Source organism: Dreissena polymorpha, chromosome 5 (genome assembly GCF_020536995.1).
Source record: "Dreissena polymorpha isolate Duluth1 chromosome 5, UMN_Dpol_1.0, whole genome shotgun sequence".
NCBI classification, from domain to species: domain Eukaryota; kingdom Metazoa; phylum Mollusca; class Bivalvia; order Myida; family Dreissenidae; genus Dreissena; species Dreissena polymorpha.
Genome location: NC_068359.1, coordinates 120,714,448 through 120,786,536, shown reverse-complemented (window position 1 = coordinate 120,786,536; position 72,089 = coordinate 120,714,448). Strand labels below are relative to the sequence as shown.

General features: G+C 32.1%; 2 protein-coding genes and 1 long non-coding RNA gene across 4 annotated transcripts; 1 reads left to right on the top strand and 2 right to left on the bottom strand.

Moving 5' to 3' along the window:
- Nucleotides 1-38,119: 38,119 nt before the first annotated feature.
- LOC127881180 (caspase-14-like) lies at nucleotides 38,120-49,818 on the top strand. Of its 2 annotated transcripts, none has more exons than XM_052428883.1 (8): nucleotides 38,120-38,217; nucleotides 43,809-44,065; nucleotides 45,629-45,718; nucleotides 46,998-47,066; nucleotides 47,911-48,092; nucleotides 48,394-48,481; nucleotides 48,806-48,967; nucleotides 49,276-49,818. In XM_052428883.1, exons 2-8 carry the CDS (start codon nucleotides 43,852-43,854, stop codon nucleotides 49,476-49,478), a joined length of 1,008 nt encoding a protein of 335 aa, XP_052284843.1. In that variant the 5' UTR covers nucleotides 38,120-38,217; nucleotides 43,809-43,851; the 3' UTR covers nucleotides 49,479-49,818. The 2 variants fall into 2 exon arrangements, with proteins under 2 accessions (XP_052284843.1, XP_052284842.1); XM_052428882.1 differs by lacking the exon at nucleotides 38,120-38,217 and adding an exon at nucleotides 38,232-38,366.
- A 1,740-nt stretch (nucleotides 49,819-51,558) lies between these two features.
- LOC127881181 (uncharacterized) lies at nucleotides 51,559-57,139 on the bottom strand. The gene is made up of 3 exons (XR_008049946.1): nucleotides 57,050-57,139; nucleotides 56,621-56,785; nucleotides 51,559-56,362 (listed from the first exon to the last, which is right to left on the bottom strand). It is a non-coding gene; the product is annotated as an uncharacterized LOC127881181 (long non-coding RNA).
- A 211-nt stretch (nucleotides 57,140-57,350) lies between these two features.
- Nucleotides 57,351-71,816, bottom strand: LOC127831594 (uncharacterized). Its single transcript, XM_052356572.1, has 6 exons — nucleotides 71,667-71,816; nucleotides 71,386-71,487; nucleotides 63,853-63,957; nucleotides 61,456-61,557; nucleotides 60,885-60,953; nucleotides 57,351-57,565 (listed from the first exon to the last, which is right to left on the bottom strand). Exons 2-6 carry the CDS (start codon nucleotides 71,483-71,485, stop codon nucleotides 57,351-57,353), a joined length of 591 nt encoding a protein of 196 aa, XP_052212532.1. The 5' UTR covers nucleotides 71,486-71,487; nucleotides 71,667-71,816.
- Between the last annotated feature and the right edge of the window lie 273 nt (nucleotides 71,817-72,089).

Sequence of the window (72,089 nt, the reverse complement as noted above, 5' to 3'; positions counted from 1 at the left end):
TCACTGTATTGTCAACGCATGATATGCAATACAACCCAGAGCAAAATACATTGAATTAAGTAGGGTTTACGTGCATAAGATCTTTATTGAAGTAGCCTATATTGTTTCACGATATTCACTCTGTGACAAGCGAGACAGTCTTGTTGTTAAACCATTAATTTATTTCAAATCAACTACAAAAATCTTTTTATTTAACTGCATTATTTTCTTATAAATTGTGTATTTATTCCTTATTTGCACTGTCACTAAGAATATTTACAATATGATTAATTGTTAACATTTTAAAGCAAGCTATATAAAAGACATGCATATTATGCTCTTTTTACAAATAACAAGAGATCTTTATTACACGAGGGGATATTCAAATCAGAAATTTACACTGAACTCGTATCTAAATCTATGCTTATGTTACAATTGTGCTTGGAATACGAAATCACATGGACATTGATTTCCTTTTACCCTTCAACCAGTCCATTTCCTGCAGCACTTTAAATAGAAAAGAATTAACAATAGAATAATATTCTACCATTTTCCATTACACAATATTGTCGAAGAGCCAAAAATTGAAATTCCGTTTGGAAACAAATTTGTTGTTAATTATTATTCAATCTATATTTATTGTTTACATTGTAATTCATGTTTCAGTTAAATTTTAGACTAATATTAATTTAATTGTTTGGAATGTCTTGAATAATGTCTGTTATGCAAGATAAATGTAGTCAAATATTTGTTTCAATATAATATATACTATCATAGATTTAAATGTATTATTTATACTTAACAGCCGCTGCTGCGCCTTGTTTAAGAAAGGTTATCGTGGTTCAAATAATAATTGACCCATTTATGCCTAGTAGACTCTCCCATCTTTCTAAATTGGATCAATTTATTTCCGAAATAAGGGATGTCTAATATATGTATTTCTCTATTTGGAATAGTTCTTACAGAAATTTCTTTAAGCAAGCAGCGCAGACCCAGATGAGACGCCGCATCATGCGGCGTCTCATTTGGGTCTACGCTGTTTGCCAATGCCCTTTTCTAGACGCTAGGCATAAATGGTTTAATATAAAGTAGTTATTTCAAAAACTGTCGCTGAGTTGATACCACTTGGAATTAATTTACAAACAGTAATCTGAGCCTGCGACATCTCATTCATAAAGTGAAGAACATAAGCGTCACATTCTAGGTTTTCTTTGTAGTTTAAGTGCTATATTTACTATCTCAGAGTATACAATTGACTACCAGAACAGTTATGATGTGACAATTATCCTGATTTCAAAGTAATCGGCACTATGATCTGAAATGTTGTATGCGGCGTATTCCCATAAAAGAAACATGAATACATTTTACAATTATAAAGCAACAGATAACGGACTGACGGTCGAGAACACAAATATGCAAAACATTAAATCACAATGTATTGAATATCGAAGGCCAGCTACGATTGTTGCACCATATCAAAGTTTCAAGAAAAAGTCGATCGCAACGTAAAGAGAAATAGTACCTAAACAACGCAACACAAGACTTTCGCTTTGTATGTCAATATGCATCAGTTGAAACAAATGAGACCGTCGTATTGCTATGCATACAAAGTAAACAGAGGACAAATTTATTTACCGCAACAGATCGTTGCTATAAACGTTTGCCTCTGTATTTATTTTAAACACTTCTATATATGTGTGTGTGTTCAGAGTTATATGGCAACGTATTGCTTCAATATTAACTTCCAAACAAGCAATTAGTATGGCGATGTAATAAACGGTATATATCCATCAGAGATTTTTTTTGTTTGCTTACATATATTGTATGTTTTAATAAATAAAACTCGTTGTGGGAATGTCAAATTGGTTACATTAAATTAACCGCAATATGCATGCCATATTATTTCCGGATAGTAAAAGAATTAAACTGGTGTGCAAACTGAAAAATGTGTTACTGCCAAATATAGCACCAATGTGAAATAATTATATGTAATTAAATCGTCAAGTACGAGTCAATATACTAACTACATGAACCGGTTTCCATTAAATTTGTACAATTAGATAGCGTTTCCTGCATATAACGATCTAAATGAAGAAGAAATTATTTCCTGATAACAAATTGGGAATTGTAGGATTGCTGTTCAGTGCCATTCGTGCTTAGCCAATTGTGATCAAGAAGAGCGTACGAAATCCCCCGGTAAGCCTTTCGAACAACATAAGAATAGAAAAAAAAAATAATCTCAAACTGTTTAGTAATAGTGGTTTATGTTTTTACATTGGTTTAATCCTGATATTCCTTGTCACATATTCAAATGGTTTGACAAACGACGGCGACTACGGTTTAAATCTCTCTTTTTTTTAAATCGTCCATCCACTATATGCCTGATACAGTTTGACAGTAATGTGAGGTGTGGTTTTTCATTTATATTTGTGTATTTCGTATAATTGTAACACAATCTTACTTACTATTTACTACGAAACAAACTTGCTGACCCTTACCAAGTGTGTTTAGTTGATATATTACGCTAATATACATATGATATATACAGCAAGTTCAAAAACAATTCCAGCTTGAAACGTTTGATAATGCAGCCAACTCGAATATGCTTATTGTAATGACGACCATAGGTAGTTTACATTAAAACCAAAATTTTCTTAATTAAGCATTCAATTAGACGTTTTAAATATATTATGTCATGAAGTGAGCATGATTAGAGCGTGAATATTAAAATTCGTCGTTTTATTCCGACTCCGTCCATTTTACACGTCGAAATTAAATTGCGCCGATATAATACAATAATTAAATTTGAGTAGGAGAAAAAAACTTAAATGAAATTAAATCCATCTGGGCTCGAATTAAAATGGATTAAAAAGCGACCGCATTGGCCACTCAGCTATCATGTTTAGTACCCTTATTTGTAACACTTTATGATGTATATAAGCATAAACACTATTGAAAGAAAAAATAATGAAACAAACCGAAGTATGCCAAATCATTTGATTATTTCACATAAGTAAAGCTCTATAATGCTATCACGCTCTAATCATGCTCACTGTTTACTCCGAAATATTTTGTAATAAGGGAAAGAGCGGATACGGATATTATTGTGAGTTGCAAATGTGTTTTTCCTTTAAATAATCAAGCGCACTTCCATAGTAAGGTATCATTAAGCCTTTCAGCATGCGATCCGTCGATTATTATTCGTTAATGAATTTACTGTGCGTAATGCAATATGACGACAAGATGTCACACATCTTGCTTAAAAGTTTCAAACGGAGTGCAAAACAAATGCATGTATTTGTAAAGTACACCCACCATAACTGATTCTGTAATAAAAGTACGTTACATAATGTGGTTATTAAAAACCGCTTTACATAATTCGTACATAAGGGATTGTATTTCCCAGATTCATTAAAAATCATTAATAAAGGTACTTGTTCAAAGAAGTTTGAATAGTTTAACGTTCGGAGTAAACCGCTCGAATCGATCCATTTTATTACTGGTACTACATATGTGTGGTAAATGAGAAAAATGATTTCAATTCAATAAAACATTAATAAACATTTATAAAGTCAGTAAAATATAATATTCAGAAAATATGAATAAGCACTTCATATCAGGGCAAGTTTTAACCAAGTTCATTGGAAAAAATGAAAGAAAATTATTTCATAGAATTTCTTAGTCTTTGGCTACTTAATATTTTATTATTGTGTAGGAATAAATTCTTCTTATTGAACATTTATCAGAATTGCTCGCTTTAAAGAAGTGTAATAACGGTTTTCCAGATATTTTATTCCATGAATAAGGATGTTGACGTCAGCGATCAAAAAAAACAAAATTTAATTGAAAGAAAAAGAAAACATGTTGAAATTTCCCACGTATCGCTTTAAATCATGCGGTTCATGCTAAATCTGGTATTTATGCATATTTAGTGTGTATATAAGTTCGATTAAGAATAAAATATGATTATAAATATATCGGTTAGGATGGAAATAATGCCTTATTGCAAACGTTATTGGTGTTCATCATTTAAGTAAACAAAATAATGTGCACTGAGCTCGCAATGAGAAGAGCACACACCTTAAGAAGCCTCAGATCGATTGTCCCATACTTGAAAATTTAAAAGCAGCATTGGACAGTTTAATGACAGAAAAAAGGCTTATCAATAAACCGCAAGCTCGCAACATTATAACATACTTCTATTATGATTGTATCATCCGGGTTTCTGTCATTTAATCCGCGTCTTGTCGTTGTATCAAATAGCTGAATATTCACGTAGAAAAAAAAACTTTCCAAAACATTATTCAGCACAATTGCGCTTAGATCTGTATGTATGAAATCGTGTCGACGCATTTCACGTAAACTGGCGGTCCTAAATATTGAGAACAAAATAACACTAATGTGTATGCGTATCCTCCTTTACAATAAAAAGATCTTGGCATAAATATGTCAGTTTCTTAATGGAATTAGATGACACAGTTTATGAGATAAAGCACAAACGTGCATTCTGTTCGTTATATTTCACACACAACATTCTCAGAGGTACTTATTCGTAGTTTAATGCGGACCTACTGACGGCAAAATGTCACGCTGTCACAAATGAAAATGTTTATTTCGACACTTTGTAGATATAATATGACTCACGAGAAATATATGTTACGTAGGGTATCTGAAGTAGAATATATACATTTTGTCCTGTATTTTTATTGCAAGTTTGGGAATGTAAATTGGTTGTTTAGCATTATTGTAAACAGGAAGATGCAAAGAGCAGTTTAAGTAGTGTTCCTTAACGCCATGTGCAATTGAAGCATATGTTGCTCGTCAATATACTAAAGCAAATATTATTTAAATGCTTCAAGTATACTTATTGCAAAACCGACATCTAATCCAGTTATGTTCATGAAACTGTGTCATATCTGTTCAAATATTAATACGTTAAACATGTGCTTGATAGTTTGATAGGGGGGGGGGGGGGCTCAACAAAGTAATGCGATATTTGGCGGAATCTGTTATTACTACATTTCATTATAATGTCGGAAATAATGATTATCCAAATGAACAGTTTATCGGTTTCTGCAATTTGGCATACTTTATATGTTGGCATACATGCTGTCTCAATAAAAATAGTAATTTCAGGAACTGTTTGTGTGGCCGTAGGCAAATACATGAAACTTTGTTTCTTTAACGCAATGCAGAACTATCGTGGTGAATGTCATACAGCAACTGTAATTATTTGACGTGCAGTAACATGCATTTGTTTGAATCGTTACTTAAGGACAGTGCAATTACTTTTTAAAGACTAAAGAGCTTCGTATTCAAAAACACATATACATGCCCTTTCAATTATTTTTTATGGTAAATCTTCTAAATTCTATTAAGATTCCAGATTAAGAAATCTACAAGAAACCGGATGAAAACTTAGTGACCGAATGGTCCTTATACAAATGAACAATATTGCACAAATGAAATCTAAAATACCTTTACAAATAGTATTAACTGTTTAACGCTATGCACCTAGTTTTATTCATGGCGAGTTTTGTATTTATAACCTTTGTGTGTGTTCTGTCCTGTTTGTGTGGGACAATTTGTCATAAAACGAGTTCCTGTCTGCAAGTTCAGATAATGTTTCGCTGTGTTTATATCAGATACGAAAATACACTGTTTATTGATAAGATTTCTCCATCGCTAAATATGAAATTTGGTCGCTGAATTCCTTATTTTGTTGAGTATTTGCAAAAATGACAATTTTATGTTTGATACCTTAACACCGATCCGGACATATTTTGTCAAAAAACACATATTAATGCTTATTTGCAGTACACTGTATGACCTTTTGGCGATTGAAAGGATTGCCATACATGTTTTTTGTTAATTGTAAACACATCGTGAAACTGAGGGAGCAACATATGAATCAGCCAAAACATCAAATATCGTGGTTATCATAGTGATAAAAAAGCGTTTTCAAATATAGGTATCATTACTTTTAGAAAAGTCTTAAAATTAGTAAAAGGAAAAAATATGTACGTATTCTGCGGTTGTTAAATTTATGCTTTTTAAAGTGCAAACCAAAACATAACCAGTTGACAAAAGATCTCAAAATGAATGTATTGAACCATTTGTCCAAACTTCTATTTACATCCGCTGAAAATGTGGCATATTTTACAGACTTGAGATTATATTTTATGAACAACTGTTCATTAAATATGATGTTCTTTTAGAACTTAACAGTAATTTGTATTTGTTGTCAGTAGTTCTGTATGGGGCATACTATAAAGAGATTATGGTTATTATGGAAACACATAAAATTGTGTTGTGTTTTTATTTAAATATATTCGAATGCCAAAGGGTACAATATATCTCAACACAACATATCGATGGGTGCAGGAGAGTACATAACCAATAACCAATTTCAGTTTAAAAGCACCAAAATGACTATTCTATTGTAATGTGTTTGTTTACACTCCTTGATGAAAATATTTGTCCAAGTTTTTTTTTAATGTGTACTGTATATGTTTTTTTACGTATCACATCATCGCTAAATAAGTGATGAGCATTTTGTGAAACATTAAAAATCAATGGCTGCAATATTAAACAATAATTGTCACACTGAGCCTAAGAGATTATTCAAATTAAAATACCAGTATGAAACTATATACAATGTGTAAACATTACTGAGAGTACAGATAATTTCATACATTCAAATTTGCCGGAAAAAATTAGATTACCATAACACAATTTAACAGGCTATATATTAAAACTATTGGAAGACTGCTTGAAAACAAGATGTATATATATATATATATATATATATATATATATATATATATATATATATATATATATATATATATATATATATATATATATATAAATGCTGTTTTGTATAACGAATTTACGCGATAAGCCATTACAATAGGTTTTTACGTTGATATATGTATATAACCGTGAAAGTAAGGTTCCGATCCAAAGGATGTATACATACTTTGAGATCAAATTGTCCTCATAAAAATGTCAATGTAATGTCAAATAGTGTACGTATTGATCAAGCCAAAGTTATGAGTTTAGTTTAAGTCAGTGAGTGTGCAATCGGTACGTATGTGTTTGCTAGTTTCGTGTCGATTGGTTCCTATCCATATATACAAGACCACCTGAATAAAAAGAGTTCTTGTATTTATATCTTATATTGTCAATATAACATAACTAAAAGACAAATTTCTACAATGCATAAACTGAGCCTAGCTTTATTTACTAGTATGTAAGATACGCGGACGTTCTTGGTATTGGTCAGATTTCTTCAGTGCTGATTCAATAAGCGTTTCACCTGTTGTGTTTTCTTGAATGTTAAGGCCCTTATGATCTTTGACATGCGCTAAAACCGATTTACGCTCAAATCACGATTAGGGCAGATCATCGAATTGCGATAACTTACGAAAATGATGCGGGTACGCAATATGACGATATCGCATTATCGCATCTTAATATCGTACATACGGGCTGCGTTCGCGCAAAACCATAAGTCGAAATTGCAATTAGGGGGTATTGTTTGCTATATATCCGTCAAGATTGACATAAGCGTGTTAAATCGTTTGTTTAAATAGTTGAGGATAAGCATACAGTAATCATTTGTCTTGACTTTCTGTGCAAAACTTTCGAGTGCAATGACTATATCGATGTTTAAGATTTATTGTCCCATTGATGACGTCATTTAACTTCTGTAGTGCGGGCGGTGGTGATTTAAAAAATAAACGTTTTTGTGATTTATGAATTTAAACTAGAATAAAATATGTACGTTGGTATCAAATTGTTTGTTGTGTTGAACCTGATTCATGTTGATAGAAATTGTTGACTTTATTGCAAATCCCACGTTACTCCAAACATTGACTGATATAAGAACTTCCTGTTGACCATGATATAAAAAAATATATCAGGCAACGTTATATCAGGCAGATATCAATGCGGTGGTATGATAAAAGAACGTCCTGTTGACCATGATATAAAAATATATCAGGCAACGTTATATCCGGCAGATATCAATGCGGTGGTATGATGAACAATTTTATTAAGGCTGCTACAAATATCGAGCCTTGTATGATTTATTTTCGGCATTTTATATATATTGAGTATAATACCCATGCACTTGTGCGCGTCGTTATGTCGATTGGCTTAGAAAGCAGTCAACGACCGGGTCCATCTTACTTCAACTGGAATAAATTGCCATGTGTTTATATTTTCTGGTTAAATGGATAGAGGCAAAAGTTGAAAATAACATCAGACTTTACGAATATTACCAATAATTCAAAGGTGATAGGCACTTATATAAACAACACTAGGAGGAATCAGCGAACTAGGCTATATAGGTGGAGGAGAACAACACAGTGTATAGAAGAGTTTTATAAAATTGCGTTTAGAGCTTCGACAGTTTTATTACTCAAGGAGCGTTTCGTTTTATTAAACTGATGATAGGCGCGATCAATTTGTGTTTTCCTTCTTTTTTTCTTTATTTCTAGTTTTCTTTCCTCTTGCATGGTAATATCAGCTAAACTCCAAATATTCAAGATTGATTTTAATGCTCTGCTATATTAAAGAACGTATTTTGATCAAATATGAACAATAACGATTTGTGGCTTTGAATTTTTCATCCTTTTTGAAATTGATTCGATATCATCGTCATTTTTGTAAGATAAATTACAAATATTTAAACCTAAATGTTTATAATACATAACATTGCCGCTACGTTACATATCCGTTACTATAACAGCTTATAGAAATTATAAGGGACTGGGATGAGAGATAAAACGTTACCAGCAACAGGGCTTCCAATGAATTGATGTTGGCCAGTTATAGCAGATTGCAGCATCAATAAGATTGTAGACAAAACATATACATAAACAATAAAAAGAAGGGATTCCAGTATTGAATGTTGATGGAGTCCAGGCATGATATCGTATGCATCTGATTTTCAAATTGAAATAATGACATTATATTGATGGGCAATAAACGTGATATATAACTTGAATATCCATCGAATTTAGTTTTATTAATAATTCCAATACCCACTTTTTAACATAAAACTATTAAATTTGAACAACGCCTTGGAACGTTCAACGCAAACGACTGGTACATCTTGTCAAAGGCTCCTAATATGGGAATTTAAATAAAATTGTTAATTTTAAAATGTGTCAAACTATGATTATTGGATATAAATTTCTTTAGTAGTTTTTCCAGAAACTTTCCTCCCTGAGATTTAACTTGATATGGCTATGTCGCAACACATATCTAAACAATTAGCATGTTTATGGAATGCGTATGCAGTTGTTGTAATACAGCTTTTAGGTATGTTCCAAATTTGAACAAGTTATTGATCATATGTGTAAGTGGCTCTGCTATTTCCTCGGTAAATTCTTATTAAAGTATGTGGATAGCTGACTTTTAAATGAGGATATAAACATTAAATATCACTTTAACTTCATTAGAAACATATGTTAAAGAGAACACAGAACGTCGAAAGAAATGAAAGCTTTCCGATTTACTAGGAATATGAATCGCTCTCCACTGGGAAAAACGCTCATAGATGATTTTACCATACATATATAGAGGAATAATGTTCTAAGATGTTTCTGTTAAGCACATAGTTTCAGCAATCAGATGATAAAGGCAATATTTAACATGATATAGAATATGTTGAGTGTGAAATGATGCATATTCAGGCCAACATAACAATAACCATGTGTATTAAGAAACAACCAACTTCAAAAATATGATCAAGAAGGAAATTTTTATTACACAACGCAAGTACTTTCTTGAGGATTGTACCTGATGGTATGGCTTAAAAATAGGTCAAAATATTACATAGTATAAACACCTAAACAAATCATTACGGCTTTTATAATCGCATTGGAACGGTCAATACAAACAAAATTAAAATAGAAATTTTAACCGGTTGAATGACGCATCGATCCTACTACTAGCCCGTTTGATAGCTCGAAAGTAGTGTCGATTTAAATTCAGAACATGTACAACAGATTTCAAGAATCGATCGTCTATGGATGCCCGCCACCTCCCTACCAACCCTCTTCCACGTTGTCTTGCGGCTATGCTTCAAAAGAATCCTAGGAAAATGCATACTTCTAATAACTAACATACCAGTGTAAAATACAATTATCTCATAACATCGTTATTCTAATTGAAAACGAAATTCAAAGTAATCAACATTCAATTTAATTGCAAGATCGACACGCCTTATGTGGCCCGACACCTTTCGTACCAACCTTCTTCCACGTTGTCTTGTCGCTATGTCTAAACCAAAAAATCCTGGTGAAATGCATTATATTAATAACTAACAGCGTAAATAACATTGTTGTTTTAATTGAAAACGAAGTCCAAAGAAGCAACATTCAATTTAATTGCAAGTGAATTATTCGATGGTTTAAAATGCGTCGGAGCAATAGAATGAGTACGCTGTAGGGCAATATGTAATGAAGTTAATACAAATATCAAATGTGTTCCTCCTCGTTTTTCGCTAACTACAGCCCAGCCTCAGGTTATCGTTAAAAAGCTCGGGAAAAACCTTCGTACAGGGTTATTTAACAATAAATGCGATGCTAGTGTCGACAGCGAGTGCAATGAAATTACTAATACGTTTCGTTATTAAAGGAATAAAGTTCGGTTGTAAAAAAGCCAAATAAACGTCGGTTTTATTGACCCGCTATTCGATTAAATGTTTTTGACATCGTCAAGTTGGATGTTACGGCGTTCTTAAACCAAGGGATTCGATTCTACATATATTATAATAACTGCATGATGGTTATTTGTTATATCAATTGGGAACGATGTTTTGAATTTTGCCATTAAAAATAATTATCAACAGTTGCATGGAGCAAGGTTTCTGTAAACTGTTAAATATCAATATTCAGATTGCAAAAGATTTATGTTTAAAGTGGAGAGTATTTAGAAAAATATATATATATATATTGTAAAGGAATATCGAGATACGAATTTCCTGTTCTGAGAAACATAATGGTTATTTTCCTTTTGTTTATGTTGTGACTAGTGAGTCTAAAGAACAGATCTTTACGTACGACATTGTTTAACTTAGTATGGTTTGTCGGGGTCATGTCCCTTTTATTTAAGACTGACTTTTAAAAAAAAAGTGTTTTAGGAGCTGTCCCTTGGTATTTGTTTTGCAAAACTCTTTATACTTAACTCAAGCACATAATCAAGTGTCCCAATATTAAAATGTATCATTCAATGTTGTACCTAAAATCCTCCACTATTGTGTTGTTGGCACAGAATATGCTCAACGCACGAACGAATGTGGTAAGCCATTATTCCAGCGCGAAATCGTGTGTATACGATGCGAGGTTCATCTATCCATTGGTGTTATTAGGCAGAGTTTCTAGTCATGAATATTATTCGACGATGCATCAAATGGATTCTCTTTTACAATCGTTTGCCAATCAAAAATAGTTTACTCTTGAGTTTGATAGCATCTACCGCCTGTGATACAATTACAAATTAAACATTTGCATGGGCTAATGTTTTGTGGGAACGATTTGGATGCTATACAAATGCAGCTCATGGTAAACTTGCAATTCCTAGTGCCTGAATGTGCCTGCGAAAGCTTTTACGGGCTTCGTATTGCGAACAATGGATACTTCTGCGAAATGGAATCACGTAAATATAAATATATATATTCACTCATACCATTTAATTGAATGTTGCATCATGTCAATTCTTTAAAACATTAACACAAAGTAAAGCATTTGTTTGATGCAAGCGAAAAATTGAAAACCCAAAATGCCAAACCACAAATTATCAAAACAAGACTGAAACCATTAACATTAAACGGTCAATACCGATATCAGGTTAAATACATACATGATAAGCAGTGTATGATTTTCCCGCTCAATGAACACCATAAAAAAGTGGTTAATTTGTATGCCGTTTTTTTACAACTGAACATAGTTTTGCGCCTGAACTACGCACACAAATGCGCAAATGGGGACTTTCTTGCTTTCTCGTTGTGCCAGTGAATGCACTGCTTAATCCTCCTGTCCACAACAATGTTTAATTATGCCATTTGCGCTGAACACCTCTTATGCATTAAAATTGCAATTGAAATTCCCTGTGCATATAAACGACGCGCTTGAGTTGTTTTACAACATGAGAAGGATGTAAACATTGCATACTTATTATTTGAACTGCAAACTAGCATTATATCCAATTCTCGCACTGTATTGTATTGTTAAAGTCACATTAATACGCAAATCAGCGAATATTCTGTAAAATATTTCGCAAAATTATGTTTACCCATAAAAAAAAACAAATGTATATCAATTGCTAATATTTCAACGCTATGTATGGTATGCAAACAATAATTTAACAAGATATAACATGCTCGTTTTTTGTAGTTTTTGGAAATAATTTACGAAATATTTAGTAATTTTGAGTAGTTATGCGGCTTTAAGTGGCTTCATTGTATTTAATGATAGATATTGCACTGAAAGCGGGTATCTTCAATAACTATTTCAAATTTTATTTTCGACATCGTAAATAAAATATGAGTTTGACCGTGGAAAACTAATGAGAATTAATGGACCAACTTTATACAGCACTATCATTCAAATATTAGTATTTTTTACTTTATAACCAGCAAGCCATCATCAATACCGACACGTTTATTTTGATAAAACAAAGTGTGTTCAAATGTTTATGAAGAAATTTCCACAAGCTAATGGGATTTCCCAACAGGTTATATGTTAAGTGCACATGTTTGAGGGTTTTTTTATGAAGCAAAATAGTATATTATATTCAAAGAAACCTTGTATTTCGTTTACTTTCTGGTTCTACTTTTTCTCAACTTTCTTAAAACAAAGGAAAAACATCGTGTACTCGCGCTTTATTACATCTTATGATATCCTTTTACGCCCATTAAGGTGAGTTGGTAACTTATCTGGTATCGTTTATTGCAGTGAGCTTAATTATGGATTACACAGTGCATAATAAGCTTTTTGAGCATAACGAAAATCTTGAAAACTCTTGAAAATCAAATGTATACACTGTAGATCCTGCACTCTCGTTCCATATTATCTTTACCACCTTTGATTCGTATAATGCGGTTTGCGGTCCATCCCGTGCATCAGGAAAGCAAATAAAAATGGAATGTTTTGACAAAATATATTAATACTTTAATGCTCCATAGTTATAACACATATTTAAGTACAAGGGCAATATCCGAACATTGTGTTTCACAAGCACACACTGGTCAGCAGATCTTCATAAAAAAATTGTTCAGTGTTACTAAACTATTACTAAACGTAAAAAATAAATAAATTAATTAATTCATTAAACTAAGTCAACTTAACTTGGTTCAAATCGCATTCTTACTTTTTATCAAAGAATCGACCTGACGTATAATGTTAAATGCATCCGTTACATGTATGTACATGTCGTTATTGTTGAACATGGTGGAAATTTAAGTGCATGTTGTTAAAATCAAGCAAGACAAATAATATTATTTAATGTGTTCAAAAACTGTCTTTACTTATTTGATCGCAGTTTGTGTTACCAGAAAATACTTTCTTATTGCGATAACTGTTTTTTTTCTATAAACCAAAACCATACACCATAATAAAATAGATATTCACATAATTAAGTTCCATATAACATGGTTTTATTTAAACACATATTTGTATTCAGTCTTTGTCATCTATTAAGTCATACGTAATTGCGTTTCAGTAGCTTCAAATAATCTGTAATGCAAGTTGGGATAAAGGTTTAATACAAAATGTAACATGTGGTACTAGGGTGAACCACATTCACTGTCAGTGCGGTGTATGAGTGCATATAGTTTAAGTTTAAAAGATATACTTGTTATGTTTGATAGTGATAATAGCGTATTCTTCAGACAGACTATTTATACAACAGGTTGATGAAACGCTCGCTGTTGAATTGTTTGCAGACAATATGTCTCTGAGGTATCATTGAATTGAAATATTGCACACCTCAATCAATTAAATTGCATTTTCATCAAATTGTTGTCTTAAGAGGATTTAAAGGGATCTTTTCACGGTTTGATAAATTGACAAAATTGAAAAAAGTTATTTTAGATTCGCAAATTTTCGGTTTAGTTATGATATTTTTTAGGAAACAGTATAACTGAACATTTGGCTTGATCTAATATAGCCATTATATGCATCTTTTGACGATTTAAAAACCTAAAAATTATAAAGCGTTGCAACGCGAAACGATTGAATAATTTGGAGAGTTCTGTTGTTGTCGTTTAAATTTGTGATATTACGAAGATTGCTTATATAACGTATAAAATACGCATCTTATGTATGACTCGCAGGATAGCTCAAATTGCTAATGCGTTTTTGCTTCAGGATTCCGGGGGTCACTGGTTCGAGCCCGGCTGCGGGCTACTTTTTTTTTACTTTTTTTAAATTTTATGTTTGATTTTTTACTGGAGCTTTTAAAATTTAATGTTTACATTTATCAATATAAAGCATTTAATGACAAACTTCAAAGCATGCCAAAAGCTGTGAAAAGGCACATTTAAGGAAAAATACACACTCACACATTGTTATTAATTAATCATTCTTAATCATTCCATAATATATAACCTTAGTCATTTGAATGATGAGTAAACTGTGACCGTAATGTAGTATGGCATTTATTGCAGATGTTTTGTTCATGTCTAATGAAGAATATGCAACCGAGCAAACACGTGCATATTCGAACCGATCGGATCGCCTTAATTGAAACAATAACTTACTAGCTCTATATTTAATGCCTATATGGGCTAGTCTATATTGAAATCGTATGGAGCTTATTTCCGTATCTTATATAGGCACATGCAGAACTTATTTTGCAGCGCTGTTAGATAAAACAAATTCAGCGCATTGCTTTTCACAAAGTGTATTGTTTTCGATTGTATGTGAGAATACGCACAGGTACATTCATATGTGATAATAAAATCAACAATTATTTTGACGAAAATCAATCTAACACGTTAAATTAAATCTTTAGGTATATATAAACATGTTTAATTTACTAGCGATATATGTACTAAAAACTTTTTTAATAAAAATCAATTTAACAACTTAATCGCTCATGTACCTGATCAATTGGGATCAAGAGTTGAAAATAGTTTCCTGTTGAATGATTTTGGCGTATGATTGTTGTATTCGATAAAGTTTTTGCAAGCAACACAACGTGTTCAAAACACAGATAGTATATCAAATTAATATGTCACAATTCCAAAAACATAATCGGGTGAGAAAAAAAAATGTCTGCTAGTGTTTTGTTTGAGGTAAATGAAATATTTTAACCGTCACACGGAATGTTGAACCAGTTTAGTCATATTTCAAGAATACATTTCAATCCATATAACCTGTAGTATTAAAAATGCCTGCAATTAATCATATATGCTATCAGTCAACAAAAGCCCATTGTAAGACTTCCGACGGCTCGTATTTCTATTGACCGCAATGCATATCGAAAGCCATTCAACATATCAATTGATATATTTCCTATTGCTTTACTGATTTATTCCTAAATTTCAAGATTTCAGAGCAGCATAGACTAAAAAATGATTTATTAAATAATATTCACTTCGTTTATATATCCACATTTCCTTGTTTGCATAAAAGGTTTGATATTAAATGTAGCCTGCTTCTCAAACAACTTTAGCAAATACTATAAAAACCCATTTACTGTGTTATTTATAACGTTCAGACAACATTTCAGAGTAATTGATAAATAAAGCATTGCAATTTCCAAATCAAATTGTATTATGTGTCTATAGTGTAGTTTTGCTGTTTTTTTATTTTAGTGCTTCACTGTCACATAAACAATGTCATCATATGGCACGCCATGTAAGTCTGTATAATAAAGGAGCTTGTGCGCCTGCTTTCAAAATATGACCTCATTAAGATACAAATCAAATCCACGTAAGACCTTTACACACTTTAATTACTACTTTTGACCACATGGTAAAATCAGAACATAAACATGATAAGTATAGCAATCTTAAAATCGTTTGAAGACGCAATTAAAATAAGTTCAACTACTTTGTTGAAATTAATATACTTAAACGAATGGGATATGTTACTGATCTTATGAAAGGGAAGTTCTTTTTAATGTTTATATTTTCTTTAAATATTTTGAACAAATAAGATCATGTGACTTACTCTTAATCTGGGATTAATCAGATTTATTATTGCATAAACTCTAACTATAATGCCTTCTGGCGGGGTGGAGAAACCTGGCAAAAACAGGGCTTGAACGGGAGAAATCGTGTATAAACAAGGCGATTCACGTGCCGTTCAAGCAGTGTTGTGTTTTTTATATCCATAAACTGGTCCACGCGCAGTTACTTCTCTTAGTGGATTCAATGAAGTGATTATGCACTTTGTTAATGACTCCAACCTTTGACGACTCTCCAAGCATAAATAGGGAACTGAATAAATACCAGTTTCCTCATGCATGCAGGGATGAAGGCAATGACTATTTCAATCCACTTTTCATATTTTACCACCTGCATTTTCTTGACAGCAGCTTTGTTTTATTGGCAACGTCAATTAGGTTAAGGTTATTTACTCAACACTTTCAAAAAAAAAATGCTGTAAATGTGTTTATGTACCTTCAACTTTCCTGCTGTATGCTTGAAATACTTCAGTGACAATATGTTAGCAGTATCATTTTTTAGAAATTTTCGTTGGAACGAAATAAGATAGACCTGTACACAAGAAACATCTATGAAAACAATTACTTATTCTGACGATATATTTATCCGTCACGACCAATAAATTCCAAAATAAATCCTCATTTCTTACTTTGCGCGGCTGTATTTCAAATTGGCATTAATCCACAGTTTTAACACATTTTAAATCTCGAAAACTGCCTATCCGAAGGTAAAGCCTCGTGATTTCTGATGATGACCGAGTGAGGCATATGTAAAACACAACCTTGAACCGTATGACGTCATATGAAATAATCAAATTATTTTGTCAATGTCGAATATACAAGACATATTGTTTTCAATGTAAGTTTAATTTATTTTGGTATGTGTGATTTGCTTAAGCAATAATATCGAAAATACACATTATCTCGGATATAATCATTTGCGAGTGCGCTCATTTTTATTTTTTTTCGAGCCCTCGAAAACGTGTATTATCCCTATACTGTATCACAGAGTTTCTAACCATTATATATTGGCGTTAATTTGTCATACTACAGTTTATTAATATTGTGCATAGTTATCAAATTACATAAACATGTTTTTGTTGCAATTTGATATTTATCTTACACTAGAGATCGGAACATATCAGAAAGTGTATAAAATAAATCATTGGCTATCTAGGTATTATTATGTTTAAAATGTAACATAAAGTTTACCACAGTGAGGCTATTTTTAAAGGTTTTTTGGCGGAAATCTGTATTAACATTGATTGGAAATAAAGCGGTGGGAAAGGATTGAGAGCCGTTTTAAGACGTTGGGATACTTAGATTAGATTGTAATACACGTTTCGGTATGTTCAAACTGGTTTCAATAATATTCATATATTTATAGTTTTCGCAATGCCAAATAGCCATTTGGGCGCTTTAAGTACAATAAATCTCTTAAATCAGTCGTTTATCATTATAATTCTTTTACCAAAGGTGACCATGTATTTGCTTAGCAACCAAGTACTTGCGCATTTTATTATTCCCAATGTTTGTCATGTTACTTTTGAAGAAGTATGTATTTACTGTACGTTTTTTAATCAATCATGTTTATATATTTTTGAACATGTGTTTTATCTAAATTTATCAAATCATCACTATATCTGAGTTTGTTACTGCCTTATATATGATTTGAATTATTTTATTTAGATATACTTAGCATTAAATCTCTTTTATATCAGATCCAAAAAATCGGCTACAGGCTGATTATAATTACTTCCCAAATAAACAAATGGAACTGGTTTAAAATTCTGACCATTAAATTAAGTTAATACATTCTCTAAATGTAAATGAAAAGCAGACATACATCAAGACTCACGTTGTTATTTATTTCATGAACTACGCCAAAAGGTTAATCATTTTCACACCAAAATACAATAGTTTAGGTTTACAACATGATAGTTCCTTAAAATCGCTATTGGTAAATGTGATGCTAAAACCCTCATTTTAAAATGACGCATGAAACCAGTGGCAACCATTAAATACATTTACGAAGGCTATTATGCATTAAATAAACGTGGGTGAATAAGGATTTAACAATTATTTTCGTAATACATTTTTTTCAATAACGAATGTGCGGTCAATGCCGAACTTTATGTATTGTATAGGAAAGTGGTCTTATGCCTTAATTGTAGGACTAGCTGGCAACAATATCTCACATAAAAATGGTGTTGCTGGCTCACGATTTCTGCATGATAAATTCGGTTTACATTAGGATGATATAATGAAATTTCATTTTTGATTTAAATGTTGTAAAGAAGGTTTGTATGCTGTCAACACATTACATTTACAAACAAATGATAAATAAGTAAGATATTGTAGGTCTTGTTAAATTAACTTCGTACGGAGGTCGGACAGATAATAAGTAAGCTTTCCGAAGATTCATTGTTACCTGTCGCAAAATAAAGTAGTTTAGTAGTTGTTAATGTTACCAATTGAGGTTAACAGCGAGTATTGTCTTAATCATTTTAATTATGACAGACAACACATATCAATGCAAATACTTATATAAACGCTTGACATGAGTTTAAAAAAAGATCTTTATTCTGAAGAAGTACTAAACATTTTTGAACATATCCTTGGACAAGACAATATGTACTTTTTCAAAACAAGGAAAGTACGATTCCAATGTAAAATGCATTTATTAAGATAAATAATTGTATAGCATGTGTATGCTTATACCTTGTGAACATTACATGAGTGTGGTGTTCCGGTGGGTTGTCTCTACGAGTCTCTTTCTGAACACCACAACCATTTAACAATTATACCATTTCATGACAACAACTCAACAAATTATATACAACTTCAGAATTTTAAAGTATAATGTTATTTTCTTACGCAAATATTTGACATCATGAAATTGCTTTAATCGAATGCGTCATTTTAAAGTGCGGTGTTTGCAGTCAGTTAATACGGAAACGGATTTGTACCGTTGTTTTTCATACGTAATATTGTCTACCATAATGGAATATAATAACTATAATACTTTTAGAGCCTATATCGGCTCAATGTTGATATATTTTGTAATTGCAAACGTGTGGACTATTTTAGTTTAAAATAAGTAGTGTTTTCAGTTTCATCCATTTGAGCAAATAAATGACAAATATACTAGACATGTTAAAGTGTTTGTCCCTTTACTTGAAATATAAACATATCAAAGTAAATGTATTATGTGTTTCTGTTTACAAAGTTTCGCGGTTCTTTCATTTTTAAAGAACAATTCAATGTATCCGATAGGTTTGAAAAGGAAAATCATGATGTATTGTCAACGCATGACAACCCAGAGCAAAATCCATTGAATGCAATAGGGCTTACGTGTATTAGATCTTTATTGAAGTAGCCTATATTGTTTCACGATTTGCACTCTGTGACAATCGAGATAGTCATGTTGCTAAACCATTAATTTATTTCAAATCAACTACAAAAATATACTCGGAAAAAATGTTTATTTAACTGCATTCTTTTCTCGTAAATTGTGTATTTATTCCTAATTTGCTCTGTCACTAACAATGTTTACACTTTGATTAATTGTTTACATTTTAAAGCAAACTATGGAAAAGACATGCATATTTTGCTCTTTTTTCAGATTACAAGAGATCTTAATTACACGAGGGGGTATTCAAATTAGAAATTAACACTGAACTGTCGTATATAAATCAATGCTAATGTTGCAATTTTGCTTTGAATACGAAAGCACATGGACATTGATTTCCTTTTACCCTTCAACCAGTCCATTTTCTGCAGCACTATAAACAGTGTTTCTCGGAACGGATTGACCATAGAATAATATCCTACCATTTTCCATTACATGACCTTGTCGCAGAGCCAAAGATCGAAATTCCGTTTAAAAACGAATTCGTTGTAATTGCGTATTCAATCTATATTTATTGTTTACATTGTTAAATGCATTTTTCAGTTAAATTTTTGACTAATATTAATTTAATTGTGTGGAATGTCTTAAATAATGACTGTTATGCAAGATAAATATAGTCAAATATTTGTTTCAATATAATATATACTATCATAGTTTTAAATGTATTATTTATACTTAACAGACGCTGCTGCGCCTTGTTTAAGAAAGGTTATCGTGGTTCAAATAATAGTTAACCCAGTTATGCCTTTTAGACTCTCCCATCTTTCTACATTGGATCAATGTATTGCCAAAAGAAGGGCTGTCTAGTATATGTATTTCTATATATAGAATATTTCTTACAGAAATTCATTTAAGCAAGCAGCGCAGACCCAGATGAGACGCCGCATCTACGCTGTTTGCCAAGGTCTTTTTTCTAGACGCTAGGCATAAATGGGATTACTACTAGGTAGTTATTTCAAAAACTGTCGCTGATTTGATACCACTTGGAATAAATTTACCAACATTAATCTGAGCCTGCGTCATCTCAATTATAAAATGAAGAACATTAGCGTCACGTTCTAGTTTTGATTTGTAGTTTAAGTGGTAAAAATTTGACTACCAAAACATTCATTATATGACAATGATCCTGATTTCAAAGTATTCGGCACTATGATTTGAAATGTTGTATGCATCACATTCCCATATAAGAAACTTGGATACATTTCACAATTATAAAGTAACAGTTAACGGACTGATGGTCGAGAACACAAATATGCTATAAATTAATCCACGATTTATTGAATATAAAAGGCCAGCTACAATTGTGGCACCACATCAATCTTCAAAAAGAAGTCGATCGCAACGTAAAAAGAAATAGTACCTGAATGGTGCAACACAGTACTTTCATTTTATATGTCCATATGTATCATATGTCGTTCAGTTGAAACAAAATGCGACCCTCGCATTGCTATGCATACAATTTAAACACATTTACAACAAATAGAAAGCTATGTAAAAATCACAAGTAGACGCTAAGTTTGATATTAAATAAACGAACAGAAAGCAAACACCATTACACAAAATACATACGCTTAACTGTATGTTATGTCACTCAAAGACAAATACCTACAACATGTGTCATTCTACTTTGATACAGAAATAGTACTGGTACATGGTTATATTTTAAATGTGTTGGTTCTAACAAAATAGTTAAAACTAGTCCAAATAACCTCGTTTAAGCTTTATATAAATAAACATATATTTTTCTTATGTACGTTCAAGTAAAAACGCTTTAAATATGTACAAAAATATACTTTAATATATTTTTTATTTACCCATATTTCGCTTTGATGACCAATATGACATATTAGGATTTCGTAATTTCGAATATCGTGAATGATTTTATTATGGCAAATTTAACCATTTATTCTGCTTGTTAGTCATCAATTTGAATCCGATAAGTATAAAGTGTTAAGTTTTTCCTTCTTAAAAAATATAGCATGTGAGAAGTTATTTTAAGGACATGCTAGCATTAGCTTATGTTTGTAAATGACCAATGACCCATACAAAACATATAAAATTATACAACATTATCATGAAAGTGTTTTTTATGCTTTGAAACGGATAATACAAAGCATCCTTTAAACTGGTAAAATGCATGTCAAATCTCGCACTTAGCTCATACGTTATCACGAATCATTAAATATATATAACTTCAAAGGCAATCTACTGTGATGATTTAGTGTCCTCTAGTCTTAAAAGCTAATTACCAATGGGATATATAATGTTCGGACAAGACAATATGTACAATACGACAGTGAAAATTAAATTATAATTAAAACTGTTGTTGAACTACAAACTAACCCAGAACATTTATTACAAAACATAAGCGTAAATAAATATTGCCTTTAAGGTATATTATATAAAATGTACAAGCAATTCAGGATAAGATCTTAAAAAGTAAAGTATACGTGTAAGAAGAAGCTATATAATCCCTTAATAAATTTAGGTACATACAAGGCATCGGTGTTGATCTAAACTGAAGTATTACAATTTATTTTAATTAATCATGCACGTCAGACGTCTCCAGATGTTATTCACCAAACATCGGTAATACATCGTATCGACGTGTGAGGCATGATGACTGTGAGGTCAGTTGTAAAGAAGAAATAAATCATGTTAAATTTTAAGTTTCACATAAATGTTGATTACACTATTCATATCATCCCATTATCTCAAGGGATATAGTTTCCATAATTACATTACATAATTATCGTTTACAGTCTTCTGAGCTCCTTAAATGTAATATACAATAAGGCATGTATCGTGCAGATAGTAGCTGAGCCTCAAAGACATATCGTTTCTATAAACTATTGCCTATTTATTTATTTTTTTAAACAGTTCTTCATGTGTATGTAAATGTTCAGTGTTATATGGCGATGTATTGCACCTTAAACCTTTATGGTAATGTAATGGAAAGCGGTATATATCCATTTGAGATTTTTGTCGTCTAAGTTATCAAACATGAACAAATTCTTCTCACTGGCGACATATTTAAAAGACCGAGCAAGTCCGATTGAGTTAGTAAATTTTTCTAAATCGGCCTAGCTCGCTTATTATCATTGATAAGGGTAAAGACAGCTTGGTTTCCGTCCTATTTGAAATTTATCGAGAGGTTCGGGACAGGAAACTGTCAAGTGGCACTTCAAACGCTGTTACGCTGGGAAAACTGCAAATGTAGTTATTTTGAGATTTGATCGAGAATGTTACCCGCCTCCCAGTTTCGCTGAATGGGTCAAGTTCCTTTCCCTTCTTTCCCGTAGCGAAAAAAAAATTCGTACCCAAAAGTGTTCGTACCCAAGTTTTCGTACTCAATTTTTTGTTCGTCCCGTAATTTGTGTTCGTACCCACAATTTATTCGTACCCAAATTTGTTTCGTACACCTATTGGTTTTTCCAACCTAAATTTTTGTTCGTACCCACATTTTTGTTCGTACCCAAATTTGTATTCGGCATAATTTTTCATACCCAAAATTTGCGTACCCAATTTTCTTTTTCGTACCCAAATGTTCGTATCCACATACACAATTGTGGTTATGTAGATAAACTTAACTTGATGCTTTTATATCCATCCTCTTCACTGCATCGTTACACCAGTGCTGTCAGTACTCTGATTTGTTTAGTTTTAATATTTTGTTAGTTTGCAGAGATTTAACTCGGTCTGGGAATGTCGAATTGGTGTTACTTAAAGTAACCCCAATATACGTTCCACATTATTTCCTGGTATTGAAAAATTGACATGGTATGCACACGAACAAATCTTTTAAAAATGTATGAAAGAGATATTGTATAGATATTGCTTCTCGCAAATATAGCATCAATTTGAAATAATTATATGTAATTAAATTTCAAGTACGAGTCAATTAACAAACTACATGAAACGGTTGCCATTAAATTTTTCAAATTCAAAAGCGTGTCCTGAATAAATCGATCTTAATGATGAAGAAATTATTTCCTGATAACATCTGAGATTGGTGTACAAGGCCATTCGTGCTTTGCCGATTGTGAACACGAAACGCGGAGGAAATCCCCCGGTAAGGCTTTCGAAAAACATAGGAGTAAGGAAGAAACAACAAATAAACTTAAATTATTATATAATACTGTTTAATGATTTTACATAAGTTTAATCTGGATATTAAATGTCACAAATGCACATTAATTGATAAACGACGACTCTACAGTTGAAAAAAAAAATTTCAAGTTATCTTTCATCAAATAAACGCATGATACAGTTTGACGTGCTGTTTTGTTTGTTTTGTCTTTCTTATAATGCAAGCACAAGCTTGCTTACTAACTGGAACAAACTGGCTCACGCTTACCAAGTTTGTTGAGTTGATATTTCACGCATACAACATGCTCAAAAACAATTTCTGGTTGAACCGTTTGATAATGCAACATTCTCCAAAATGCTAATAGTAATGACAACGATATGTTAAATACATCATAGCCATTTTTTTTTAAGTTAAGCATTAAATTGTACTTTTAAAAATATTATATGATGGCTGTTAATGACTCGTTCATTGATTGTTGAAACGGGAATTTCATTTTTTTTTCACTCATATTGAAAAATTAAAAAACAATGCACATCAAGGAGCGATATTACGCTAATTACATCGACAATTCCTAAAACCTAAAATTAAAGTGTTGATAAAGAGTTATCATGATTTGAACTTGACAATAGCATAGTGCTTTACTTACGTGAAATAATCAAATGTTTTGAAATAATTCTGTTTGTATCATTATTTTCTTACAATTATGTATCTACTTATATACATCATAAAGTGTTACAGATAAGGATAATAAACATGATGGCTGAGTGGTCAATGCGGTCGCTTTTTAATCCAAAATTTGTTATTCGAGCTAGATGAATTTTACTTCATTTAAGTTGCTTGTCCTTCTTATATTAAATTATTACATTATACTAGAGAAATTTAATCTCGATGTTAACCATGAAAGGATTCCGAATAAAATGACGCATTAAAATAAAATGCAAAATTCCATGACAGGTTCTCTTTAGCAAAAGCAGACAGCACAAAGTCATGTAACAGTGCAACTTAATAATGTTAGGTACATTAAACGAGCACTTTTAATGAAATAAACATTTTTATGTGAGAAGCAGCGGCAATGGATATTTATTCTCGAGTACAAAATTTTTCCTCCTGTTTCTTATCAAGTACATTTCCATAGTAACGTATCATTAAGCCTTTCAGCATATGATCCCTCTATTATTATGCGGTAATGGAAACAACGTGCGTTATGTAATTTGACGACAAGATCTTGCTTAAAAGTTTCAAATAAAGTGCAAAACAAATGCATGTATTTGTAAAAGTACACCCACCATGACTGATTTTGCTATAAAAGTACGCGACAGAATATGGTTATAACAAAACACTACACGCAATTCGTACCTATGGGATTGTATTTCTACGATGCATTAAAAACATGTATAACGTTACTTGTTCATAAATGTTTACGCGTTTTAACGTTTGGATCAAACAGATTGAAATGCTTTTATGGATGTTTTTATGATTGGTGCTACATAAGTGCAGTACATGAAAATGATTCCAATCGAATAAAACTTGTACTGTATAGTATATTACCAGAAGCTAAATTTGTGTTAAACTACATTCGTCTCTCCGAGAAGGTGACACGTTGCAAGTACGATACAAGACAACACAAACAAGATAAACAATAAATATAAAACATAAAAAATACTTAGAACAACACTTTGGAACAGTCGTTGAATAATTTCGAGGGTATTACGGCTTGCCTGACAAAACTCTTAGCCCAGAACATAATATTATCATAATCATTAAACTCATATAAATTGCAAGTCAATAGTAGCACAATTAAAACACTGGTATCAGCCAGCTCCACTGTCGTTCCCGTTGTTTTAGAAACTAGCAACACATACAATGTTTAAACAGAATACGAGAACACATAAAAACACACTCAGTCGTCTAACTCAGATTAAATTTTCTTTTGGATACAAAATCTATCGGCCTAAACTTCCTTGAGGTTGTAACTATTGTAATGAGTTTTCTATTTTATGATTTATGTCGACGATCTACATGTAATAATGCATATTTTGAATCAACATACAATATCAAAGTATGCAATAGGTTTGCGGTTATTGCGCTTTTTTAACAATATGGTGATTAAATGCAACAAAAATCAGTAAACGTTCATGCTCTTATTGATTCTTTGCAAATTATTGTGCATTGATTAATAACATTTTGAAAAAATTTAAAGCGACATGCACGAATTTTTCTTACGGAACATCACTGTATGGTGTAATGGTTATGATGATTAAATACAGATCCTGTAAATTCAACGAACTTCTTAGGAGATTGAAGAGCTAACCGCACTTCATGTTCGTTACAAAATAGCAAATAAACTATTCGATGATATTTACGAAATATATATTATGAGTCGAGTAATGTTTTTGTGATATAGTCGCACTTCGATCTGGAATTAAAACATTGGTAATCTTATTGTTAATGAGTGGGAGTTAGACTATGCTCGTAGAAGCTTTCGATGGCAAAACAATGTGTATCGACTTCTTATATTATAGTGACAATTTGTGAACAATTATTTTTCTTGTGCCATCGCAACATCATTCTAACACGTATTACAACGTGTAGAGGATCTCTAAACGTAAAGCTCACTGTTCCATAACAATACTCAAATTTTCATATAAAATGATTTCCCAAGAAATTGTAATATCGTTAAAAAATCTTAATGGTTTTTAATGATGTAAAACCTTAAGAAAATATAAGAAAGCACATTATACATCAGGAAAGGTGTTAACCAAGTTCATTGAAGAAAACTGTAGAAAATTCATTTCAAAGAATTTCTAAACCTATGGGAACTTAATATTTTATCATTTTGTCAGCATAAATGCTTGGGCTTCTCATTGAAAATTTAATCAGACTTGTTCGCTTTAGAGAAGTGTAATAACGGTTTCCCAAATCTTTTATTCGATTAATAAGGACGTTGACGTCAGCGATCAAAATAAAAAAATAATTAAAAGTTAAATAACACATATTCAAATTTCCCACATATCGCTTTAAATCATGGTTCATACTTAATCTGGTATTTAATGAAAATTTAGTGTATATAAAAGCTTGAATAAGATTAAAATATGCATATAAATATATTGGTTATGACGGAAATAATACCTTATTGCAAACGTTATTAATGTTCATCATTTAACTAAACAAAATAATGTTCACTGAGCTCGCAATAAGAAGAGCACATACCTTAAGAAACGTTATCTCAATTATCCCAGGCTTGAACATTAAAAAGTAGCATTGAACAGTTTAAAGACAGAAAAGGGGCATAACAATAAACCGCAAGCTCAAAACTACTTCTATAATCATTGTAATATCCCGGTTCCTGTCATTTAATCCGCGTCTTGTCGTTGTATCAAATAGCTGAATATTCGCGTAGAAAAAATACTTTCCAAAAACAGCATTTAACGTAAAGTGGCGGTCCTAAATATTGAGAAAAAATAATACCATTTGAAATGTTTATGCGTATGTTTCATTACAATAAAAAGATCTTGCCTTAAACATGTCAGTATCTTAATGGAATTAGATGACACAGTTTATGAGGTAAAGCACAAACGTACATTTTGTTCGTTATATTTCACACACAACATTCTCAGAGGTACTTATTCGTAGTTTAATATGGACCTAATGACAGCAAAATGTCAAACTGTCACAAATGATAATGTTCATTTCGACACTTTCTAGTTGTAATAGGACTCACGAGAAAAAATATGTCAACGGAGGTGTCTGTAGTAAAATTGTTTGTTTTTTTTTCCTGTATTTTTATTGCAAGTTTGGGAATGTAAAATGGTTGTTTAGCATTTTTGTAAACTATAAGATATCATAAGTACAGTTTAAGTAGTATTCCCTAACGCCATGTGCGATTGAAGCATCTGTTGCTCGTCAATATGATAAATCACATATTGAAAATACGTAAAGTATACTTATTGCAACACCGATTTCATTAATGTTCATGAAAATGTTTCATATCTGTTTAATTATATATATTAAGTAAAATTATTTGCTTGATAGTTTAAGGGTGTTTTTTCGGCAAAGTAATGCGATGTTTGGCAGAATCTGTTATTAATACTCTTCATTATTTTGTCGAAAATAATGTTTATCCAAATGAAGAGTTTATCAGAGTTAATACTACTTGGCATACTTTATATGTCGGCAGACATGCTGTCTCAATAAAAAAAATAGTAATTTCAATAACAGTTTATGTCGCGGAAGACAAATAAATGAAACTTTTTTTCAATAACGTAATGCAGAACTATCATAGTAAACTTCATACAACAAATGTATTTATTGGATGTGCAATAAGATGCATTTGTTTGAATTGTTACTTTGGGACAGTTGCAATACTATTTAAAGACGAAAGAGCTTCGTATTTAAAAACCCATTCCCTTACAATTATTTTGTTATGATGATTCTTTTAAATTATATAAAGATTCCAGAATAAGCAGTCTACGAGAAAGCATATGGAAACTTAGTGGTGTAACTATGTCCGTAAGAACATGACAAATGTTGCAAGAATGGAATCTAAACATACCTTTACCAAAAGTACATATTCACCGCTCGAATGCTATGCACCTAGTGTTATTTATGACAAGTTTTGTATTTATACATTTGTGTGTGTGTTGTGTCCTGTTTGTGTGGGACAATTTGTCATGAAACGAGTCCCTGTCTGCAAGTGCAGATTATGTTTTGATTTGTTTATATCAGAAACGAGAACACACTGTTTATTGATAAGATTTCTTTCCCGCTTAATATGAAAAAATGTTCGATGAATTCCTAATTTTGATGAAGTTAAACATGACAATATTATGTTTGAGACCTTTAAACCGATTCCGGACATATTTTGTCAAAAAAATATTAATTCTTATTTGAAGTACATGGTATGACCTATTTGGCGATTAAAATGATTGCCATAAATGATTTTGTTAATTGTAAATACAACGTGAACCTTAGGGAGCAACATATGAATCAGCCAAATCAGCATCAAATATCGTGGTTATCATGGAAATAAAAAAGCGTTTTTAATATAGGTATCATTACTTTAAGGAAAGTCTTTAAGGTGAAAACTAGCAAAAGGAAAATATAAGTATGTAACTTGCGGGTTTTTCATTTATGTTTTTAAAGTGCAAACCAAAACATAACCAGTTGACAAACGTTCGCAAAATGAATGTATTGAACCATTTGCCCAATTTCTATTTACATCCGCTGAAAATGTGGCATATTTTACAGACTTGCGATTATATTTTATGAATAGCTGTTCATCAAATATAATGGTCTTTTAGAACTTAACAGTAATTTGTATTTCTTGCCAGTAGTTCTGCATGGGGCATATTATGAAGAGATAATGGTTATTATGGAAACAAATAAAATTGTATTGTGTTTTTATTTTAATATATTTAAATACCACTGGGAACAATATATCTCAACACAACATATCGATGGGTGCAGGAGAGTACATTACCAATAACCAATTTCAGTTTACAAACAAAACAATGACCAATCTTTTGTATAGCATTTGTTTACACTCCTTTATGAAAATATTTCTCCTGGTTTCTTGTAATCTTTATATGTTTTGTTGTACGTATCACATAATCGCTAATTAAGTGATGAGATTTGTTCAAATATAAAGAATCAATGGCTGCACTATTAAACAATAATTGTCACACTGAGCCTAAGAGATTGTTCAAATTAAAATACCAGTATGAAAAAATATATAATTTGTAAAAATTATTGAGAGTACAGATAATTTAATAAATTCAAATTTGCCGAAACAAGAAAAAATACATTAGCTTACCGTAACACAATTAAACAGGCTATATATTTAAAATATTGGAAGACTGCTTAAAAAACGATATATATATATATATATATATATATATATATATATATATATATATATATATATATATATATATATATATATATATATATATATATATATATATATATATATATATATATATTTGCGCTGTGTTGTATAACGAATTCACGCAATAAGCCATTACAATAGGTTTTTTACGTTGATATATGTATAGAACAGTTAAAGTAAGGTTACCGATCCAAAGGATGTATACATACTTTGAGATCACATTGTCCTCATAAAAATGTCAATGTACTGTCAAATAGTGTACGTATTGATCACGCCAAAGTTATGAGTACAGTTTTAGTCGGTGAGTGTGCGTTTGGTACGAATGTGTTTGTTAGTATCGATTGGTTCCTTTCCATATATACAAGACCATCTGAATAAAAAGAGTTATTGTATTTTAGTTATGTTTTATTGACCTAAACAAATTTTCACAATGTTGCATAAATTGAGCCTAGTTTTATTTACTATTATATAAGATACGAGGACGCTCTATGTATTGATCAGATTTCTTTAGCGCTGATGCATTAAGCGTTCTCTTAAGTCCTTATGATCTTCGACATGCGCTTAAACCGATTTAAAATCGAATCCCGATTAGGGCAGATCATCAAATTGCGAAAACTCATGAAAATGATACCATCACGAAATATGATGAGTTCGCATTATCGCATCATAATATCGTACACACTCATTGCGTTCGCGACAAAGCATCGGTCGAGATTGTAATAACGGGGTAATGTCTGCTATATATTTGTCCGGTTTCATATGCGCACAAAAGTCATTCCCATCAGCTATATTTAGCCTACATTTAATACCATTGTCTGTTCTTGACAAACACGGAATATTTTGTTTCGAAAAATGACTTTCCCTACTTAATATCATCGTTAACCAGATTCTGTTAATGTATAAAGTTTCGGCAGTTGTGCAAACGTCTGTTGATCTGGTTTTATGTAATTACGAAAACAAACAGTTTCAAGCTAAACGCACAATTTTGTACGTTGAAGACAATCGTATCGGTCCGCCCTCTGCAAACACTATTACAATATAAATTAAACCATAAGAATATAATGAAACTAAAACATTTTAGTGTTTATCAGAACATTACACAGTTTGTAGTAAGTGTTATTGCCAATTCAGACGTACAGAAAATAACGCGAAAAAAGACGTTTTCGCATCGTTTTTCCGCCTTATCGTCTCTGTTACCCACACGTTTAAAGTGGGAAATTACGTATAGGTATTCTGAAATTTTGACGCTAAAGTGAAAAAAAAAACAACAAGTCAAGGTCTCGATAGCAGAATGTAAATTAATAGAATACGATACAGATTGCAAGATTTAAATGCGTTATCATCTGAGTTTTACTGAAATATAACACCGTTTTCTCAAATTGACAAATCGGACGGTTGTGGCACATGCTGCAAATATTACTGTGTTGCATGCGTCATTCATCTTTATGGACGCATTAAAGTGTAAATAAGCATGGATTTATTCTATTAAATAAGATTAAATAAGATAGTGGTTCCTTTTAATGGTTAATAAGGCAGTTGTTATGGTTTTAACCCGACCTCTTGCCAAATTCTGACTCGATAAGTTCGGGTACACATTAAAAAGATGTTTTAAGAAACACAAAAACAATTTTTTTAAAGTCAGTAAGCAAAACTTTAAAAGCATGTGTAATTTAAAAACAAGAATGGATTCAAAATAAGAATTTTGAATCGTAAAAGATAAATCAAATGTACGCAATATGTTGTAATGTGTGAATTACATCATTCATGTGGCGTCAATATGTGCGTTTTGTCTGATTAAGCGAATTCAGAATGGGCACTGCAATTTATGTGTGTGTGTGTTTCTTAACACAAGTGCAGATGCCGATTTATTCCGAAATCATTGCCAGCTTAAACGACTTAAATACACGAACACTATCACGCTAAACAAACACAGCTATAATATACAGATTCTAATATAAGAATGTTTTTTACCAAGTCGAGTCGAGTTGAAGCAGTAGTTAAAGAAGTTGTGTTGGCCACCAAATTATTCAATATTGTATTTTTATATATAAATATTTAGTATTAAAATAAGTCAGTGAATAGAAATAAAACGTATCAAGTTATTAGAAATTTATAGAAAAACCAATTACATATTGATAAAAAAATAATAATCAAATATTAGTATTCAATTGATTAATAAACCATATTATATCAGGAGCAATATGAGCCTGCTTTTTTGTTGGTCTCCTAGTTTGTCCTTAGTGTTTTGCTTCAAAACATATTGCGTGTATAGCAGCCTCGTACACATGTATTTGTGCAGACACGATTTAAATTTAAACGGGTTTTGTTAAAAACTAAAATAATTAAGCAGGCATTCGAATACTCTAAAATATTTCTGTCCTCCCTTTCACGATCTTCATATATTAAGGGGTGTTGAGATGCTGTCTATTTGATATTTTAGACAACAAACTTGTCAAGGCCATTGACAATGTAATATCAATTTAACGAGGTACACATGGAAAATTAACCTTTATTCCTTTAAAAGCGAGGAAATTCATGGTTGATTATTTCGACAAGATTGCACTTATTACGTTCCTTCAAGCTTACTCCCTAAATTCATCTCAAACTTCGTTTTCTAAATATATCGTGCTTTTAAAATCGTTTGAGTTGAGCAGTAGTAGTAGAAGAAGTAGTAGTAATAATAGTAGTAGTAGCAGTAGTAGTAGTAGTAGTAGAAGTAGTAGTAGTAGTAGTAGTTGTAGTAGTAGTAGTAGTAGTAGTAGTAGTAGTAGTAGTAGTAGTAGTAGTAGTAGTAGTAGTAGTAGTAGTAGTAGTAGTAGTAGTTGTAGTAGTAGAACGATTGTATCGAATTCTAACCACTGTCACAAATAACACAATTTACGAACTCGAATGACTTGTCCTAGCGATTACAATCATTTTATTCCTATAAAAGCGTCCAGTTATGCATGACAATCCGAAATACGTTTGGATTTGTTTGATGCTTAAAAAGTATTTGACTGTTAAAAAAACGCCGAACGTCCGAATTGTTGTCCCTAAAATCCAGAGAGTGCTACTAAAATGGGTGTGTTTCGTTACATAAATTAGGTCATATGTGATACGTCAAACATTGCGTTATCTATTGAATTACAATTAAAGTACGGAAAGCTGGTTTTATGTAATATAAAGGATAACATACGTCAGAGCTGTGCCGGACGTCTATAATCGACCCTAGCCGCACAATGGCCCTCAAGCAAAAGGCCTTCAGGACCGATTATACACGTCCGGCCCAGCTCTGCCTTGTGTTGTTATCTGAATTCCGCAAGCTTATTGTGCAACAGAATTGAATTAACATTATTCTCTTATGGTACTATTATTTATTTCTTTTATTTAGGTTAACATTTTAATCTTGCAGAAATTACAGTCACAAACGCTCTATTTTAATAATCTACATTTTACACGTACACGTGGCCTTACTCAAATGATCATAACCAACAAAGATAAAGTCTTCTTTACTTTGTTCATTTATGTTGACTCGGATATTACAATAGTTCAATTTATAAGATTCAAAAATAATATTTTATCATATTGCGTGTCCATTTAAAAATATATATATTTCTTTCTCTAACAATGATGCATAACGTGTACTCGATTTTGCGTTTCATTTTGAAAGTCTTATGAACAAAAGCCATGACAGACGAGTATCCAAAAGTTGTTTGATAAGCAATAACCGACGACTTGGACAAGCCTATTTAGATAGGGATAACGTTACGATGATCTAGAACGATACACATTATATTATTCGCGACAACTATTATCTATCTCCGTAAATAAGGAAATTGTCAGGCTTTATCTAATGATGTGTGATTTGTGGGTGCTTTGAAACTTATCATCGTCAATAGATAAGATGGTGTAATATTTAGGTTTCGGAGTTTTAAGACGTAGAAATATTTGTGTAATGGGAATTTGTATAAAGGCTCTTGAGATTATTGTTTTGTTAATGCTTGGTTAAGTATAATGTTCGGTTGACCATCAAAGCGGTGCAAACCCCTAATGCTGCTTTGTATTGACTGATCCAAGATAGTTTTACAGTCAAATGTTTGTTTAATGATATCACACATTAAATTTTATAATAATTTATTTCCGAATTTAAATACGTTAAATTGTACATGTACATGTATGTGTACTATACGGTAAAAGCACCTATATTAAAAAATAAAAATAAATAAGTGTCGATATAATGGGGCATGATTCTAAAAATATATGCTTATCAATTTTATCAGGTCTAACGCATACTTCAAATTCATTAATGAAATAACAAAGGAATATATCCACAACCCAATATCTATAAATATTTTTAGGCTGTATGAGTTCTTCAAGTTGGCTATAGGGTTTGAAATGTTATAGGCATCGGTGTAGCCTGTGTGTTGTCAAAACAAACTGTGACGTTTTTCATTTCCCATACTAGTAATAAATACAATTTAATCTGTAACATGTTACTATTTGCCATTTAAAAGGGTCATATATAATTTTTAAGGATAAATGCAATGTCAAACCTGAAACATATGACAATTTCCATCGTTAAATGTATCAATAATTTAGCTCAGCGTAAAATTAGACAACAAGTTAAGTACGTTACAATTAAGATGTTAGAACAAAAAAAAATAGCTCGCTTAAAACACTTGAAAAAAATTGATATATTGGTCAGAAATGTATGTTATAAATTGAAGTCGTTTATATAGCATGAAACCCGTTTTTATCCTAAGTAAATGTATGTCAGATTATGTAGATCAACGATATTAAAAAAATGTAATCTTACTTCTTATGATCAATTTGGAACAAGAATGCATTCAAGATGATAATTTAGTTGGTTTATGACCATCAATTTTTTCGAACAAAGAGACACGATCAGTCTCATCTATGATCGCATGCGTTTGTTTCATCAAGTCCTGAGTAACTATCCACGTGTAACATATAAACAAATTTTTCACCAATTTTCCCTGTAACTTCTGTATAGATCCAAATTATGCTCAACATTTTCTTGATTACAGACGGATATCACATGCAGCATATGGCCTGAGCAAGAAGGAAGACAATCCTTAAATTGTTATGTACATTTCGTAAGTTTTTTGTATAATCGGATCTTGCATTTTTTGAAACACTAAATGGAGTCTTAATGTTTATGAATGTGCTAATAACAACATTGTGTTATTACGACTAAAATAAGTAGCATAATACAATAACCTTGATACAAATGTGTTAGGTTGTGAAACAAACTTCATACTACATTTACAAGTTTTACCAGATAGAGAATTACACTATCACGAGATCCTTCCCATCCGTGCTTGAACACAATTAAATGTTGACTTATATTCAGATTTGAGACATCATGTAGTACACACAAAAACAAAGATAAAAAAATGACTGAATTCTCCTAACAGTTAATGTGTGTTCAGTTTGTTCATCAAATGCATTCATCTCCAGTTGCAAATCTATAGGAGGGATAAGACAGATGCTCTTCGTATGTTGCTCGCATAACGTAAGTCTGTCAATAGCACGTTCGTATCATGTCCATATATAATATCCTTTTAGACTGATGTTCATGACACTTGTCTTCACTTGTGAAGGACTTAGGATAATTAGCAGAAGGCATGAGTCAATCAATGGTCTCAGTGTCGTGATCGTACTTTAATTAAACGCTTCGAGACTCCACCGTCGAGGCCGCTCCATATATCTCATACTCTTTGAATAATGACATGGGTGCAGACAGGAGTTAAATTAGAACGGGTTTCGTTAATAATACAACATTCTTATATTATAACGCCACCACTCAAATAATCTAAACAATTTATCTCTCTTAGACGAAATACAAATATTTTAGGAGTACATTATATGCTTTCTGTTATATTTTTTCATTAGTGTCCGTTTCAGCGCAATTTGCAATAAAGTGTATACAAACAGTGCTGTAGTATAAAATGGCACGTTGAACTGTATTTCTTGATAAAGCGAGGAAACTCATTAATGAATTACAGGCAAGGAATATACTTGTTACGTTCCTTGACGCTTACCTAGATTGATATTAACGCTATGTTGGAGCGGGTTTCAGATTTGTATGAAGCACAATTTGTTTTTACTTTGTGAGCAAACACGGCTCTTCAGGTTTGTTTCAAATAACGTTAAAACTTTACATTTAATTTTTTTCATCATTATTTTATCCTTAAGTTTCAACAGGTTGTCTTTCTGCACTAGTCCATACTTATATTTGTGCTCTTGGTCAGCTAATGTGCTGACTCGCTGTCCGGCGTGCGTGAACCTGTAGTGTGTGTCGTGTCAACAATTTTCTTCAATCTCCTTTCAGTTTTCCATATCGTTCTAAACTTCTGTAACATGTAGGACTCAAGAGCTCGAAATAGTTCATTTAAAGTGGATTAAAATATATGTACGATATCTACAATTGTATAGAGGCATTATGTAAAGTTTTCTGAAATCATGCCCCTGCGAGCAATTATTGCAAACCACATGTTTCATGTAAACTAACATAACAAAACAAAACGTTTAAAACAAATCTCAGTCTCTGGAACCGCAATGCCAAGATTTGTGTATTTTGCAGTTACGAGTGAACAGATATCCCATATCAAGTTGTTTCACTCATGCCCCCGGGATAAAGATTTTCCACGCTATGGATGTAAATTATTGTCTACGCTTAAGCGAGCCGAAATACTCTGTCGGTAGGTTGTACACATGTCCTCTAACAATGTAGCAAAACTTCCCCTTCATTTAAATTTGCATCGCTATTGGAATAACTTGTATGTATTTAATAAAATCTTGAATAATCTACTTATTTGAAACATAAAAGTCAAGAGATCTGGAATATGTCATGAAAAATAAAACAACCATCGAAAAAATCTAAGCAAAACCGAACTTTTGGGAACTTGAGTACCTTTTTCCTATGCGATATTAATATTGTATATAAGGCATGCACAATAATGATCATGTATCTATAATGTTTGTATAATATTTCCATTCCTTTCATTGAGACATGTTTTCCAAAAAGCCTTTCACATGGGATTTTTTCATTTCCCATGGGATTTTTAAAGCGTGTTTTCTTTGCGTGCTTTAGTATAATTAAGTCTTTATAGCACTGAATAATTGTTTTAAGTACAAAAAAAATGAATACTGTTTAGACAAAAACTCCCATACAAATCCCATGATACTATAAAAATGATTCAGAATCCCCCAATAAGTTTGTTTAAATTATGATATAGGGCAAAATAAAATAAAAAAATCCATTTATTAGAGAAACTGCTTAGCATTGCTTCCTCTGAAACCGTATAGCCCAGAAGTTTATTAAGATGTTCTAACAAGTTTGTTCAAATAATGCCATTGGGTCTTTATTGATCCAATAAACTTGCTGAAATGTGTCTTGTCTAGTTTACAAAAAATTCCCAACACTAGAAAGCCTCTGCAGGTGGTTTTCACAAAGATTGTTCAAATTATTCCAAGTTTATTACGAAAGGTCACATCGCAGATCATTCCGTGGTACAAACACATTTTAATGAAATTAATTTAATATTTAATGTATAGACGTTTTTTATAAAATTTATTCACATTTTACCTATGTGGTCAAAAGTTGTCCAGCCGTGTTTGGAACTTGGTATCCATACCGTACATTGCACAACCGGTCACCTCTAATAAATAATAATCTAAAAAAAAAAGTAATAAGTAAGGCGAGTTCTTGCCAAATATTGCAATTATTTTGTTGATCCGTTTTATAATATATAAGAAAAGTACAATTTCGATTCAAGTCCCACGTAAATACTCTAAATCGTATGGGACTTATAAATTTAATTTAGTATATTCGCCAATTCAGTGTCACACTATTCAGGACAAATTACTTTGAATTTGAGTATTTGCCGTTAAGTTAGTCCTACAAGTGACAACGCGATAATGCAACCATGAGTAGACATGAACGTATCATAAATTGTGTTTATCGACCAGACATCTATCTGCTCATGGTTTATGACAACTTTTTATGAGTACTTGATTGGTGCACTATCTGATCAAAATGAAATAATGGGTTTATTCTGAACACAGGAGCAATACAACCGCAGATCTTTCAATAAACAATATTATTGATCGATCTTTGATTAGACACCGTGATAAAAATGCTCAAACAAAGAGTGTTAATATGTGTGCAAACAATTGAATAATCTTAATCAAAAATATTTCTTAAATTGCATAAATAATTTAAATGGGAAATATTCATTACTGCGAATTATGCCATTGTCTTGTGTTGACAATATAATTACGTCGCCGAATGTTCAGATGCTGCGCGTGACACTATAAGAAATGGAAACACGTTCAGCCTCGTTCTGGAATTCTGCGAGTCACGTGACTCCGCCCTCTATCAATTTTTGATTATTGTGAAAAGGGTCTACTATATTTTGACAAAAGCTCGCATTCTGCATTTTCAAACGTCTATATTTTGAACGCGAGTAGCAAATTATTATGTTAAAAAAACGAATTAATATCAGTTAATACATGCCTGTGATATCATTCCCGTTGAAGTGTTTACTTTCCGCGCATAGCGATTGTTGGCTTAAGGAATGAATTGGCCGGGCTTAAGTATTAACTTGAGGTGTAACAGCCAATATGCGCAATAAATAAATTCGTGAAGTAGAACAGGTAATTTGTTTTTATTGTTCGGATATCTTCGATTGGAATTAAAAAAAAAACGTATTTTCAGTGATCTCGAATTTGAATTTTAAAATGTTTAATTTGAGAGAAACCTGTTTTAAGGAGTTGCAACATGATCAAACAGATTAATATTTAAGGTATGTTTCGAATACGATCTCGTTTTAATGCGCAAAGGTTAGTCGCATAGTCTAGTCGTTTGTCGGTTAAAAAACGACTACACAAAATAGTCTGTATGACGCCATTTCATGAAATCATGTGATCTCAATAACTAGTCCATAGCAAGATTATAATCACTTGTATAAATTTGCTTGTTTAAGTCGAACGTTATTAATGTGCATTTGTGTTATTATTTTAACCGACACTCGTTCGTCAGAAGCATGTTTTATCCGGTTTGTAAATCGTGGGTCGTTTGTCGCGTTTAATATTATGTTAACGTACTTACTAATACATATGCCATTTGTCGATTTCAACACAGCACATGTGTATAAATACTTCAATTTTATATTGGAAGAATACTCTCTTACATTCTTGCAGTTATCTAAGCGTGTAACTCTAAATGTTTGCGTTGTTTTTAGGTTGTACGTTATATTGTTGGCGTTGTATAAACGTTTTACTAAACTTGTTTGGCGGTGTCATAATGTTTTATTTTAAATCATTAATGTAAAAGTATGCTTCGCAAAATAATAATTTCTTATTTTATAATGAGTGATTTGGTATGTACATCTATTTCGCGAAAACTAATTGAAACGATCTTGTAACTATCAACTTTTGTAATTTTAACTGCACAAGTAACGCATTATTTTGTGTTAAATTTCTATAATTATAATTGACATGTTATGCAATGTATATCCTACCAGATCAATGTTCTTGCATTTGTTATGGAATTAATGTAAAGACATGTTATTGTAAGTCAGATATTCATTTGTGCATAAGGGCTTTTGTCATTTCTAACCGTTAAAGTTATTCACCTGTGAATAGAGACTTATATTTTCAAACAGTTCAAGTTATTAAGTGTGTTGTTATTTATTTCTTTTTGATAAAATGACAGATGACGACAAAAGTTGTACCTGTTGCTCGGACAATTTTATGTACAATGACTTAATTAAAAATGTATTGTAATAATTTGTCACATTTATCAATTTTGATACTTGCATTCCAAGTTAGATTGGAATATATCTTTTACATTTACTGTCATTTTGCATCACATATATTTTTTTAATGTTTATATAGTTCCTTTAAACGCCTTATTTTAGCCAGTTTTCAAGGTTCGTTATATATGATTTCCATAAAAATATGATTCTTTAGTAATAGTGATGTACATGTGTTCATAAATACCCGTAAATACTGTGCTTTTTTATCCTTTAAGATTATTTATGAATGCACTTCATAAATAACTGAGATAAACACACGTCTACTACCTGACCCAATTAGGTTGATTGTTTTATCTGGTGGGAAATTTAGGAAAATGTTAGTGTTTTTTCATATTTAACCAGAGCGATAAGGGCATAAACTTAACAACATATTTCATTTTACATTTTGTTTGCCCAATATCTTACAAGTAGTGTTGCTGGGTTGTCGATATGCAGGAATTCTATCAATAAGATATACGATCATATTCATCTGAATTTCTAAGCATTTGGAAGCCAGCTATAAAACACTTTCCATTCGGTTCAAACTTGTTCATATTTATGTGTAAAAAGGCTAGTTTCAAATTTGGGATGATTATCATATCAAAGTGACATTAATTTCAGAAAAAAAGGAAAATGTTCATAAATGCTTCATCATTTAAATTATTTTAACTACCTCTATGAAATAGAAATAACTTATTCATTATCCAATGTTCAAATCGTGTTTAAGAATTTGGTTGCCAAGTATATTTTGAAGATATACATTTCTTTTTATCACATTTACCATTTGCGTTACAGCCTTGTCTTTTGTTGATTTTATGGTCGATATTATGTCATATTCTCAAGGTCAAAACTGTTATTTGTCATATCCTTTCTAAACAGTCTAAATTGTTGGTTTGATAGACGTTAACTTACAGAGTTGCTTATTGCACATATAAACCTTTTTGTAGTCTTTATATTTATTTTTGTGAAATATTTATGATTGACTCAAGTTTTATTAATGATTATGGGACTAATAAATCCAATAAATCACACGATAATAAATATTTTCCAATTAAAAGCAAATTAACGCTTTCATTACATGGTGGCTTGGTAAAGGTTTTATTTATAAATTATTTAAAAAATGCCATGTAAACAAACAATACATGAAAAACAACATGATTAAATATGATTCATATCTAGTAAATATAAAAACCATTTATCCCTAGCTCATTTTTCTCAGCATTTGTTCCGATATATGTATTTAGATAACAATTTTATAGAGCGCTTAATGTTTGACTTGTGAATAAAACGATAAACACAGAGGTGTCTATATGTACTTGAAACTATCAAGAAAAGTCTACATATTTAGGGAATTTGAAGAGAACAGGCAAATACATTTTGGAATATCTGTGAAGTTTATAAGGAAATAAAATGTTACGATTTGAATTCCATCTTTTCATTACCAATAAGAATATGTGGGTTGTTAAATGATGTTTAAGTTGCTGATACTTTAACAAGTGTGGTTTGTAAAAAGGACCGTACATATTTTTAAGATCTGGAAAATGTATTGACATTCAAAACGCTTCATCGCAAATTCAATGTTAACAACATTAAATTGAAATAGCTTCCATATATGGGGAAAATTATACATATTTGTGCAAGAGGATGTGAGCTGTTTCATGTGAAGTCCACGTATCTATACATGGTATTAAATCAGATATTTTATATTTGTCATCACTTGGCTTTTTTTGTATAAACAATAGTTTGTTCTTCACGATGTTCGATAATAAAAAATAAGAACATTTTATTTATAGCCAACGACACGTGTGGAAAGCTATCCTGGCGCCTGAAGAAGGTGCACTTTGTTTGTTCTTGCTTATGCGAAAGCTAATAATTTTTAAGAGTAACAACTTCTCACAAAATACGCCCGTAAAGGTGAAGATAACATTAATCTGTGAACAATGTACTAATTTTTGCATGAATGATGACCTACAAAATAATACAGCAAGAAACATTGCAATGCAATGAGACCAGGTAATCATGGTTAATAGATTTTGTGCACAGATTTTCCAAAACAAGTCATATAAAATGTTAACTAGCATATCCAAAATGCTTTGAATCGTATTAAATCATAATTTAAACAAAGGATGAATGAAACAAAAAGCATAAAATATGTTGCCATAAACGGTTTTCGAAACCGGAACCAATAAAATAGTCCGCTTAAGCGTTACTACTACGATACAGACTATACAAATTATAAACGAAAATAAACGCTTTGTATTTCCTAAATTATCGCGTTACATACGCTTTATTATATTGCCGATTTGAAATGAAGATAATACATCTAGTTATTTCTCTTGTTTAACATTGTGTACACATTCTATTTTAATTATTTTAAGAATAATTTTTTGACCGAAATGTGAACAAGTCCCTTTAACATATGTATTTTATTAATGTGCAGTCTCAATCTAGGTCAGCATATAAATTGCTTTACCACAAACTTTAAGGAACATATAAGCTATCTAATTGAGAAGAAACGGTTGTTGTTTTTTCTAGTTTAAGCCTTTATCCAATTGGCCAAAAATGCAAAACATCCATCCAAACTCAAGTTAATAAGCAAAACAAGTTTATCTATTTTAAGTAACAGTGAGTACGAACTTAACCCGGACTTCACACAAGTAAGTAAGCTACCTACACACACAATTAACTTGTAAAACACATTTTACCAAACTCAAGTTATCGAGTGGGAATCGTAAATCTATTGAATAAAATGTGACCTTAACCTTTGACCTAACTAGCCCTCACCCCAAGCTGCGTCTCTGTGTAAGCTACCTACAAACAACATGCAAACCCTAAATCTGAAGTTAAGATATTCAACTTTCTATGTATAGTTGCAGTGATCTTGACATTGATGCGACACGCACAAACACAATACAAATCGTGTTATTGCTTTACTTTTGCTATATAAAAAGTGTCATCAATATTGGCTAAAGCAAACTAAAGTTAATGACATGTCCCTATATAAGATAGTAGCAAACATTTATTGGAAAACTTGGTTAACTTAATGGCCATAAATTAAAAATACTTAAATGTTGAAATATGAGATCTGTAATATTTTATATGGTCACTTTTTGGCTCAATTTATTTTCCAAAACGTCACTAAAATTAGCGAAATATAATTGGCTTTGTCTCTTTAATGTATTCTTTTATCAACCCAGAGCTAGTAATTCGCTATCTTTGTTAAATATAGTATGCTGTCACAATATAGATAGACTAATTAGCTAATTCGTTCAAACAAGCTTAAACCCTTCCATAGCAGCAGTGTCTCATAACATCACGTGACTACTGTACACGGTACATGCAAACCATATCGTCTTAATATCTTAATAGGTTGAAATTAACATGTTTCAAATGATTTTATTAAGGTCTGTATACAACCGTAACCATACGTTTCAATAGAACCTGCAAATGTCTCTTCTATAACTTTCTTGCATACACATCCTTGTGGTTTTAATTATGAGATTATTAGTGTTTTACCATTATGTATGTGTCGTCATCCTACAATTTAGCGAAACATTCCTTTTGAATGCAAAGAGATTTTATCAGCGACGAATATACTGTAAACTCATGCTTCATGTTTCTTGTGGGATCTGCATTGTTTACAATATTTGTATTATTGCAAAACGCAGTTTCTGTTTAATGCGTTCTGCAAATGCACGTTTCGTTTGATATTAATTTTTTGCACGAAAAAAATGTTAAGGACACTAGATGTTCAAATTATTATTTATAAGCTGTATTATGTGCTCTCTGTGTTTTGCTGTAGTTTTAATAGAGAGTTTATTGTCAAACCTTGATGTACATTCGCTGTTGAAGTATACCCATTTCGTAGAAAATATGCCCGATTGAGAATGATTTTAATATCCCTCAATATTTATCGTTATAAGAGGATCTATGCGCGAAGTCGATAAACTGTCTGTTTGAAATGATGAAGTACATCGTAAATTAACAAATGAAGTGAAGAAAATGATAAGTAATATGTTATATATATTTAATGCATGTATTGCACAAAGACTTAATTAGTAAGACAAATGAATTTCTATTTAATCTAGGTCGTAAATTAAATATCGTATATTGTTCCTTCAGACATTAATAACTGGTGTGATATTTGCGTTGATTTTATTCAGCAAGGACGAACTATTTCATGCTATTAAATGTCTGCTTTTTTCTTGGTAATGTTTATTGGTATAAATGTATTAATAATAATTGGTTGTTGAACTTAATTGTTTCGATAAACAAAATAAAATTTATTTTGCTCGTTTAATTTTCATTCCAATTTGTATCTTATCACATTTTAATCTGCATTTCTGTTCAACAACCGTCTGCACTATTTCTTTGACGCTATAAACGTAATAGATGAACTGTCTACAAATGTATACTGTTTATGTATAATTGTTTTTGTTTTCATTGCAGAGCCATCTGTGTTGTATTTTCCCCTGGCAAATAACTATTAATCATGGGCTGTGTTAACTCGTCAAATTCATCCGATCAGTTGGGGATCATTCACAACAATGATTTTGACGACAATCTACAAACCAATCCCTCTATTCTCTCATCTCTCATCAGTTGTTTTGAAGCCCAAAATCATGATGAGGATGCAACACCAACAGAACATGCTATACCAATTGAACCAGTTTCTCAACCAGAAACACAACTGCAAATGTTAGCAAGTATGTATTTCGGAATATTTTGTAAGAATCAAATTGTATGTTTTATCATACTCAAATATATCTTAATATTTCTTTTACACACTTGAAGTGTCTGGACAGCTAAATTTGAGACCCATACTCATCATCAAATATTCAAGGCACAGTTAAACAGATGCATGTACATTGAAACCCTGCATTGAAGAACTGTTTTACTACCTTTTCATGTTTATATATCGTTTACCTGTCCAGCATTGAGGAATGATTGGGCTTAGAGTGAGACAATTTTACTGAACGATTTTCAGATAATCGTATGTCGAAAGTATGTTCCAACTAGTGTTGACAGAGTGAAAAGTGTTAAACGGTATGCAAGACATGTGCATGGCTCAGATTTGTTGTTTCTGTTGTGGTTAATTCTTAGTGCAAAACAATTCCAAAAAAATACAATATTTTCATATTATCAACTGTAAATGATTAACGTATTGTGAACTATTTATTTTAAAATATAACTATATTATTTGAGTCTAAACGATCAACAATCAAATATCACGATACAAACATGTGTATTATACATAACTAATTGTTTGCGAATAAGTGTAAGTTGAATGCTCCAGGTATATTACTTCTAATGATGTCAATTTATTTATGCTTGATTACCAATAGTTCTTCGAAACAAGTTTAGTTAAACTAAAGGCTGGTTATTTACAAGAAAAATCCGACATAGTATACTAAGTCATTACTTTCTGTATATATTGTTTTTCCAAGGTAAATGTTAAGATGTTAACATACATTTACTCGTGAAGAAGACAAATGTATTACATCAAAAAGATGCAAACAAATATGTTGTTTTTTTTTCTTAATCCTAATTACCGTAATTACTCTAAGTTTTCGGACACTTAAAAATATTTTTTTTTCGTGTCCGAAAATTAAGATACGTTAAATATTCAAACATTTCAGGTGTCCGAAAATTTAGAGACAAAATTTAAATGTCCACAATTTTTAATTATATTGAAATAAAAGCAATAAAACAATGCAAAAGAGTGGTTCTACTTTGAAATAAATACAACTTTAGCTTTACTAACTCTTGCCTGAACTGATACAGAACAAAAAAGTAAATTATTAATACCGCTCCCTTAATAGGAAGATATCATTTAAAATATTGTTGAGTGAAGCAATTTTTCACCGGAATACATGGTTATTTTCCCAATCACGAAAAGTTTATGGTCCATTGCCCTCAGGCATGCTTATCCCAGGTTTTATGACCCTAATCCGTTTTTAATTATTTTGGCCCAAAAGGGGGGTGTCCGAAAAGAGTGATGACCGTATTCTATGAAAATCCTTTTAAACTCTGTTGAGAAATGTATATGTTTGTTATTAAGAAACAAATAAAGTGGTATAATCTTCCGAATAGCTATTAATTGATTAATATTAATCTTTAATTTATTATTTCATAAAAATATATGAATGAATATTTGCAAAACAATATTATAAAACAAGATTAATATGTAAGGTGAAGTGATAGTTAAACTACTGCGTGGTTGAACATAAGCCCTGAAACATAATCCTTTGCAAAATTACTTTAAATAGTCGCCCCACTGGAAAGAGGTTCGCATCAACAAAGGCGTTATGCACAGTTTATACACCCAGCAGTTTTAGAGCGGGGACTGGTAGAAAGCAGTGAGTTTAAAATTTCCACAATGGTCTACACTCACTTTCATAATGCAGTGTATTAGTCCCCTACCGGTTTCACCGGTGAGGACTTATGGTTTTCGCTCTGTGTATCTGTCACACTTTTCTGGATCCTGCGATAACTTTAAAAGTTCTTAATATTTTTCGTGAAACTTTAAACATGGATAGATGGCAATATGGACATTATGCACGTCATTTCATTTTGAACGTCAAGAATTCTGGTTGCTATGGCGACAAATAGACTAGAAATACTGCTGAAAATGGTGTGTTTTTCTGGATCCTGTGATAACTTTTAAAGTTCTTATTATTTTTTTTCATGAAACTTAAAACATGGATAGATGGCAATATGGACATTATGCAGGTCACTTTATTGTGTTCCTACGTCAAGAATTCTGGTTGCTATGACGACAAATAGACTAGAAATACTGCTGAAAATGGTGTTTTTTTCTGGATCATGCGATTACTTTAAAAGTTCTTCATATTTTTTCACGAAACTTGATACATGGATAGATGGCAATATGGAGATTATGCACGTTATTTCATTTTGTTCCTACGTCAACAATTCTGGTTGCTATGGCAACAAATAGACTAGAAATACTGCTGAAAATGGTGTGTTTTTCTGGATCCTGCGATTATTTTAAAAGTTCTTATTATTTTTTCATGAAACTTGAAACATGGATAGATGGCAATATGGATATTATGCACGTCATTTCATTTTGTTTCTACGTCCAAAATTATGGTTGTTATGGCAACAAATAGACTAGAAATACTGCTGAAAATGGTGTTTTTTCTGGATCCTGCGATAACTTTAAAAGTTCTTAATATTTTTTCATGAAACTTGAAACATGGATAGATGGCAATATGGACATTATGCACGTCATTTCATTTTGTTCCTACATCAAAAATTATGGCTGCTATGGCAACAAATAAAAAAAATATGACAAAGGTGGAGCCGATAGTGGACATATATTGCTTGGCAATAGCCATGCTAAATGTAGTTCTTTATCGATATAATAATTACAGTGCTGCATATATCTGGTGTATTTATGTACTCATTTAATGTCCTAATACTTGCGGTATGTGTAAACTACTCGAAATTCAATTTGCAATTAAAATGATCTACTAGCTATTTTTATAAAGTCAGTATGTAATGAATAACGACATAATGATCCTTCGATTTACATTCAGTTAATAAACGTAGTTTTTGTCGCTTTTCTTATTTACATTATACGGTTTCGAGTGATATGTGTATATTTGGCTTTTGTAGTTGATGTTGCATATCCTACTTCGGGAAAAGGCTTTGTGCTCATCATAAACTACTCGCATAGCAGACAAGGTGAATCTATATTTAAAAATTATTATGACCACGGATTTAAAGCTCAGCACAACAATAGCGTTCTCCTTGTATATGTAACATTACTCACTCTTTTGCAGCACAATTAGCGTTTCATCATAGGTTATGCATTGCATCGCAATGCGCGTTTTTTATTAGATATTGTAAGCTCTATATTGACACATTATTTATACTATCACTAATACTATTGTAAAAACCATTTCAATTTACTTTCAATGAAAAGCATCTCCTCAGGAAGCGTAACCATGATCCAGCATCTCATTACAAATGGTTAGTTCCAATAAAACGATACATTGGCTTTAAACAAGTGTTCGTTTAAGTGCAATCGAACTCAAGCAAGATAGGTTTGAACATACCCATATTTGCATTTCATAACAGGTAAAACATGTATGCATGGGATGGTAGGATCTCATTTACATTAATATTCGATTTCATATCAAAACGAAAGTAAACACATTTTCTTTACATTTACAAATTTAGTTTATGATAACATTTAAAAAAAAAATATTCGCGCGTTGCAAGATTTTAACTAAAACATCTGTATTAAACTATTGCCAAATGATGTAAAAAAAGATTCCTTAAATATCTTCATCGGCTTTACTCGATGAAATACTGCATTGAATTATATTAGGTACGTTCTGTCGTTAAAGAGGTTGACGCTTAAGGATGAAGTTTCAATACAAAATTCAACAAAGCGTAAACGTTTCTAATCTTATCAGTGCAACCAAGCGTATCGGGTTGTCGTTCCTCGGTATAATCTCATCATTTACCCATAGGATTATTTAATCTGTTTGTATACATATTTACCTATGCATTGACTTTTCAGGTTCGGAAAAGGATGTCACAAAGTTGGTTGGGTTTTTTCAGCATGAACTCCAACATAGTGTATTACTCGGAAATAATAATATGACTAGAGAAGAACTGAGAGCGTTTTTCGAAGATGTTAAGAAAAGTATCGACGCAAGATTTTACTGTTTCATCTGCATAGTTATGGCGCATGGAAATGAAGTAATTGCACGTTGTATTACTCTGATTTATGAAAATCCTTATAAGATAAAGAATTTGTAAAAAAATTATTGATTTAACATTCTTTTGTTGAATTCCAAAATGGTTTGAATTGATTGGTTATGTTAAGTACTTAAGTAATTGTGAATGGAAGGCTGTGCAAATTTAATATTGTATTCATTATAAAAAAAACATTAACCTTATTTTTTAGTATGGTGATGACTTTGCAAAATGTTATATATATCTTTATTTTTTTAATTGTTGATACTTTATTAACAATAACATATACTTTTTAACTTCATAGAAAGGCATCATTACATCTGATGGAAAAGTTCAATCATACAACGAAATTATTGAAACATTTGACAACCGCAATATGTCAGCATTTGCAGGTACTTGGCATCATCAAATTGTTCTAAAACAAAAAAAAGTACATACAACGAATTGTTTCGAGATCATGCCGTGCACAAATAAAATCAGCAATTTTTCGAAAACAGTTATAAGATTTTTAACAGTATGCATAAATAAAAACATAGCATATCAGATCTGAACTGACTAAGAAATATGTGTAACATGATTAAGTAAAGATTTACTAATTGCCATTCAATATTCATACCGTGGAAGTAAATCGTACTTTGAAGTGCTTGTAAAGTATGTACGAACGTGATCATTTTAACAAGTATGTACTATATATTTATGAATGTATATTCACATAGGTCGACCTAAGCTTTTTTTAATCAATGCATGCCGAGGAGATAGGCGACCATGGACAATGCCTTTTGACTTCGAAAGTATAACGATGGATGCGACACCTGTTCATCCTATTGAATTGGTTGCAGAAACATCCGACATTTATGCCGTTTATTCGACAGTCAGAGGTAATAACAAACCATATTGCAAACCGCCTAAATTAAATGCGCAACCCAATTAGTTAAGAGCTTCCATATAAGCACGCTTACAACTTTACTTAAATTGAATACTTCTTGTTATTTTATTATTTTATTCTTAAGGCATCGAATCTGAGCATACAGCTTCCATGTATGTCGCATGCATGCATGTTCAAAAACATTTAAAAACAATCATAAATGATAACACTAGCTAATTTGATTTTTAAAAACGTACCTGTTGTTGTTTTGAAATCCATTTTATTGTATTTTTTAACCCGTATCCTTGCATTGTTTTCCAGGATTTGTGTCAACTAGAGACACGCAGGAGGGGTCAATTTTTATACAGACGTGCGTTGATGTTTTTCAAAAATACTACAAAACGAGAAACGTATGCGATATGACAACATCAATACGACGAAAAGTTCAACACAATCATATGTGTCAGGTTTCCGAAGCTAAAACAACATTAACAAAACAATTCTATCTTATGAAATCACAGTGATCGTGTGCAGATTCATATGGTGAACATACATGTCTGACTATTATTTAAATATCCAAGTAGTTCAATCGGCATTCTACTTTGCATGCAACAGTATCAATGGCAACTGATATATCTATTCTCGTACCTAAGGCCAAAATCAAAATACTTGTTTTCTTTTCATGACTGACGGAAAAAAAAATACTTTTCAATCATTTTACTTTCGAAAGAAACTTTTTTGCGAAATAATTTCCATAAGTAAAAAATGTGGAAATATTTAACATTGTAGCGGGACACCTAATAACGACATTCCTTTGTCAAAACTTAAAGAAAAACTGCTTGCATTAAAAAAACTCTAATTTTGCCCAATATGTACGATTAATGTATTGAAGAAGTTTATGAACAAAAAACAGACGTTTTCCATTATTTGACACTATACGTGAAGTGTTTTGTGGAATGTGCGCTCCTTATTAATTTAATAATTTAAATTTACATTTATATCTTTTTGAGAATGTGTCATAGTTAACGCTCGATACGGACGTAAATATTTCTTTTAAGAATGCGTCAAAATAGGAACGAATCGGGTACTGTTCTGACTTAATTATATCAACCGATTACCATGTCAAATATAAATATAGATTTATTTAAACATATACAAATAATGAATAAACGGCGAAACAACTTAATTTGTGTTAACGATAACAAACGCTTTACTTCACTTTCTTTACTTAAATTACTTATTTCATACTTACGAAGCACATATTTTTCTGTAAAAGAGGTTATCTCGTCTGGCTCATATGAGACTTAAAATATTATAAAAATTTTTAGTTGTCTCCACATAATTAAACTAGTGCATGAGTTGAAAAAATGTACGTATCAAATATCGAAACTGCCAAATATCAATCAAATATAAAAAATGTCTGCATTCATCTCGGTGACTATAGGTATGTACTATTTTTCGAGAATAACAGCACCTTAATGGTTTCGCGGGATGGAATAAGTGGAGAGATCGTAAGAGATTGAAACGACTCGTCTAGTCGAAGCTCATACCTCCGGAAGGAAATAAGACTCTGGTCAATGTTCATGAAGAAGTTTTAAACCTGTAACACATATAGCTGAAAAATAAATTCTCTGTGATGGATAATGTTTATTTTTTCTTTTAAATATATTGTTCTTTATTAAGCATATCGTCAACATATGCATTTGTTTTGTTGAAGTTTTAAATTTAAAAGTAATAGTTTCATTAAGATAAACTAAACAAACCATCCTTTTTATAATAATATCAATTTAAATATTAATAATCTTTGCAGGATGCAAAATTACTGCCCGAAGGAATCCCCTATAATTTGTTTGAAATTTAACGATTGCATTTAGTGGAACAAAATCTCTCATACACCATGAGAGCAGAACGTTAACCTTTACACGTCAAATATTATACTTTTCTAATATTTCGTTTACAAACAAATGCTGTTTTGTAACTTACGCCTAAGTAAGAACATGTTGTTGTTTTTTAATGTGTTGTTGTTTTTTACAATTACCTTTCAAAATTCTATCATTTAAGCCAGTTCTCTCAGAAGCTAAAAACGCTGTTTTAGTAGAGCTTCGTTAATAATGAAGATAAAAAAAGTAGAATGTTGGCATTCGTCTCGGCGATAATAACTTAAATGATGTCAATACAATAACCCATCTGTATACGTCGTCAACTAGCTCCATGATGAACACGTAGTCATTGATATACATTTAGCAAGTAAAACTACTTTATATTTCATTAAACTACTTTGAAATGGGTGTTTGTTGAATATTTTAATAACTAATGCAATGTATGTACTATCTTATCTTATTACAAAAACCTCATGCTTTTTACAAAATTTTAATTTTAACAAGGATCTACATAATTTTGCTCACATACATCAAGATGTCTTGATGTATTTGTTCTATAGTGCGTTTGTTTCGTTACAAAATCTTGGCGAAAGTGCCACATCAAATAACAAATATAACAACAACCGTTAGTTGCTAGGAGACCGATGACGTCTGCTATCTTGTCAACCTGCATTTATACTTTTATTGCAAAAACAATACAATCAACAGTAAAAGATAAACAAACAACATCATGTATCATTTATTTATGACTTAGACAGGAATAGCTCATGTAATATTGTCTAAAATGTGTGTATGTCACAATGTCACCTGTAGGTTATAAAAGGCAGAGAATATTGTTGTTCACCTACGTTAAACGTCTCGAAATAATGATATTTTTTAATGACACGTCAATCCAACTTTTAAGGACTATGATATACAAAAAAAGAAAACACTTTCTCAAACTTAATTAGCGTGTGCACAGGTATCCCAGTATTGTTAAGTCAATGTGTGTGGGTATTTTAATTCCGACAAAATATTACCATATTGGTATTAATTTTGTCCTAATTAATCGTCAAGAACAGAACAGAAATAAATTACGCCTTGTACATAGTCCATCGTCAGTCTTTACCATATAATACTGTTCATGTCAAAAGGTCATGTGAAAAGAAAGTAGTTATACAGTAATAAGTAGTGTGCATACTACCTTATATTATATATGACAGTGGTATTAAAAATCGAATGTTTACAAAGTATTTTTACGACAATGTGGCAATCATCTTTAATATTTTTTACATTCGTGGAAAAAAATGATTATCGTACGTATATTATGTGGATAATTATGCTAATAATATAAGAAAAAAAAAGAAATAGTATTCACATTTTTTATGGATGAACTATGGCATCAAATGTAATAATCATACATGCCAGTTTCACATCTATACAAAATACAGATATAATATAGTTGTGTAAAATAGATTACATTAGCATATATTGTGCACAAATATATTATAGTATTGCATACATTATATTTCTTAGAGTCTATACATACAATTCAACAAGCAATTGCATAAACAAATAAGCAACCCGCGGAACATAACAAATCAGCCTTTCACTATTGTCACAATTCACATTTTAGTATCTATTTTTAGACTATTTTTAACAGATCAGTTATCACAAAATAAACATCAATTTTCCATTATAATATTTTTCACTTCAGTAACTATTGCGAGGCGTTTATGGGCACATAATCGCGTAAAAACGTGCATAACACGCACATGAAAAACGAAGCTGCATACTGTATGCCGATCCTCACACTTTGGCAAGAATGCATCGCAAAAGAGACTTGTGTAAATAACCACCATCAAAAACATTAGTTCACAATACCTAGCAATAAAAGAGCGTTTCGATTCAATTGGAAATCTACTTACTAATTATTAAGGCGGCTGCCTTTCAACGGATCATTTATCAGATGTATTTACAAACTAATTACACAAGAAAACCGGCTTAAATCGAGTCTAATTGAAGTTCTGTCAAATATAACAAAAGGTACATTTTAACGCTGTCACCACGCTGTCCTGTATATATTTAAAAACTAAATGCAAAACTATCCGATAAGGAACGATATCAAAATACGTTTGCAAAAATACACAAACGAACAAAACCCAACATCATAGTATCATATAAACACGTGCATACATGTGTTGTGCAATTTACAAAATGGATTCTGTATTTGACAGTTAGTGTTGACGACACCAACTTATTATGTATCCAAAGCTTTGTCGGTGGATAAATCAATATGTTTATAAACCGTTCAAATTTATTGGATTGAGTATAACATATTATGACCATATTGTATCTTAATTTTATTCCCATTAACATACATCTTATACATAAGAATAATAAACATTCCGAACAATTGTCAAGAAAGACAAAAAATGTGCTAGGTAAGTGTCCAATGCCTATAATGAACCTGACGTGTAAGTCTGATTTACAAGTTATAAAGATGATTGCCTTTAAAAGATGACTTTATTCTTGAAATGATTATTTTTATTTAAATAGGAATATGGTACGATTATTTATCATCGACATTTCCTCACAAAGGTGAGTGCCAAATTGCTTATGTTTTCATATTATTCATGCTTATATTTGAATTACACGATACAAAAATGTATAATATAAAACAGTCGTTTATGAATTTGGCTGTCATTCCTTTAACACTTTTGCCCACTTTGAATTATACTTATTACCAAAGTGAGAAGGCTTCTACTTATTTTGATAAGTTGTTATTGGTATTTGTATTTTATAAAACGTCCATTCACGTGTAATAAATCCATGTAATATTTCATCGTTGTTCTTGATTATCCGTATTATGCCGATTTATTTTATTTTAAATTATTTATCGACATCAATAAAAGTAAGTCAATGAGTTTAAGTCTCGAAATATTAAATGCGTAAGATGTTAATACTCTTAAGGGAGTTCGTGGTCTAGTGCAAACACGCTGTTTGCACAACACCGCGGTCGACCTATACATGTTTGGCGCATCTCAGCCGATGAATTCCGAATTCGAACAGACTAGGATTAGGTTTATACAGTTATGAATGCCATTTCCGACAATGGACATCAATTTTTAAGAATAAACTCCTTTCCCGATACCATTGCCAGTTAGGCTGAGAGTTAACCACATTCCCGCAAGCTTTTAATCCAAATGCGAAACTGCAATAGTATTACTGGATGATTATTTTTCGATTAGAGTAAAGATTTCGCGTCATATCTTTCAATGCACCGCAGAAGGTGAGTTCAGAATTCGAACATACTATTAGGTTATTCTAGTGATAGAGGCCGTTGCCAGAAATGGAAATCAAATTCCAACAGCGTACGCCTGCTCTGATATCATTACCATTAAGCAGCGATTTCAACGCGTCTTTGCAACAAGAATCTGAAATTGTATTAATGTAAAGTTATTAACATCTTGAGACGAAAGTGCTTTTTTACAGTAATAAATACACACTAAAAATATGTTTTCTCGAAATGGTAAATTATTATCTATACATTATCCCCGCAATAAGTTATTATTTTAATTCTAAAAAGTATTACAAAATACGTAATTATACTTTCCGAAATTATTCGTGAACGTGACGAAAGTCTCAAATGGGTTAATGTATAAAATATCCAGTATATATAAATCTTGTGTGAAATCATTTCGAGTGTGTGTCTATGAACGCCAAAGGTAAGTATTTGTTCTTTTAAAACGGATTGGTATCAATTGAGAAAATCGTTTTCCTTAAGGATCTCAAGCCAAAAAATATGAATAAATGACATCTTATTTAGTATAAAAGTTTTTTTTTAAAGCATAAATGCCTTATTTATGCCAAATATCAGATCCGTTTTATAAGCTGCGTCTTAGACATATTACCCCTATGTATAGATAGGAGTAGCAAGAATGACAAATGGCAATTTGTTTTATGCATATAGCATAATTAAAGACTGAAAACAAGGGACAAAATTGTCACAAAACCAGGTTTTCATTGTGAAAAAAAAATCTGATAAAGGGAGAAAACTCAAACTGAACTTTTGAAATGAACAAACAAAATTAACCCCCTTTGTAAGTTTGTTTTTTTTTTAAATCTATTTTTAGTCGTGGCGACCTTGACATTGGAGATATTGACGCGATTCTTTCGTGCGACACACCGTCCCATGATGGTGAACAAATGTGCCAAATGATTTTAAAATCTCACAATGAATGACATAGTTATGGCCAGGACAAGCTCATTTATGGCCATTTTTGACCTTTGAACTCAAAGTGTGACCTTGACCTTGGAGATATCGACGTAATTATTTCGCGCGACACACCGTCCAATGATGGTGAACAAATGTGCCAAATGATTTTAAAATCTGACAATGAACGACATAGTTATGGCCCGGACAAGCTTGTTCCGCCCGCCCGCCAGCCCGCCAGCCAGCCAGCGAGCCAGCGAGCCAGCCAGCCCGCCCGCATTCGCCAATCTAATAACCAGTTTTTTCCTTCGGAAAACCTGGTTAATAAACAAATATAAGTTCATAAAATATACGTAGTACGTATATGCATATAAAAATTATCATTGTAATTTTGTAGGCGGGACATCATATATGGCTTTTTAAAAGTAGCAGACGCATTTGTAAATGAAAACGTACGGTTCAAACACACTATCTATCAATATATTGTATTGTTAAATTTGCTACATCTTTCATTTTGAAGTCAGTTAAATGATATTGCCGTATACACATTCTAAGTTATATAATCATGATTTAGGTGAGGAAAACATTTATCGAGGATTTTGACTTAATTTACCCAACACGGATAGGCAAGCAATTTTCATTCTTACGTCCATTTCTCTACGCCCATACACTATTGAGATTGGCATCACGTGTGAAGTAGCCAAACTATGGTAAATAGGTTAACTCTTACCTTAACAATTAACGTAAAAGCAAAAGTTGTTATTAAAAACGTTATCTTACATGAAAAACGTTATCTTACATGAAAATAACCAATTACTTGTACAATGCGTTTAAAAACTATTGTACAGGCAGCAAAACAAAATAAAATATTAGTAACTCGATACAAATCTTAATTTCAAAATATATTAAAATTGGTGGTCCGCAATCAATTGCTTTTAGAAATAAGGCATAGAAAGTCTCTGATTAGCAAATAACTGAAGTGCGATAATTCGAAGTTACAAACAATTTAACAAATCAAACGAAACATTCGAAACGAAGATCGGAATGATTTTCCAGACAAAACCAGTCTAAACAGAGTGTACTATTTTTTCTTTCAAAAACGTGATTTGGGAAAACTGATCAATGGCTTACCAGTTCTCGTTTTTGAGATACAATTGTTTTGTAAGCGTAGTTTTAACTTCTGAAACTTGACAGGATTCTCTGTTTTGTACTTTTCTTTGAATGGCTGTTGTCATTTCGATAAGAGTTTTCCTGTCGTAGTATTTCTTGAAAACATCTACACAAGACTGGATAAACACAGATCCTTCTTCAGTGTCTCGTATTGAAGCGAAGCCTGAAAACGGATATAATGTGTAAATACTTTTATAAACATTTTCTTGTAAAATAACTATTAAGTACCTATAAAGACAGCTAAATTCAGTAATAAAATTACAGGTGATTTAGTTTCAATTGTTAAACTACATGTAGTTTATGTTAGGCTCTGTGCTAGTTAAACCAGAAGCCCAGTTATGTAAGATTTTTAACTATTTTCATTGGGTGGTCAAATGAGTGCATAGACTGAAACATTCAAGCGCGGAATATTGTGTATTACCACTGACTGTGGAATACACGGCAAATATGTCGGCTGTTTCGGCAACTAATTTGGATGGCGTAAACGGTTTTGCATCAGCCTCAGTGTGGTCCAGATTCCCAAGCGGAACGGTTGTCTGCAACCTATTTCCCCTACACGCGTTGATAAAAAAAAGCTTAGGTCGTCCTAAAAATGAAAATGAATTGTGGTAAGAAATATATCACTGGGTCCGTCAATGTATGAGTCTTTTTCTTGGTGTCATACTTGTTTCTTTTCTAAACATATGCATTACTAAAATCACTGTATCTTATTCAACATTACTAATGATTATACGTTTGTGTTATTCGATAATTAATATTGAAAGTTATTAAATTGCAAAATACATATATGTGCATGCATGTAGTGTAATTGGGTAATTGTTTAACGTAAAGTCTTGAATGCAAATTTTACCTGCAAATTTCTGCATGCGTTTGTTATCGAATGTTTCTAAAATTTCGTTGTATGGTTGTATTGTTTCGTCGGATGTCATTATTCCATTCTTAAAAATAACGATGGAACTAACATAAATTTGTGTAAAGTTTACAATATTTAACAATATAAATCTAGAAGCAATTTTTTTCTATGACAGTTTTGTAAACTATATATTTAGATAGATTAATAGGTATCCAAAGAAACACATCTGCTGAAATTCCGAATTATCACTTCTTGCACCAAACCTGTATGATCATTTTTAACACTATATAAGTTAAGCTCATGTGAATATATACGACGAATATATAATCATCTCATCCCCATGTGCCATAACAATGCAGATAAAACAGTAGAAACGGGTGTCAATCTTCGTCTTCGCATCTTCCAAACAGCATCTCAGTTGATGTCTTGTCATATTGTCTTGGGCGACTTCAACTTCATAACCAAGTTCATCACGAAAGAATCCTGTCAATTTGGTGACATCTTTTTCTGATCCTTCAAATGTTTAAAGATATGCAAAATAGTATCAGTTGCAACGAAATATATTTTATCGTGTCCGACATAAAATAATTTTTTATATTAACCTACTTGTCTGCGTTTTCCGTTGGCGGACGTACGTTTGATCGTGCATGCGCACCCAATGATCAGTAACATAGTAATGTCAAGGTCTTTCGACGACAGTACATCATTACTGTTGAAATACTGTGGAGAGGTTTATCTTAGACATTTCGACAAGAGACCTAGGGCGACAGTTCAAACTATCATCTCCTAAACGAAGGGATAAAAGTTATGACACGTTCACACCAGCATATTACCTATGTAACCTTATGAATAGTATATAGTCTCATTGAATAGCACATTAGCAAAAAGCTATATTTTATCGACTGTAAATATGGTTGAACCAAGACATAACTTTTAGTAAATGACACAAACCAGTTATCGTTAAATAAAGATAAAACAAATAACTTCTGAATTGTTATATTCAACACGGTAAGACCATATGTATGTCAACATTGAGTCAAAACATTCACAACACTTCATGAATTGATTTAAGGCAGTCGACAATTCAAATTATTTAACCGTGAACAGTCCGCCTGCATCTCGATTTACGAATCCGTGCAACCTCCCAACCTTTCCAAAATACAGCATAAGCACCCATAATCTTCATGTTTATAGTGCATTTGGTATATTATAGTGAATCTAAATGACGACTTTGCAAACAAAGAATGTAAAAGTGACTGCCGAATTAAAGCCCACTTTCCAATATCAAACTATGAATAGAGGTTTTTGTTTGCCCTAATTACGTAAACTACCCTGTAGTTGATGTTGGTATTGATAATTAAAAGATGAATGTTCAGTCTTGTTTTGTCTCGAATTTTCAACAAAATGCAAGTAAATATTTCTTCGCAGCGAGAGCGTCTTATAGGGGTATTCCACTACGATCCGATTCCCAACGATTTGTCCCGATTTCCTATATTTTGAGGTCGGGGACATTCGTAACTCAATCGGCGAAGGTCCTAACTCATTCGTAGCTAGTCGCGAGGAGCGAGTCGTGAGCTCCCAAAATATCGCGGCCAGTTTTTAAACGTGTTTAAAATTTGACCAAGACCTCCAAGACTGAATTTAATCGCAGTTGACTTGTAACAGTGTCGTAGTGCGTTCTTGGGCGTCGTAATGGAATCTTAGGTAATTCGTGACTCAATCGGGGAATCGGTGATCACGTGATCTGTCTACGAATCATTTACGACTTTGTCAAGACTCTCAATAGTTCATCCCGTTTGAGTTGCGAGCCCGCTAAGATTCTCGCGATTTAGTTACGAAACAGTTACGATTTTGTAAAGAATGATAAAGAAATAATATTTTTCCATCATGTTTTGTTGTCGAATAACCCACGGTAAGAAGTATAGATGCGTAGGAATTAAATCACGAATGCGGAGCACGAGTGCTTTGATAACACGAATCTATACTCCTTACTGTGGGTTATTCGACAACAAGCCATCATAGAAAAATATTATTTATATTCTAACACGATTCTGATTGATTTGATTCAAGCTTTTGGACGTGAACTATGTTTTTCAATACTCCGCCCTTCTTAGTACAAAGTTCACTATTTAGTGAACTCATTGAATTGTACAAACATTTGACGTCGTTTTCATTCATAAATATTTTGCAAATTACGTCACTTTCATTGAGAACAACACTCATAGAAACTTAATGACGTCACATGTGTAAATTCTTTTGAAAAGCTGACATGCTATAAATGTTTTCTTAATTACGTTTCTTAACAAACAAATTCTTAGCAGGCGTGGCCATGCCACGTATCACCAAATATACAATTTGTTGTTTCATTACATTTATATACGTGCTACATTTTTTACATTTCTTTAAGAGCGGGATTTAAGCACGTGCATTTTACTGCAATATTTTCTTTATTTATTCGGAACTATTTTCGAAACATTAAGCTCCGCACGTAATTTATTGCAGAATAACCCACACTTGATTTTCTTCTTTGTCTACAGAAAACAAGTCGCGTGCCGTGTTAGAATCAATATCAGTAGATATTGGCACCGAATTCATGGGTGCGTTCGGTGAGGTCCTAGCTTAGTCGTGACCGATCTGCATCGTTCGTGGTACAGTCGCAGTAAATTCTTACACATCGTAGTGAAGTCGCGACCCATTCGCAAGACTTCAACCGAACCCCACGATTCGTCGTAACTCAATCGTACCACTGTCGTAACTGAATCGCAGACTGTCACAAGTCTTCCCGATTCAATAAATTTGAGAAATCGTAGCGAATCGTGGGCTTGTTTTCGTAGTGGAATAGGGCCATTAGGTACTCATTGACATACACAACCAAGCTTTGTAATTTGTCCATTAACTACTTCAATGGCATCGATGTGAATGTAAAAACTATATGATCCTGTGTGTCTATCACGCTTTTTGTAAAGACGGGTTGTAGTTGTCACTTGCTTTGATTTAATTCCACCGTACCCTAGAAAGTTTCGGTTCTTGTTGTCTGGTCTGCATATAAACCATTTGTGTAAATAGAATTTTAATTGAAAGTGTAATACTGTTTACTTTCCATTTAATTTGAATTATAATATTATATACAAATAAAGATTTAATTAATAATTCCAGATCACATGCGAGGTTTATAGCTCCTTAAATCCGATTTACAACCCCTGAGCTTTAATATTGACAATTCTAAGGCAGTTGCCCCAGTTCTTCTGTTCAAGTGTTTGCGTGTATTATGTACATATGTGACGTATCTAGTAAATTTGTTGTGTGTCTCATTTTTGGCAATTGTTTCCTTCCAATAAAAAAATAGACCGCATTTACAATAACGGTAATCACTCCTGCTGATACAGCTGACGTTTCATTCAATGCTTATGGTTATGTCAATTCTTAAAATGACCCCCGCTCGATTATTCAATAATTTTTTAAGCTATTTTATGAAAACCTGTTACTGTACATCTCAATTCTGGTCCAATAAAAGTTTTGATTTTTGGAGGGGTGGGGTCAACGTCTGTGTTTAGTTATATGAAACAAATTGTTTTTACTTAATTTTACAAAACCGATTCGAGTACTTGTATGAGACACCATCCTTCGTTATATCAAGATTGCATTATAAATGTAAAGTAAATTGTGCTTATAACCTCCAGCTATCTGTTATATATATAAAACAAATGTATAAATAAAATACCATACAATTTTACCATGAAAAGTCAACAGCTCTGTCATCCCTGAGCCCTTGTGTGTTAATGAATACTATTTCGTCTCAAAAAGATGCGCAAATATATTTTACTACTAGTACCTGGTCTATTACGTGAGTAGTTTATTAGGAGCACAAAGCCGGTGCCATCGCACGGGTATGCAGCATCAACTGGAAAAGACAAAAAAATATAGATATGTGTTACTAGATAGATTAGGTACTCTATAATAATGTTGCAGCTATATTTTTGTAGCTTCACTTAGTGTAGGACTACTGATGGACCTCTTAAATCGGTCAAGCAAGACCATGTATTGGGAAAGATTCACAGTTTTATGTCCGTTTGGCAGGCCAGCATAATTGATAATAGTTACTCTACGTATCTTGGTATCAAATACTTGATCACCTGCCCGGAATTGCGGGATATGGGTATTGGTCCCGATATCATTTATGCGGCTATTCTTCCCACTACATCTATGATTCAAATAATTAAGTTGTCTTGGAGTAATTATGTGCACTACGTACTTCAGTACTGGTCAACCAGATAGGCCAGGAAAGCGCGAGGATGTTAAGTGAGCGTCTTGATGATTAACAACTGTTGCAAACGACAAAAACCAGTGTTCGACTTTATAGGAACACTAACCATAATTATATGTAGACGTAAATCCCAACTTACTGCTTTCTCCCATTCCCTTGGCTAAGAGTGCTGGGTGAATGAAAACTGTTTTTTCGAAGTCTCGAGGCCCAAAACTTGATTCACCAGAGCATGTTAACACACCTATGCATTAAAATGTAAATAATATTTTACTACACATTAATATTTGATCGTATAAACTGCGCTTAATTAAGACATTTACAATACATACATCATCAAATACTTCAAATATTACGTGTGAAAAGGACAAATTTGCCAAATATGTTTGTAAACAGACATGTTCCGCAGGGCATTGATGCTTCCTCATTACACGTTTGTATCAACACTCAGTTTATATCAAGCAATAGAACCAAAATAGCCAACTACACATTGACATTTAATGAATATTACAAACAGTTATGCACGGTTTGCGAAGAGGGGTTTTATTCCGCCTACGTGGAAGATACACAGTAGCGCAAATTAAAATGCTGTTCAAGTTCGAAAATACCCTGTATGTTTGCTTGTTAAAAGTCTCAAAAACCCGGCCATGTCAAGCACAAAAAAAACGAAGGAAGGCAAGTTCGCATGCTGGCAATATTGCTGAAATATCAGCATGAATCTCTCGCAACGTATCGCAATAAGTGTTTAATGCAATCATAGTCAACGTTCAAATCATAAGAGTACTAAGTGCAATAAGTAGTTGAATATTTTGATTTACATCGAGCATAGACTATATACGTACAACAATACAGGGCAGGATGTATATGGACGTAAAAAGACTGTATAAAAACTATAATGTAAAGAGAACAATGTTTAATTACAAGTCCGGCTTAATGACATTGAATGACAGAAGACTCGATGATGTTAATACTTAAATATGCAATTATATTTCTAAACAAAGTGTCGATGAAAATACAAGTACTTCAACAATAAAAGTTTATAACAAATCTTAAATGCGATGTCCTGAAGTCATTACGTGTTTGGATGTCTCTTTTACTACAATCGTTATCGCATTATCCGGTAACGTTCAAATCGTTTGCACGCTGTATTTTATTTGATGTACGCTATGTACGTATCGTACTAACTCGAGTTATACAATGGATGGATCACGGTATTGCGTGCATAGATATTGCACGGTTTATCATCCAAATCGATATATTTTACCATTGCAATGTTTTTTGTTTGGTAAGATGACCATTAAAAAGCAGCCAAATCGTTTTAAGTACCACTGCTTACAAACCATAACTTCATGTACTATTTTTTATCTAAAAGGTTGTATACATATTTTGTAAGTTATCCTAAACGGCAGGACAAAATAATACTATTGTATACAAAACAAAAAATTCATAGCGTAAAATACTCATTTGCGTTTGGTTCTCAAAAAGTCCATTCTTACATAAATTGTGTAAGTGTTCTGAAACTTTATACATGCAATATGCAAGTAAATGACTACTTTCTTGAGCTATAGGAGATCGAAAAAGCAAATGTCGTTTCAGGCGCATAGCGCATCATACTTGTTTATTCTTAAAAGTGAAATACAAAATGAGTCTAATAAATAATTAATTAACTTGGGACTATGGACACGTTTAATTAAGTCTAAGACTGAAATGGGTAAAATCATTACATCTTTTGCAAAATTGGTCACTTATGTAAGATGTTCTTAGACCATAATACGTATTTATATAAGTAAAGTTTAACAACAAAACAGATTAGTTGTATAATTGAATATGCATACATTGGCCTATATACGCTTAAAACATAAGCCATCACGCCAAATTTGTAACCAATATATTCATTTTTCGACATTTGCAACATATTTATTTAAGCTCGATTGCCTGAGGCTTAATTGAAACGCTCTCGTGTCCGTTTCCTGGGACTCGAACCAGTACTTTGTGTCTATGGGGAATCTAAATAGCGCTCCCATAGTGGGGATCGAACCCTTGACCTCCCGGTTTACAGGTGAACACCATAACCACTACGCTACGGCTTCCTCAAATTTCGCATGATATAAAATGAAGTCACTAAATCTTGCTTGCGTATACTGAATACCCGCTACTTGTTAATTACCAGTTTCGATTGTAATTATGTATTCCACCTGTGAATACAAATTATCGGATTAAATTTTATCAAACCAAATTGACGTGTTTGGCATATGGTTAGTTTTATGTATTTTTATGTAGTTTTATGTATTTTTTTAGTTTTAATAATTTAGTTTTCAAATTGTCAAAATATGTATTTAGTGTTGTTGTGTTGTTGTTGTTTTTTTGTTGACAGGCATCCGCAAAACCTAACCGCCCGCTGACGCGTAACAAAAAAACAAATTGGTATCGCCTAACGGCATTAAGCTTGTTGAAATGTACAGCGAGATCTACCCGTGCATTCAAGGACATTGCAATCGTTTTTGTTTCGGGTCAGATTTCATTCAATGTGCATCCTTACTTGTTTCAGTTTCGGTCTCAGGATGTTTATCACATTCTTTTGAAGAAGTGTCCGTTTCTGTTACTTTCGGTGGTTGTTCGTTCATATCTTCTGTGCGATAAATCCCTACGTACGAGAAAAATGTAATACAAAACATGTGTTAATATGCTTGATATTGCGAAGTAAGAATCTGTTCGTGAAATGAATTAGTCATCACTGAATAAATCATCCGAATGCATCTTCAATCTGTCAGATATAATCCATGCTATGTATAATTACGACTTACTAGTACTTAGCGGAGATATCCAGATAAATAAAGTGTTAACAGTTAACAGTTATTTGAAACTTTTAAACATGGCGTTTATTTATGCAATATCCAAAAAATCGACTGACTTATCTATCCATGCACATATTTGCACACTTGACCTAAATAGACTGATACCAGCGACGTAGTATTGCTTTTTTTTTAAATCAGCTAGTTAACAGTTTAAAACAATGCTTTCAAACAGATTAACATGACCTTTAACGTACATGGACGGAAATTGTCCGTACCGTGCAAGTATGTATTGTTTCCTTGCCTTATAAGAGATTATTATAGCACCTCAAAAACTCCGATACCTTGTGAGCAGAATAATACCATTGGAGCAGCGCTCATTATTATAGCATGAACTAACATATGGTAAGTAAATTGGAAAAAATAAATTTTCAAAGTCCAATTTTAAACAACTGTGTATTAACATTGATAACAAAGGTATTGGCCTACACGTAGAAAACATCTTGACATATATTTTTAAAAAAATGAGCGAAATGTGGCTCCCTTAAGTAGAAGATCGGGCAAAATAGGCCATGTTCAGGCATTAAGGGGAGAACAGCTTCTTGAATTTGCAAGCGACTATAATAATCAAAGGATTAATACAAACTTACACATGTCTGCCATAACCTCTCAGCAGGGTTTCTCCAGAAAACTATTTCTTGTGGAGAAATTTGCGTTTTTAAAGAGCATGTTGGAAAAACATTGATACCATCTGGAGAAGACCAAGAAACCTTATATGAGCAGTACCTTTATAATTCTTTTTGGTTACAAAAAACTAATTTTCAGACAAAACTTTTCAATATTATTCGTAATTGTCAAAAAAGAAAAAAAAAGGTTAATCAAACCATTAGCTCCAATGCATCAGTATCCGAATTCTCAATGTTAATGCCACTTTTAACATAATCAGCTTACGCTCCCTTTAAAAATGACAATGAAGTGTTCCAACAATTCATCGTAAAAGTTTTCAAAGCTTTAAACGAACCTCATATGTACAAAAATGTTGAAGCTTTGGATCTCTATGGGGTTTTGCTAAAGGAATTTCATAAGTACGAGAACAGTTTTTTAATTATTTTGAAGGAAGAGAGTGTCATTATAGTTTACATATTTACTTAAAAACATTAAGTTTTCCTATATTATGCAAATATACTTCCAACTTAAATTATACAATAATTCATTCGTATTATGTTATTCTTACAATAAAGTCATTGCAGCGAAGCATCTAATTGGCGCCATTTATAAGTTGGTTTTGAGTAAAATGTACAAAAATATTAGGCGTGACATTTCATCCCGCCGTAACACGTATTTTAGTATAACGAGGCTGGAGAGTTTTTGAAATTAATGCAACAACTGTTTGCGAAAATCTGACCTCCAAAGATGATTTTAGCAACAATTTGCATAAATCAGGGACAGAAACAAACACCACATGATGATGAAAATATTTATATACAATTTAGCAGCACAATGCATACTCAAGTTTTTTGTGATTGTAACGGGCTTCGCAATATCATTTTATCGCTTCTTTTAGCGAGGAAAGGAATAAAAGCAACCAATTCAACCCATTTAAATCGATTATCACGTCATTTTTTATTAACACAAATCTTCCCAAGCGAAACATTATTATAGTCAATTAAAAACAAAACGCCAAAGATGCCCATCCTATGTTTCGCTGTTGTGTTGCCGGTGTAGCTTCAACTTTCTCAGACCGTGCAAACCATCAGTTAAACCGGAAAATACACAGGATAACGCATGCGCAGTAGAATAAAATCAAGCTACATCATTGCCGTGAAAGTTTTTAGAATGTTAACTAAGGAAAGCAACGATTCTTTCCATTATTAATATGGTATTGCTTTTGCTATGCATATTAATCCATGTAAAACAACACATAATTTTACATGGTTTATTGGCATGGATCTTGAACGCCAATCAAAGTATTCGTCTCACGTCACAGAAATACACAAGCTGATGCAATTTCTATAATATGCATTGTGTTTTGCTAACAAGTCTAAACAAAACCCTACAATTCCAATAAAACAGAACAAAATATTAAAGGTGCCTTTTCACACGTTTTGGTAAATTGACAAAATTAAAAAAAAATGGTTTTAGATTCACAAATTTACGCTGTAGTTATGATATTTGTGATGAAACAGTAATACTGAGAATTTACCATTCCCCTTAAATATCCATAATAGACATTTTTTGACGATGTAAAAACCTGAAAAGTATAAAGCGTTGCTACGTGAAACGATTGAATAATTTGGAGAGTTCTGTTGTTATCGTTATATTTTGTGACTCTGTGAAGATAGCTTATATAAAGTATAAAATACAACATGCATTGTATGAGCACGGGTGGCCGAGTTGGCTATGAGTTAGACTTTTACTCCAGAGGTCAGTGATTCGAGCCCAGTTGAGGGTGACTTTTTTCTTTCTTTAATTTTATTCTTGTTTTTAACTGGAGCTTTTAAGATGCAATGTTTACATTTATCAATATAAAACATTTAATGACAAACTTCAATAAATGCCAACATCTGTGAAAATGTCCCTTTAAGGTAGGAAAGCTCGCATGTTTATATATAATGATTGGAATGTTGCATCACTCTAGCGTTATTGTGTTTCGTGTTATTCGTCGCTAACTGGCTGGAGAAATAACGTGTTGAATGGTTTCCTGAAAGGCCACATATATAGCCGTTACAGTTTGCACATGAAAATAAACACCACTTAACAATCGAAGTAGGGATTAGGGAGTGTTTCAAAAACGGAAGGAAATAGTGACTTAACGAACAATGTGACACGTCATATTGCTATCAAAATCACAAGAAACACTTTACAAGCAATAGCGCTATATTTTCATCTGTTAATTGTGTTTTAAGCACCAATATGTTTTTTGATTGATAAGCGACTTTCAGACGCTTTAAGGAAATGACCAATCTTTAAAGCCCTGACATTTTAGTTGTAATACTTGTCAGTATAGTAATTGCTATAAAATGCTAGCCAGTGTTATGTTAAATTTGTTAAAAAAATCGAAGTCACTTTTATTTTTAACACTTATTATAATTAAGTGTTTCAAAATGTATACACATGTTTTCGTAATTATGATAAAAATAAAAGTGTATTAATACGTGTAAAAATAAAAATATATTGTGAAAATGTAAGAAGTTGGTATGATCCTTACATGCAAAATCGAGAAACCATGTCACCAAAACATAGTTATAACTTAAATTATAATATAATGTGTTTAAATATTTAAAAGTTACCGCGTGTAATCAGAATTGTATTCAATTCAAACCCCAAGTCGAATTTTGCAAAATTAAAAATACCATTCAAACGAGCGTTGAACTTCCGCAGGCTTAAATGGTATAACTTCTTATAAAAGAGATTTATTTAACTTCATTCAAAACTTAAAATTGTTGCTAACACTGTTAAGCAGTGCATGCTTATATTTGTTATCTACCATTTATAAAAATTGATAAGATTACAATTGTGAACACTGCTTTCGTTTGTCGTTGTACACGTTAAATGATGTTGAATGGTATTTTTAATTTTGCGAGAGAAATGAAATAGCAAATCTGTAATTTTGATACTTTACAACGAAACAGTTTGAAAACACCATTGACCAGTACTTAAATCACAATGTTCGAAACGTTTAAACTCTTTGTGTAATTTCATTTTCACTTTGTACTTACTTAGCGTACTACCTCTAGCTATACCATTGTAGTCACAAGATATTGCGCGTTTAGATAGTGCACAATCAATAATAACCATATCGATGTTATTTGACAATTTCAATGCGTCACTTTTTGTATTTTGGTCTTAAGGTTGTCCATTAAACAAAACAGCCAAGTTATTTAACTTATTTCTGTATTAGAGCTTTAATCACGAAACAGCGTGCATAATAGTCGAGGCAATACACTGTGCAAATATTTCACAACTTGAGATACTATTGTTTACATTTGAGTACAATTAACGTATTTTTCAATTGAACAAAAAAGTGACTTCCAAAACGGTACACATTCGAGTTTACCGTGTTAAGCGATACCCTTATTCTTAGCCTTTATCTAAGCCTTTCCTTTTGCTATTCTTCTATGTTTTATGTCCGCCAAAAAGATGTTTAAGATCATGTTTTATAAATTTGATGCTTTGTTTAGCGTCCAGTTGAATTGCGTAAGTAGAATTTCTAAATATTGGAAATTTACCAAACAGACATAAAAAGCAACTTTTTAATTTAAACAAAATATATTTCTAACAACTTTTTCAGGGCAGTGGTAAAACGTTTAACAGTACATTTCTTAATATGCATCATCATCATATTGTATGTCAAAGGATAAAGTATATTTGTCATATAACAAGAACTACTCTTTTGTTAAAAACAACGCAATATCCGAGAACAGTTTTGTCATCATCTTAAGTACGGAAATTACAAACAATAATTTCACAGACAATTCGTCATCCAAAAAGCTTGATACATAATTTGAAAGTTATTAATAAACGGTAGTGCAAATGAAGACAAATTACCAAATTTAAAAATAGGAATAGTGTTCATGTTTTGTGCACTAATATAGCATTCTCAAACTAAATTTGAAATTGATCTTAAATCGGCTACATTCAAATTAAAAGCAATGGGTCTACAGGAGAATCAAAAGAAACTGCCAAGGCATGCGCGTAGCGAACACTATTCGTTAATTCGTATAATAGTAAAAGATTAAAGATGAGTATCGGAAATAAATGCCATTAACTTTGGAACACTAATACGTTACATTATGTCTTAGACTGAAATTGTTACAATCATAAGACGTATTGCAACATTAATCACATGAAGAATGGTCTTAGACAATACCGGCATTTTGTAATGATTAATTATTATTGCATAAACTCTATCTATAATGCCCTCTGGCTAGCTGCAGAAACTTGGCAAAAGGAGGGCTTGAACGGGAGAAATCGTTTATTAACAAGGCGATTCACGTGCCGTTCAAGCCCTGTTATGTGTTGTTCATATCCATAAACTGGTTCAAGCGCAATTACTTCCCATTTTTCATTGGATTCAATGAAGTTAGTATGAACTTTTTTTAATAACTCCAGCATTCGACGACTTTCCAAGCATAAATAAGGGAACTGAATAAGCACCAGTTTCTTCATTCAAGGGGCCTTTTCACAGTTTTTGGCATGTTTTGAAATAAGTCATTAAATGCTTTATATTGATAAATGTAAACATTGGATCTTAAAAGCTCCAGCAAAAAATCAAGAATAAAATTTAAAAAAGGAAAAAAAAAGTAGCCGCAGCTGGACTCGAACCAGTGATCCCCGGAGTCCTGGAGTAACAAGGAGTAAAAACGCATAAGCCCGCTCGGCTATCCTGCCAAGCATACTTGACTAAAGTATTTTATGCATTATATCAGCAATCTTCGTAGTTTCACAAAATTTAACGACAACAACAGAACTCTCCAAATTATTTAATCGTTTCGCGTTGCAACGCTTTATACTTTTTAGGTTTTTAAATCGTCAAAAGATGCATATATTGGCTATATTAGACCATGGTAAATGTTCAGTAATACTGTTTCCTCACAAATATCATAACTAAAACGAAAATTTGCGAATCTGAAACAACTTTTTTCAATTTTGTCAATTTACCAAACCGTGAAAAGATCCCTTTCATGCAGAGATAAAGGCAATGGATATTTCAATCCACTTTTAAAATTATACAATCTTCATTCTCTTGACAACAGCTTTATTTATTGTCAACTTCAATGAAGTTAAGGTTATTTACTCAACGCTTTCAAAAGACTATGTTGTAAATGTAAGTGTAAATGTTCCTTCAACGTTCCTGCTGTATGCTTGAAATACTTCAGTGACAACATGTTGGCAGTATTTGTTTTTAGAAAATTTAGTGGGAACGAAATAAGATAGACCTGTACGAAAGAAACATCTATGAAAACAATTACTTATTCTGACGATATATTTATCCGTCACGCCCAGTAAATTCCAAATTATTTCCTCATTTCTTACTTTGCGCGGCTGCACTTCAACTTTGCACACATTTTAAATCGAAAACTGAATATCCGAAGGTAAAGCCTCGTCATTTCTGATGATGACCGAGTGAGGCATATGTAAAACACAACCTTGAACTGTATTACGTCATATACAATAGTCGAATTATTTTGTCGATGTCGAATGAACAAGACATATTGTTTTAAATGTTATTTTAATATTTTGTTTGATATGTATGATTTGTTTATGCAATAATAGCGAAAATACACATTTTCTCGGACATGATCATCTGCGGGCGCTCTCAAATTCCGTTCCTGCGGATTTTTCGAGCGCCCGCAGATGATCGTGCCCTCGAAAACGTGTATTATCCCTATAATGAAATCCAATTTCTATATAACGCTTCGCTGCATTGAAATTAGAAATAAGTGTTTTCCTGAGAAAATGTCTCATATACTCTGCCGTAAATCTGCCATTCATGATTGACAGTAGAAACTATATATTTGCACATGTCACGGGTACTTTTTAACAATGACTGACTGAACAATTAAATGACAAATTTTGGGGAAGTTGTTTGCATAAAGAGTTAATTAGTGCAATTAACAAATATTTGAATGTGTTTTGCAGACATTTTAATTAATACAGACAAAAAAGTATTGCTTTATATGCTAGCCATTGATTATGTAGAAAAAGAAATAAATAACGTTCTATTTTTATTTTAATCGCTTGCTCAAAAATCCATCGAACACGTTGTTGTTGTCTAAAGGTTTCTGCTAAAAAAAACTCCTCTTTTCTTTTTTCTAAATAGACAGGAGGTCTTTTTAATCACCTCCCCGAGATTTAAGCATTATTGTTTACTATTTGTATTATTCGTATATTTCGAATAACAATTAATATGGCCGTGCTACGCTTCTGAGTGGTACCAGTTTAGATTGACTTTGGGATTTATGTAAACCGTCTGAGTATACCAGCTATTTATAAATACAGTTTTGATCGAACCATATTTGTGTGATTGTCATTGATTATACTTTTTATAACTTTTTTGTACAAATTGACGAAATGCTTGTTGTTATTGTTGTTGTTTTTGTTGTAGTTGTTGTTATTATTATTATTAAAGACTTGCATTAGGAAACCTACCCGTCCGCGGACGCCAAACAGAGAAACACATCGGTATATCCAAACCGAATAGAAGTCGATAAATTGCAGAATGTGATCTACAAAAGCATTCAATGTCATTTCATATTTCATGCATTTTGCATCCTTACTTGCTTCAGATTCAGTCCCTTGTTGTTTATCACATTCTTTCAAAGTGCCCGTTGCTGTTACTTTAGCCATTTCATCGTGTGTATCTTCTATTGGATCCATCACTAAATGAAAGTGAAAAGTGAAATACAACTTGTTCGTTGTAAACACACAATCACAGGACGTGCATGTCTTATTAAAGTCAGAAGCAATTTGTGCAAGGAATGAATCATCTCAAAATAAAGCATCCAAATGCATATAAAATATGGCAAATATAACCAAAATTATGAATATTTTGACTTACCAGTACTTAGCAGCGATATGCAAATCAAATATGTGTTAACAGAGTTAATCGAAACTTGTAAACACGGCGTTAATTCATGAAATATCCAAACAATCTTCTGATTTATCTGCCTATACACGCACTTGCCCCACTTGACCCAAATAAAAAGTTACCAGCGATACTGTCTTGCTTTTCAGAAAATTAGCTTGTAAACTGTGTTAAACAATCCACTGCGAACAGATTGTCATGGCCTCGAACGTATATGGTCATAACCTTTCATGCCGACGATTATTATATTTATATGTTCCTAGCAATCTAATAAAAAATCGTGTATGGAAACTGGATTGAGTGTATGAAATTTAAGTAATGGGTGAAATACATTTGGACACACTGTGTCGGCGTGCGTGCGTGAGTTCGTTCGAGCGTGCATTCATGCGTTCAGCG

Excerpts from the sequence above, each read along its gene's own strand:
- LOC127831594 (XM_052356572.1), bottom strand. The coding sequence starts at position 71,485 with ATGGATCCAATAGAAGATACACACGATGAAATGGCTAAAGTAACAGCA. Across the intron at positions 61,558-63,852 it reads TGAGACCGAAACTGAAACAA|GTGTGTTAACATGCTCTGGT; the intron begins GTAAGGATGCAC and ends TTTAATGCATAG. Across the intron at positions 60,954-61,455 it reads CAAGGGAATGGGAGAAAGCA|TTGATGCTGCATACCCGTGC; the intron begins GTAAGTTGGGAT and ends TGTCTTTTCCAG.
- LOC127881180 (XM_052428883.1), top strand. The coding sequence starts at position 43,852 with ATGGGCTGTGTTAACTCGTCAAATTCATCCGATCAGTTGGGGATCATT. Across the intron at positions 48,093-48,393 it reads TTATGGCGCATGGAAATGAA|AAAGGCATCATTACATCTGA; the intron begins GTAATTGCACGT and ends TTAACTTCATAG. Across the intron at positions 48,968-49,275 it reads CGTTTATTCGACAGTCAGAG|GATTTGTGTCAACTAGAGAC; the intron begins GTAATAACAAAC and ends ATTGTTTTCCAG.